General features: G+C 45.6%; 2 protein-coding genes across 2 annotated transcripts; one reads left to right on the top strand and one right to left on the bottom strand.

The window, feature by feature from the left end:
* Positions 1–1,272: 1,272 nt before the first annotated feature.
* Positions 1,273–43,754, top strand: clip1b (CAP-GLY domain containing linker protein 1b; the record flags this gene model as incomplete). The annotated part of the gene is made up of 18 exons (XM_084169864.1): positions 1,273–1,360; positions 1,454–1,941; positions 2,084–2,208; positions 5,162–5,363; positions 5,827–6,024; positions 6,422–6,525; positions 6,611–6,671; positions 8,635–8,739; positions 9,526–9,687; positions 11,076–11,171; positions 14,858–14,915; positions 15,233–15,240; positions 15,969–16,043; positions 31,739–31,845; positions 40,534–40,621; positions 40,774–40,992; positions 41,172–41,284; positions 41,450–43,754. 18 exons carry the CDS (start codon positions 1,273–1,275, stop codon positions 41,682–41,684), a joined length of 2,532 nt encoding a protein of 843 aa, XP_084025990.1. The 3' UTR covers positions 41,685–43,754.
* A 2,025-nt stretch (positions 43,755–45,779) lies between these two features.
* Positions 45,780–59,890, bottom strand: LOC311136216 (B-cell CLL/lymphoma 7 protein family member A-like; the record flags this gene model as incomplete). The annotated part of the gene is made up of 6 exons (XM_084170334.1): positions 45,780–46,894; positions 47,182–47,294; positions 57,936–58,085; positions 58,362–58,461; positions 58,598–58,682; positions 59,799–59,890. The coding sequence occupies 6 exons, from the start codon at positions 59,888–59,890 to the stop codon at positions 46,820–46,822; spliced, it is 615 nt and encodes a 204-aa protein (XP_084026460.1). The 3' UTR covers positions 45,780–46,819.
* Positions 59,891–72,089: the final 12,199 nt, after the last annotated feature.

Here is a 72,089-nt window from a genome sequence, read left to right on the forward strand (position 1 = left end):
ACACCGGTAGACAGTGTCCTTTGCCACCGACAGACGGTTTACACAGCAGGCGGGAGGCGGGGGCGACACGATTCCAATCGTTTTGATTGTGTTGTCATGTTGTAACATTTCTCACAGCATGAAAATATTCCCACTTCAATAATTGCATGTGCGTCTCTGTGTGGATGGATGAGCTCGTGCGCATGTGTCTCGGTGTGTAAGCATTTGTTTGAGCAGTTCTGTTAAAGACTGAGGGCAGGTGTTCAGCAGGCGGGGAGCGAAGGATACTGTCTACCGGTGAATGTAAACAAAAACTATATAGCCTCAAAACATGGTTAAAACTATAGTTTTTATATCATGTATGGGCAGGCCTTGCATCCATAGCTGTCTGAATTTGAGATCGATTACATTTCTCCAACCCCCTCAGCCTTTTACCGAAACAGGGGTGGTGACAAGCTGTGTTATTGTTTATACTGCTGATTGCTGCTTTAATGGGCACTAGCCTATATAAATGCAAGCCATATGCCTAATTGAAGCAATGATAGACGAGACTGTGGTCAAACTAGTGTTGAGCTGTGTCCAAGATTCAGACAGTTCCTATAGTGTCTTTCCCCCCATAGGGAAGACAGAGAACAAGTGGCCAATGTTTCCCAGCTAAACCCTGACTGGATGAGGGATGGGACTGGAGCATCTCTCTGAGCCTCCATAGATATAGGATGGCTGCTCTGCTTTGTTTAAGGCCATTTAGTCATGTCATTCTGGACAGATATCTTAGTCACTAGTCAGGCCTGTCCAGTAACAAGCACCATTCCAGAAGTATAATGTAGTTATAATGATGCTGTTTCCTGAGTGTGTGTGTGTGTGTGTACCTTGTAAGTGTGAAGTGCTGCTGGTTGGGTTTAAAATGTCTTGACTTCCTGTCCATTGTGTGTTTGGCCTTAAACTGTGTCTTTCTTTCTGTCTGTCTTTATCTCTCTGTTCTCTCTCTAGTCCACTACTACTTCCTGATGTATAAACATTGTCATTACATAATCGTACTACCACAGACACTGACATTCAATAATGAGCTTCATAATGAATTGCATGTTATTTTTGTGAACTTAATGAAATCCAAATGAAATCTATGTAGACCTATTCTGTGTATTGTGTCTCCCAGGTCTGGGCCTCAAGGTGGGGCAGAGTGAGGTGGGTGGTGGGGAAGGAAGGCCTAGTCCCCCATCCTTACAAGAGGCCAGCCCCAGCTTCTGCTCCAGTAGCCCCTAGCCTTAGCCCCTTCAGGACCGAGCTGGAACCATGAGCACAGGCAAGCCCAGCGGAATCAAGCCCCCCAGTAAGATAACCAGGCCAATTGGGTTACCAACACGCACCTCCCCTTCCTCTGGTAAGAATCATCCGCAGGGCTCATCGTGTGTGTGTGTGTGTGTGTGTGTGTGTGTGTGTGTGCTGCAGATGATGAGGATGATTGTTTTTCCAGCTGCTTCCAAGCCTGTGCCCCCTGAGAAGTCTCCCACCCAGGATGGAGCAGTGGACTACCAGGTGGGGGAGAAGGTGTGGGTCAACGGTAACAAGCCAGGATATGTCCACTTCCTGGGGGGTACACAGTTTGCCCCGGGCCAGTGGGCCGGCATCATCCTGGATGAGGCTATCGGGAAGAACGACGGGTCGGTAGCGGGGGTCCAGTACTTCCAGTGTGAGGACGGAAGAGGGATATTCACACGGCCCTCCAAGTTGACCAAGACAGCATTGCCGGAGAGGGAGGCCAATGGTGGGCAGCCTAACCCTGGCGTGACAGGGGCCAACTCCCCTAGCTCTGCTGCTGCTGGGGCTGCTACTACCACTGGTAACAGCACCAAGACACCGCTGAGTAGAACCGTGACGGGCAGTGGGTCAGTGTCCAACCTCTCTGAGACTGACTCAGCCAAGAAGACCAGAAGAGAACTGAGACTGGGAGACCGCGTGCTGGTGAGTGTGTGTCTGTGTGTGTGTGTGTTTGTGTATGTGTGCACATGTTTGTGTTTCTGGCTCACATATGTGTTAACTCACAGCTCTTTCTCCTTCTCTACCCACCTCTCTTTCTCTCTCCCACCTCTCTATCTCTCTCAAGGTGGGGGGTACTAAGGCAGGGGTGGTGAGGTTCATGGGGGAGACAGACTTTGCCAAGGCGGAGTGGTGTGGAGTGGAGCTGGACGAACCTCTTGGGAAGAATGATGGAGCTGTGGCTGGAACCAGGTTAGATATAATATGACACGTATAGACAGAGAGCCTTAAAATAATGATACTGAATAAAAACCTGTCCTCTTATGATTATGATGCAAGTCAAAAATAAATACATAAAATCACATTTTATTTGTCACATGCGCCGAATACAACAAGTATACACTTCACCGTGAAATGCTTACTTACGAGCCCTTTCCCAACAATGCAGAGTTAAAAAGTAAGAAGATTAGCAAATAAAAACTAAAAAAGGAAAGAGTAACACAATAAAATAACAATAACGAGGCTATATACAAGGTGTACCGGTACCTAAGTCAATGTTCTGGGGGTACGAGGTAGTTAAGGTGATTGAGGTAATATGTACATGTAGGTAGGGGTAAAAGTGACTAAGCAATCAGGATAGATAATAAACAGAGTAGGAGCAGCGAGTGTGAAAGTGTGTCTATGTGTGAATGTGTGTGTGTGTGTTTGTCGTCAATATGTATGTGTGTGTGGGTTTTTTGTGTGTGAGCTTATGTAGTGTGTGTGTGTGTTTGTCGTGGTCAAAGGTTTTGAGAATGACACAAGTATTGGTCTTCACAAAGTTCGCTGCTTCAGTGTTATGAGATATTTTTGTCAGATGTTACTATGGTATGCTGAAGTATAATTACAAGCATTCCATAAGTGTCAAAGGCTTTTATTGACAATTACATTAAGTTTATGCAAAGAGTCAATATTTGCAGTGTTGACCCTTCTTTATCAAGACCTCTGCAATCCGCCCTGGCATGCTGTCAATTAACTTCTGGGCCACATCCTGACTAATGGCAGCCCATTCTTGCATAATCAATGCTTGGAGTTTGTCAGAATTTGTGGGTTTTTGTTTGTCCACCCGCCTCTTGAGGATCGACCACAAGTTCTCAATGGGATTAAGGTCTGGGGAGTTTCCTGGCCATGTTTTGTTCCCCGAACAACTTAGTTATCACTTTTGCCTTATGGCGAGGTGCTCCATTATGCTGGAAAAGACATTGGTCGTCACCAAACTGTTCTTGGATGGTTGGGAGAAGTTGCTCTCTGAGGATGTGTTGGTACCATTCTTTATTCATGGCTGTGTTCTTAGGCAAAATTGTGAGTGAGCCCACTCCCTTGGCTGAGAAGCAACCCCACACATGAATGGTCTCAGGATGCTTTACTGTTGGCATGACACAGGACTGATGGTAGCACTCACCTTGTCTTCTCCTTACAAGGTGTTTTCTGGATTCCCCAAACAATCGGAAAGGGGATTCATCAGAGAAAATGACTTTACCCCAGTCGTCAGCAGTCCAATCCCTTACCTTTTGCAGAATATCAGTCTGTCCCTGATGTTTTTCCTGGAGAGAAGTGGCTTCTTTGCTGCCCTTCTTGACACCAGGCCATCCTCCAAAAGTCTTCGCCTCATTGTGCGTGCAGATGCACTCACACCTGCCTGCTGACATTCCTGAGCAAGCTCTGCACTGGTGGTGCCCCGATCCCGCAGCTGAATCAACTTTAGGAGACGGTCCTGGCGCTTGCTGGACTTTCTTGGGCGCCCTGGCGCCTTCTTCACAACAATTGAACCTCTCTCCTTGAAGTTCTTGATGATCTGATAAATGGTTGATTTAGGTGCAATCTTACAAGCAGCAATATTACATTTTTTACATTTACGTCATTTAGCAGACGCTCTTATCCAGAGCGACTTACAGGAGCAATTAGGGTTAAGTGCCTTGCTTAAGGGCACATCGACAGATTTTCACCTAGTCGGCTCGGGGATTAGAACCAGCGACCTTTCGGTTACTGGCACAACGCTCTTACCCACTAAGCTACCTGCAGTCTTATGGCTTGGGGGTGGAAGCTGTTCAGGAGCCTTTTGGTCCCAGACTTGGTGCTCCGGTACCGCTTGCCGTGCGCAAGCAGAGAGAACAGTCTATCACTTGGGTGGCTGGAGTCTTTGACAATTTTTAGGGCCTTCCTCAGACACCGCCTGGTATAGAGGTCCTGGACGGCAGGGAGCTCGGCCCCATTGATGTACTGCGCCGTACGCACTACCCTCTGTAGCGCCTTGTGGTCAGATGCCAAGCAGTTGCCATACCAAGCGGTGATGCAGTCAGTCAAGATGCTCTCAATGGTGCAGCTGTATAACTTTTAGAGGATCTGAGGGCCCATTCCAAATATTTTCAACCTCCTGAGGGGGAAGAGACGTTTTCGTGCCCTCTTCACGACTGTGTTGGTGTGTGTGGACCATGAGGAACTTGAAGCTCTTGACCCGCTCCACTTCAGCCCGGCTCTCCGTTTCCTGTAGTCCACTATCAGCTCCTTTGTCTTGCTGACGTTGAGGGAGAGGTTGTTGTCCTGGCACCACACTGCCAGGTCTATGACCTCCTCCCTGTAGGCTGTGTTACTGTCGTCGTAATCAGGCCTACCACCGTCGTTTCGTTGGCAAACTTAATGATGGTGTTGGAGTCGTGTGTGGCCACGTGGTCGTGAGTGAACAAGGAGTACAGGAGGGGACTAAGCACACACCCCTGAGGGGCCCCCGTGTTGAGGGTCAGCGTGGTGGATGTGTTATTGCCTACACTAACCACCTGGGGGGGCCCGTCAGGAAGTCCAGGATCCAGTTGCAGAGGGAGAGGTTTAATCCCAGGGTCCTTAGCTTAGTGGTGAGCTTGCAGAGCCCTATGGTGTTTAACACTGAGCTGTAGTCAATGAATAGCATTCTTAAGTAGGTGTTCCTTTTGTCCAGGTGGGAAAGGGAAGTGTGGAGTGCAATACAGATTGTGTCATCTGTGGATCTGTTGGGGCGGTATACAAATTGCAGTCAGTGTTCATTGTTGTTGACATGCAACGTTTGTTTGGCTCTTGTTGCCTCTGAAATAAATAAATAGCATAAAATAACTTTGAAACCTTTTGAGTGGGGACCCTCTACACTGAATCAGTGTTGTTGACATCCTCTGTTTTCTCTTTCTTTTGTCTCCAGGTATTTCCAGTGCCTGCCGCGATACGGACTGTTTGCCCCAGTCCATAAAGTGACTCGTATCGGCTTCCCCAGCACCCTGGCTAAAGCCAAGGCCTCCTCTCGGAGACACTCCACCATGAAGAGGAGTCCCAGCGCCTCCTCCATGAGCTCCCTGAGCTCTGTCACTTCCTCTGTTAGTGGGAAACCCAGCCGCGCTGGCCTGGTGAGACAAACACAAACACATACACACACTAGAGGCTGCTGCTGCCTATTGAAATCACTGGCCACTTTAAGAAATGGAACACTAGTCACTTTAATAATGTTTACATATCTTGCACTACTCATCTCATATGTATATACTGCATTCTATTCTATAATACTCTACTGTGTCTTAGTCCATGCCGCTCTGTCATTGCTTGTCCATTCCTTACTAGTTTTGTGTGTATTGGGTATATGTTGTGAAATTGTTAGATATTACTTGTTAGATATTACTGCACTGTCGGAGCTAGAAGCACAAGCATTTCACTACATCCGCTATAACATCTGCTAAACACGTGTACGTGACAAATAACATTTGATTTGATTTGATTTGACACGCACGCACACACACGAGCAAGTCCGTTTTTTTCTTTCCTCTGCTCTCTAAATATGTACGTCTCACTACCCCCCCCCCCCCCCCCCCCCAGTTGACAGAGACCTCGTCGCGGTATGCTCGTAAGATCTCTGGCACCACAGCGCTACAGGAAGCCCTGAAGGAGAAGCAGCAGCACATCGAACAGCTATTGGCCGAGAGGGACATGGAACGCGGGGAGGTGGCCAAGGCAACCAGCCATGCTGGAGAGGTGCAGCAGGAACTGTCTCTGCTCACGAAGGTTCAGGAGCAGGTGAGGGACGGGTAGAAAACACATACACACAGAAAGAGAAAAATACAATACACACCTGGACTATCCGTCTCCCACACAGGCTTTATGTTGTTGACCATAGAAAAGTATGACCTATGACCTATAGCAAACCTTACTTACAGTACAATGTCCACTTTTCAATGTCATGACACTGTACTGTACTATCGAAATGCATTAATATAGCGCGTGTGTGTGTGTGTGTGTGTGTGTGTGGGTGTGTGTGTGTGTGTGTGTGTGTGTGTGTGGGTGTGTGTGGGTGTGGGTGTGTGTGGGTGTGTGTGGGTGTGTGTGTGTGTGGGTGTGTGTGTGGGTGGGTGTGGGTGTGGGTGCGTGTGTGTGGGTGGGTGTGTGTGTGTGGGTGGGTGTGTGTGTGTGCTAGTATGCTATGGAGATGGAAGATAAGCTGGACCAGTTGCATAAACTGGTGGAGACGGCAGACAGAGACAAGGTGGAGCTGCTCAGCCAACTGGAGGAGGAGAAGAGGTGTGTGCGTCTTGCATGGTAGGGGATGGAGCCTGGGATGTTGGAGGAGAGGAGGGTAGGATGACTCTTTCTATCTGTCTGACAGGAAAGTGGAAGACCTGCAGTTCACTGTGGAAGAGGCTTGCATCACTAAAGGTGACCTAGAGGTAAACAAATGATTCAGTACTCTCTACTCTGACACACACACACACACACACACACACACACAGTCTGATTCCATTTTTTACCTAAGCTAACAGAACCCAGACAATGTTATTTCACATAGTGAAAACCACATAGAGCTGATGTTGTTACACAGTTGTTGCACCTTTCTCATTTCAACTACTCATGAAACACCGATACATAATTATGTCATTTCCTTTGGTCTATCTAAAACGCCATACCCTCATCTGTACTGTGTCATGACTCCATGTTTTGTTCTATGACACACCCTTTATATACTCAGAGAACAATGCTGGGTGAGTGTTTAATACAGTATAGTTCACCAGTTGACCACGGTTCTCATCATCTTGGTTGGTTAGCTGAAGCTCTCTCGCTCATCTGATTGGTTACTTGAAGCTCTCTCACTCTCATCCGATTGGTTAGCAGAAGCTCTCTAACTCTCATCCGATTGGTTACCTGAAGCTCTCTCACTCTCATCCGATTGGTTAGCTGAAGCTCTCTCACTCTCATCCGATTGGTTACCTGAAGCTCTCTCACTCTCATCCGATTGGTTAGCTGAAGCTTTCTCACTCATCTGATTGGTTACCTGAAGCTCTCTCACTCTCATCCGATTGGTTACCTGAAACTCTCACTCTCATCCGATTGGTTAGCTGAAGCTTTCTCACTCATCTGATTGGTAGCTGAAGCTCCCTCACTCATCCAATTGGTTAGCTGAAATGATTTTTCATAGTCTCTCCTCACTATCCCACTTCATACATCTCCTCTGGAAGGTCTGGTTCAGTAGCTCCAGCAGTTTGGGGATGTGCATATTTTAACCCTTATTCACTACTACCCACTAAAGTGCACATGTTGGCATGGTGGTGAGTTCATGGTTTTCACAATATCTGCTCTTGATTTTGGCTTTTGCTGCTGGACTAATAAAGAAACCAAAACTATTTTCAATAATTCTATCAAGGCTTTTGGTTATCCACACGTTCATTAAATTAAATTTAATTTAATTTTTCATCTGATCATCTATTCCTTTAATCTCTTTCATTTCCTGGCCCTCATCAATTCCCTCATTCATGACTTGCTTTCGTTCTTTTATTTGCTCCCCTCTTATTCTTTCTTTGTTTTTCTATCTATCGCCTCCTTCTTGAGAGCTCTCTTTTCTCTCCTTGCCACGCCTCTTCTCTTTTCACATTCTTTCAACTCTCTCTCTCGCCTTCACTCCCTCTCTCTTCCTCGCTCATGGAGAGGGTGATGTCACAAAGCCTTCATCTGTCTCTCTCTCTCTCTCTCTCCCTTTGGCGCTTACAGAAGAGCAAGAAGGATAGAGCGATGATGTCACTGATTGTAAGACCTTGTCAAGAAAATGTTAGAGCACTGGGAGCCAAAGTGAACAGAACCGAATCCACAAGATAGAGCTGTCCTGAAAATAGATCCAAGCAGATCTATAGATACACTAGACACAGTTTGGCAAACTCAATTAATGAAAAGTTGCAAGACAAATGCTTAGATTGATAAGAATGTTATCTTTATGTAGCTGTTGGTGCCAACATGGAGGATAGTTAGCGGAACTCTGTACATCTGGGACTCAGCCAACCAAAGACCCAAATAGAGGTGGTTAGTGTGCGGCTCAGTCCCATAGAGGTTCACTTTAGAGGGTTAGAGTCCTTTTATAAGATTTAGGCTGTGTCTCAAATGGCACCATATTCCCTATATGCCTCTATATATGGGTCTGCTCATTGAGGATTTGTTCTAATAGAATCTTTTGAATATAACATTTGAAATAAAATAGAACCCACTGAAATAAAACCTTTGGCTCTCATATGCTCTTCCTACTTCCTGGTCTCTACTATGACATCATTGTTTGCTGTCCTATCCTTGTATGTGGCATGATGCTGGCATGTGACGCTGGTGTTGGTGTGTTCTCCTCTTCCTCCTCTTCCTCTCTCTGACTAACAGACGCAGACCAAGCTGGAGCATGCCCACAGTAAGGAGCTTGAGCAGAGCCTTCTGTTTGAAAAGACCAAAGCTGACAAACTGCAGAGGGACTTAGAGGACACTAGGGTAATGCCATCATAGACATAATATATAGGACATCATCGGGTACTACCTCTGGATATTCCTGGATCTTACGTTCTAGACACAGTATGGTTGGGGTGTATGTTGTGGATTGTAGTTATCGCAATATAAATGTCCACAATAAAAGGAATGTCTGCAACTCTGGTATGCTTCCGTGGTGATTTAATCAGACGCACAATAAAGACAACGTTTCGAACCGAGTTGGATTTTCGTCAGGTCATACACCACTGAAATAACCTCTAGAGGTATGTACTTACGGTCAGTTAAATACATATAGTACATAAACATCACAATAAATATTACACAGTAGACATATATGGAAAAACATGAATACATTTTATTTTATTTTATCCATGTCAAGTAATATAGGTGTGAAATAGATTTTTGTGTAAAATGTAAAAAAGCAGCCCCTTGTGAGCAGAGCACATTTTACAGAAATGGTTTTATATCTAGTTCTTCGTTTAGACCTCTTGGAGACAGAATGTTGAAGAAATGTATCCAAAAGGACTCTCTTCTCAGGAGGAAATTGTCAAATTGCCACAGCATTCCATAATGTTTCCTCTGCATGCCCCAAACTCTCTGGAACAAAAAGCTGTTCTCATGCTGCTGCGACTAATACCCGAGTCTTACCTGCACACTCTTACCTTGCCTTGATACTGTTCTTCATATACTATCTCAAAAAAGATGGATGGGCTAGGGCTGGCTCTCTCTCTACTCTCTCCCCTCTCATTCCCCCCTCTTATTCTCCCTCCCCCTTCTCTCTCTCCCCAGGTGGCCACAGTGTCTGAGCGGTCCAGGATCATGGAGCTGGAGAGAGAGGTAGCGGAGCTGCAGTTGAGACTATGCTCCTCCCAGCAGACAGTGGGCGCTGTATCACTGTCACCAGAGGAGCTCAGCAACCTCAAGGCCCGGGCCCAGTCCCAGGAGAAGAAGGTGGGGGGTCTCATAGCCCTGGTCAAAAAACATCCCCTTAATAACCCCTTAGCTCCTACCCCTCTCCCAAGGATGGGCAACTCAAGTCCCAAACTGGCCTCAGGGCAATTTGTAGGATTTGGGACGTACATTTGTGTCCCTCTATTTAGTATGATATGTTGCGTTACGTTATGAACGGAATATTGGTCGGACATTATCATACGAATTGGAGGACATATAGTATCATACGTCATACCTGGTCGTACAATATCATACGAATTAGATGATGTAACGTATCATACATCTTTGCGGACGTATAGTATTATACGTCTTGCTCTGAGACCACTCATCCTCCCACCCATCCTCCACGACCAACCTTGTTTCTGTCATAAGTAACCAGACCATTATTCCATTTGTAACTTAACGTAACATATCATACTAAATGGAGGCACACAAATGTATACTGAACAAAAATAAAAACGCAACATGTAAAGTGTTTCATGAGCTGAAATAAAAGATCCCTGAAATTTTCCATACGTACAAAAAGCTTATTTCTCTCAAATTTTGTGCACAAAGTTGTTTACACCCGTTAGTGAACATTTCTCCTTTGCCAAGATAATCCATTCACCTGACCGGTGTGGCATATCAAGAAGCTGATTAAACAGCATGATCATTACACAGGTGCACCTTGTGCTGGGGACAATAAAAGACCACTCTAAAATGTGCAGTTTTGTCACACAACAATGCCACATATGTCTCAAGTTTTGAGGGAGCGTGCAATTGGCATGCTGACTGCAGGAATGTCCAATTTCTGAACCATAAGCCGCCTCCAAAGTCGTTTTGGAGAATTTGGCAGTACGTCCAACCGACCTCACAACCACAGACCACGTGTAACCACGCCAGCCCAGGACCTCCACATATGGCTTCTTCACCTGCAGGATTGTCTGAGACCAGCCACACAGACAGCTGATGAAACTATTTCTGTAGAAGAAGTATTTCTGTCTGTAATAAAGCCCTTTTGTGGGGAAAAACGAATTCTGATTGGCTGCGCCTGGCTCCCCAGTGGGTAGGCCTATGGCTGCGCCCCTCCTGCCCAGTCAATTGAAATCCATAGATTAGGGCCTCATTTATTTATTTCTATTGACTGATTTCCGTATATGAACTGTAACTCATTGAAATTGTTGCATGATGCATTTATATTTTTGTTCAGTATATGTTCCAAAGCAGATGTCTGTTGAATGTGGTCAGGCTGACAGTCCTGGCCTGCTGTGTGTGCACAGCTTTTGTTCCACCCTGTGTGTGTAGGCTTTTGTTCCAGCCCGGTCATACCCATGGTCTTTGCATTTACAATCCTCTGGTTTTGCCTCCCTTTTGACATTACTATGTCTCCCGCCTGTCTTCCCCTCCAGATCAGTGAACTGAGTGTGGATCTGGACAGCAGGCAGAAACAGCTACACTCGGTAGAGGAGGACAAGAGCTCCCTGGAACAGCAGCTAACCAGCCTGGTGAGACACACACACACGGTCATGATGATGAAAGTCATTATCCTTCCCTGTATAGCTCATGGAGAAAGAATGTTATTGCTCTCTAGTCAATCAATCAATCAATCAAATGTATTTATAGAGCCCTTTTTACAGTGGGGAAAAAAAGTATTTAGTCAGCCACCAATTGTGCAAGTTCTCCCACTTAAAAAGATGAGAGAGGCCTGTAATTTTCATCATAGGTACACGTCAACTATGACAGACAAATTGAGAAGAAAAAAATCCAGAAAATCACATTGTAGGATTTTTAATGAATTTATTTGCAAATTATGGTGGAAAATAAGTATTTGGTCACCTACAAACAAGCAAGATTTCTGGCTCTCACAGACCTGTAACTTCTTCTTTAAGAGGCTCCTCTGTCCTCCACTCTTTACCTGTATTAATGGCACCTGTTTGAACTTGTTATCAGTATAAAAGACACCTGTCCACAACCTCAAACAGTCACACTCCAAACTCCACTATGGCCAAGACCAAAGAGCTGTCAAAGGACACCAGAAACAAAATTGTAGACCTGCACCAGGCTGGGAAGACTGAATCTGCAATAGGTAAGCAGCTTGGTTTGAAGAAATCAACTGTGGGAGCAATTATTAGGAAATGGAAGACATACAAGACCACTGATAATCTCCCTCGATCTGGGGCTCCACGCAAGATCTCACCCCGTGGGGTCAAAATGATCACAAGAACGGTGAGCAAAAATCCCAGAACCACACGGGGGGACCTAGTGAATGACCTGCAGAGAGCTGGGACCAAAGTAACAAAGCCTACCATCAGTAACACACTACGCCGCCAGGGACTCAAATCCTGCAGTGCCAGACGTGTCCCCCTGCTTAAGCCAGTACATGTCCAGGCCCGTCTGAAGTTTGCTAGAGTGCATTTGGATGATCCAGAAGAGGATTGGGAGAATGTCATATGGTCAGATGAAACCAAAATAGAACCTTTTGGTAAAAACTCAACTCGTCGTGTTTGGAGGACAAAGAATGCTGAGTTGCATCCAAAGAACACCATACCTACTGTGAAGCATGGGGGTGGAGACATCATGCTTTGGGGCTGTTTTTCTGCAAAGGGACCAGGACGACTGATCCCTGTAAAGGAAAGAATGAATGGGGCCATGTATCGTGAGATTTTGAGTGAAAACCTCCTTCCATCAGCAAGGGCATTGAAGATGAAACATGGCTGGGTCTTTCAGCATGACAATGATCCCAAACACACCGCCCGGGCAACGAAGGAGTGGCTTCGTAAGAAGCATTTCAAGGTCCTGGAGTGGCCTAGCCAGTCTAAAGATCTCAACCCCATAAGTCTGTGTTGCCCAGCGACAGCCCCAAAACATCACTGCTCTAGAGGAGATCTGCATGGAGGAATGGGCCAAAATACCAGCAATAGTGTGTGAAAACCTTGTGAAGACTTACAGAAAACGTTTGACCTGTGTCATTGCCAACAAAGGGTATATAACAAAGTATTGAGAAATTTTTGTTATTGACCAAATACTTATTTTCCACCATAATTTGCAAATACATTCATTAAAAATCCTACAATGTGATTTTCTGGAAAAAAAATTCTAATTTTGTCTGTCATAGTTGACGTGTACCTATGATGAAAATTACAGGCCTCTCTCATCTTTTTAAGTGGGAGAACTTGCACAATTGGTGGCTGACTAAATACTTTTTTTCCCCATTGTACAAAGGACAGCCCCTACACCACCAAAGAGATATCAACAGACCACTAACTTACTACCCTGATGAGGGAAAAAAGTATTTGATCCCCCTTCTGACAAAGAAATGATCAGTCTATAATTTCAATGGTAGGTTTATTTGAACAGTGAGAGACAGAATAACAACAAATAAATCCAGAAAAACGCATGTCAAAAATGTTATAAATTGATTTGCATTTGAATGAGGGAAATAAGTATTTGACCCCCTCTCAATCAGAAAGATTTCTGGCTCCAGGTGTCTTTTATACAGGTAATGAGCTGAGATTAGGAGCATACTCTTAAAGGGAGACACCTGTCCACAGAAGCAATCAATCAATCAGATTCCAAACTCTCCACCATGGCCAAGACCAAAGAGCTCTCCAATGATGTCAGGGACAATATTGTAGACCTACACAAGGCTGGAATGGGCTACAAGAGCATCGCCAAGCAGCTTGGTGAGAAGGTGACAGCAGTTGGTGCGATTATTCGCAAATGGAAGAAACACAAAAGACCTGTCAATCTCCCTCGGCTTGTGGCTCCATGCAAGATCTCACCTCGTGGAGTTGCAATGATCATTAGAACGGTGAGGAATCAGCCCAGAACTACACGGGAGGATCTTGTCAATGATCTCAAGGCAGCTGGGACCATAGTCACCAAGAAAACAATTGGTAACACACTACGGCGTGAACGACTGAAATCCTGCAGTGCCCGCAAGGTCCCCCTGCTCAAGAAAGCACATATACAGGCCCGTCTGAAGTTTGCCAATGAACATCTGAATGATTCAGAGGAGAACTGGGTGAAAGTGTTGTGATCAGATGAGACCAAAATCGAGCTCTTTGGCATCAACTCAACTCGCCGTGTTTGGAGGAGGAGGAATGCTGCCTATGACCCCAAGAACACCATCCCTACCGTCAAACATGGAGGTGGAAACATTATGCTTTGGGGGTGTTTTTCTGATAAGGGGACAGGACAACTTCACCGCATCAAAGGGATGATGGACGGGGCCATGTACCGTCAAATCTTGGGTGAGAACCTCCTTCCCTCAGCCAGGGCATTGAAAATGGGTCGTGACAATGACCCAAAACACACGGCCAAGGCAACAAAGGAGTGGCTCAATAAGAAGCACATTAAGGTCCTGGAGTGGCCTAGCCAGTCTCCAGACCTTAATCCCATAGAAAATCTGTGGAGGGAGCTGAAGGTTAGAGTTGCCAAACGTCAGCCTCGAAACCTTAATGACTTGGAGAAGATCTGCAAAGAGGAGTGGGACAAAATCCCTCCTGAGATGTATGCAAACCTGGTGGCCAACTACAAGAAACGTCTGACCTCTGTGATTGCCAACAAGGGTTTTGTCACCAAGTACTAAGTCATGTTTTGCAGAGGGGTCAAGTACTTATTTCCCTCAATAAAATGCAAATCAATTTATAACATTTTTGACATGCGTTTTTCTGGATTTTGTTGTTGTTATTCTGTCTCTCACTGTTCAAATAAACCTACCATTCAAATGATAGACTGATCATGTCTTTGTCAGTGGGCAAACGTACAAAATCAGCAGGGGTTCAAATACTTTTTTCCCTCACTGTACAACGCAGAGTATAGCCCACGTTGATCTCCCCAACTACACAAGCCTGAGGGGGCTCAAAACCGGACAGGAAGATCACTTCAAGGACTCAACCCACTCAAGTCGAGTATAGCGAATAAAGCCTGGCATGACCTGATGCACCTTTCCTAGGGACGACATGGGAGAGCGCGAGCAGCCAGTGACTCAGACCCCGTAATAGGGTCAGAGGCAGAGAATCCCAGTGGAGAGAGGGGTGCCAGCCAAGCAGAAACAGCAAGGGTCGTTCGTCACTCCAGTGCCTTGCCGTTCACCTTTGCACCCCTGGGCCAGACTACACTCAATCATAGGACCTACTTAAGAGTGAAGTTTGTTGTTGTGTTGTTGTTTGTTTGTTTGCCATTTCAGAGACAGAAACTGGACGCAGCAAACAAAGACAACAAGAGAAAGGCACAAACCTTGCAAGGTAAGAAACTTTCGGCTTATTCTGGATTCAGGAAAACAGCCCTATGAGAGGCGCTGGTAAAGATGAATCATGAAGAGGGAAACTTATCTCTCCGACTTTTGTTGCAGAGCTGGAGAAGAGAGGAGAGCAGACGGGAAAAGAGAGGGAAGCACAGAGAGAAGAGAACCAACGCAAAGAGAAAGAGCTTCAGGATAGACTGACGCAGGTGTGTGTGTGTCTGCGTCCGTGCCTGTGTGTGTGTGTGTGTGTTAGCGAGTGGGTGTTGTATGGTAACAATTGTCTTTCTGTCTGTTGTGTGTGTCCCTGTATGTGTGCAGGTGGAAATGTGTGTATGTAATGTTTGTAGCATGATGTATGCATGAAAACTGCAGCTGTGACGCACAAGGTCACATGACGTTCTTTCATCCAGACACACTGAAGCTGAGCTAGATCTGTGAAGCTGAAGCTATGGCTGCAGGCTAGCTTAACAATGTAAAAATGAATACATGACTAACACAAACACATACACACACACACACACACACGTGACTAACCTTTTCCGTGTCACTTTAATATGCAGGCAGGTGTCTACTTTATGTAATGTTTATATAACTAAATAACTAGTTAATGTTTCACCATAGTTAATTATTGAAGATGTATTATTTCAAATTAAGTTTGAACTTAATTAACTTTTAAGAGGCTGTTCTTGTGGATTTAGACATCTTTTAGAAGTAGAATGATTAATTAGTTTTATAGCTTTAGTAATAATAATAATAATAATATGCCATTTAGCAGACGCTTTTATCCAAAGCGACTTACAGTCATGCGTGCATACATTTTTTGTGTATGGGTGGTCCCGGGGATCGAACCCACTACCTTGGCGTTACAAGCGCCGTGCTCTACCAGCTGAGCTACAGAGGACCACTTTAGAGAAAGCATTATGTATTATTGATGGGATTTGTGGAGACTTGCACCAATGGTCTGTTTGTAGTAAAGATCAATCATTTTAAACAAAAGTTAGTTATAGATCAAAATATATTATATAATGTTTACTAAACATGGCCCCTCCCCCAGGCTGCTGAGTCATCAGAGAGGACCGCCCACTCACTGGAGCAGTTGACCAATGAGAAGACAGTGCTAGAGGCTCAGGTGAGGATTAGGGTAGCTCAGATGAAAAGTCAGTTTGTCATATCTCTGATGTAAAGCAGGCTTTAATGCTTATGTAAGCTTCATATGTGTCTGTGTGTGTGTGTGTGCACGCGAGCATGTGTGTGTGTGTGTGTGTGTGTGCATGTGTGTGTGTGTGTGTGTGTGTGTGTGTGTGTAGGGTCCTGAGGGCCTTTTACTTTATTCACTTGAGTATTACAGCTTATTACATACATGGCTATATTAACACATAGACCCAGTCATGCATCAAATACTCCTAGCCATCTCTTGCTCTCTGTCTCTCTGTCTCTCTCGCTGTCTCTCTCGCTCTCCCTTAACTTCTCCTCTGTGCATGTGTTGTGAGTGTGTGTGGTACATTTTTTTCGCAGTCCTTGCTCACTGTGTTGGACTATTTCCTCTCTCCATCTATCTCTCTCTCTGTTGCTCTCACTCTTTCTCTGTTTACACTTTATTTCTGTTTTACTCTCTTTCTTCTAATCGATCCATTGCTCTTTATTGCCCCCTTTCTAAACATCTTATAACCCCTCTCCTCATCTCTCCCTTCATCCATCCGCTCTTTCTTTCTCTCTGTCAATGCGTCTTTTTTGTCATCCATTTGTCATCTCCTCACCCCCTCTCTCTCTGGACATAGTGACCCAGCCATGCTAGCTGTGTCTGTGGGCTCCAGATGGTCAGTCTGATGACTGCAGGGAAACAGATTAGAGGGGAATACACACACTCTTAATCTGGGGAGTGAATTGCTTTGTGAGTGACTGTGGGTGTAGTTTCCAGTTAGATCTGAGCTGAGCCATTCCTTCTGTTCTACTGTCCTAATGTAGTAAGGAACCCTTTGTACCCCTCCCTAATGTATCTCACTCAGTCTTAGTGTTTCCCTTACCAATAACTAGGAAGAGGGCGCACCGCCTTGTAAGGTGGGCTATGTACATATGTAGGATCTTAATTTGATCCAGTTTGTTACAGCAGGAAAATAATCCTGCAGCAACAGGAAATGTGAATTATTATGTTGATTATAATTATACATTTTTGTAGGGATTGATGCATTTTTCATCAGGGCAAATCAAGTCTGAAATTTCAAAGTGGAAATTACAAACTTTAGAAGCCTTGTTAAAACTCAAATACACTACAAGTTTGCATTTCTTGCTGTGCAGGAAAATTGTCAGCAGCAAAAGAGTAATCAAATTAAGATCCTACATCTGTACACAGGATACCATTAGCGAGTCGATGTGATGGGGTAATTGAGGTAGATATGTTACTTACAGTGCCTTCAGAAAGTATTCATACCCCTTGATTTATTCCACAATTTGTTGTGTTACAGCCTGAATTCAAAATGTATTAAATAGATTTTGGTTTTCACCCATCTGCACACAATACCCCATAATGACAGAGTGAAAACATGTTTTTGGACATTTTTGCTAATTTATTGAAAATTAAATACAGGAATCTCTCGTCACACCCATGAGTCAATACTTTGTAGAAGCACCGTTGGCAGCGATTACAGCTGTGAGTCTTTCTGGGTAAGTCTAAGAGCTTTCCATACCTGGATTGTGGAACATTTGCCCATTATTCTTTTCAAAATTCTTCAAGCTCTGTCAAATTGATTGTTGATCATTGCTAGACAACCATTTTCAGGTCTTGCCATAGATTTTCAAGTAGATTTAAGTCAAAACTAACTCGGCCACTCAGGAACATTCACTGCCTTCTTGGTAACTCCAGTGTAGATTTTGACTTGTGTTTTAGGTTATTGTCCTGCTGAAAGGCGAATTAATCTCCCAGTGTCTGTTGGAAAGCAGACTGAACCAGGTTTTCCTCTAGGATTTTGCCTGTGCTTAGCTCCATTCCATAATTTTTTTTATCCTGAAAAACTCCCCAGTCCTTAATGATTACAAGCATACCCATAACATGATGCAGCCACCACTATACTTTAAAATATGGAGAGTGGTACTCAGTAATGTGTTGTATTGGATTTGCCCCGAACATAACACTGTATTCAGGACAAAAAGTTAATTGCTTTGCCACATTTTTCTATTCTGTACAGGCTTCCTTCTTTTCACTCTGTCAATTAGGTTAGTATTGTGGAGTAACTATAATGTTGTTGATCAATCCTCAGTTTTCTCCTATCACAGCCATTCAACTCTGTAACTGTTTTAAAGTCACCATTTGCCTCAGGGTGAAATCCCTGAGCGGTTTCCTTCCTCTCCAGCAACTGAGTTAGGAAGGACGTCTGTGTCTTTGTAGTGTCTGGGTATATTGATACACCATCCAAAGTGTAATTAATAACTTCACCATGCTCAAAGGGATATTCAATGTCTTATTTATTTATTTAATTTTCTTACCCATCTAGAAGGTGCCCTTCTTTACGAGGCATTGGAAAACCTCCCTGGTCTTTGTGTTTTTTTCTTTGTTTGAAATTCACTGCTCGACTAAGGGACCTTACAGATAATTGTGTGTGGGGTACAGAGATGCATGAGGTAGTAATTCAGACATCATGTTAAACACTATTATTGCACACATTGAGTCCATGCAACTTATTATGTGACTTTTACAGCACATTTTTGCTCCTGTACTTATTTTGGCTTGCCATAACAAAGGTGTTGAATACTTATTGACTCAAGACATTTAAGCTTTTCATTTGTAATGAATTTGTAAACATTTTGAAAAACATAATTCCACTTTGACAAAACATCTACATTTTATCAATTTTAAATTCAGGCTGAAACACAACAAAATGTGGGAAAAGTCAAAGGGTGTGAATACTTTCTGAAGGCACTGTATAGGTAGGGATAAAGTGACTAGGCAACAGGATAGATAATACAGTAGCAGCAGCGTATGTGATGAGTCAAAAGAGTTAGTGCAAAAAGGGTCAATGCAGATAGTCCGGGTAGCTATTGGTTAACTATTTAACTAACTATTTAGCAGTATTATGGCTTGGGGGTAGAAGCTGTTCAGTGTCCTGTTGGTTCCAGACTTGGTGCATCGGTACCACTTGCCGTGCGGTAGCAGAGAGAACAGTCTATGACTTGGGTGGCTGGAGTTAGTGAACATTTTTAAGGCCTTCCTCTGACACCGCCTTGTATAGAGGTCCTGGATGGCAGGGAGCTTGGTCCCAATGATGTACTGGCTGTACCCACGACCATGTGTAGCGTCTTGCGGTCGGATGCCAAGCAGTTGCCATACCAAGTGGCGATGCAGCCAGTCAAGATGCTCTCAATGGTGCAGCAATTCAGCTTAGCCGCAAAATATAACATAGACCTTTTGAATATGCCTGAGTCTTTTGAATATAAAGAATAGGAATACTGAAAGGAGGCTGAAAGAGGTCCATCTTGAAGAGGGATCAGATGTGGTGGTGATGAGATTATAAAAAGATTATAAAAATCCCTTTAAATAGAGAGGCTGTTGGAAAGCAGTGGAGTGCAGTGGTTTTATTTCTGTGAAGGGTGCTTAGCCTCGCACGCACACAAGCACGCACGCACAAACACACACACGCACAAACACACACGCACACTCTTTCTTTCTCGTTCTCTTTCACTCTCTCAAACTCGCACTCACTTTTATTCTAACACGTTATTTTAAGTGCTGCGGTGCTCATACTGCCCTCCCTCTCCTCTCCTCTCCTCTCCTCTCCTCTCCTCTCCTCTCCTCTCCTCTCCTCTCCTCTCCTCTCCTCTCCTCTCCTCTCCTCTCCTCTCCTCTCCTCTCCTCTCCTCTCCTCTCCTCTCCTCTCCTCTCCTCTCCTCCCTCTCCTTCCTCTCATCTCTCTCCTCCATCTCCTCCCTCTCCTCCCTCTCCTCCATCTCCTCCCTCTCCTCCCTCTCCTCTCATCTCCTCCCTCTCCTCTCCTCTCCTCCATCTCCTCCCTCTCCTCTCCTCTCCTCTCCTCTCCTCTCCTCCCTCTCCTCTCTCTCCTTCCTCTCATCTCTCTCCTCCATCTCCTCCCTCTCCTCCCTCTCCTCCATCTCCTCCCTCTCCTCCCTCTCCTCTCATCTCCTCCCTCTCCTCTCCTCTCCTCCATCTCCTCCCTCTCCTCCCTCTCCTCTCCTCTCCTCCCTCTCCTCCATCTCCTCCCTCTCCTCTCCTCTCCTCTCCTCTCCTCTCCTCTCCTCTCCTCTCCTCTCCTCTCCTCTCCTCTCCTCTCCTCTCCTCTCCTCTCCTCTCCTCTCCTCTCCTCTCCTCCCTCTCCTCCATCTCCTCCCTCTCCTCTCCTCTCCTCCATCTCCTCCCTCTCCTCCATCTCCTCCATCTCCTCCCTCTCCTCCATCTCCTCCATCTCCTCCCTCTCCTCTGCACCCGCAGGCTGTGATGTAATCATGCACATGTCAGTGCGAGCCACAGCAGCTGTGTGTGTGCCCCATGCATGGATGGGCAGAACATTACATTACTTGTACACACACTCATATGTAGACTACTGCATATCGTCACTGTCTGATGAAAACCTCGTAACTCAATTATTGCCAATTTTTCTTTTTCTTTTACATTTATTGAAATGTACTCCCCTCAATGTACTCTGAACATTTCATTACTCTATGACCAAGAAAATGTGTTCAAAATAGCTTCTAAAGTTTCATAATTGTATGTTTCTTAATGGGAATATATGTGAATTTTTTCAATTTACTGAAAAGTTTCTGTTTTGGAGATGAGAGGTTTTCATCAGACAGCAACTATGTGCTTGTCAGTTATATGGAGCAACAGTGTTGGACAGACCCAGCGATGGCTATTTTGCCTCTTTGAGAACGAACATATGTGATTTGCTTATCTTTGAAAAGGATTGGTTGATCTTTGAGAGGAATACTTTCTGATTGGGTGATTGTCAGACCAAGGTGCAGCGTGGTATGCGTACATATTTATTAATGACGATAAACACTTGACCAAATAACAAAAGCAACGTAACGTGAAGTCCTATGGGCTATACTCACAACATTCCTAACAGGAACACAAACACGAGTCAAGATCCCACAACTAAGGTAGGCAACATGGCTACCTAAGTATGATCCCCAATCAGAGACAACGAGCGACAGCTGCCTCTGATTGGGAATTACACCCAGCCAAACATAGAAATACACATTCTAGATCCTAAACATAGAATCTAATAACATAGATCTCAACCTGAACTCACACCCTGACCCAACCAACAAGAGTTCGGTGCCCAGTCCAGCTCTGGTCAGCGGCTCCATTCCAGTGCCAGGGCAATCCGCTCTACTGGAGGGAGGCAACCCTCTCTTTACCTTTATGCAGGGCCATGTACAGTGCATTTGGAAAGTATTCAGACCTCTTGACTTTTTCCAAAATGTGTCACGTTACAGCCTTATTCTAAAATTGATTAAATTGTTTTTCCATCTCATCAATCTGCACACAATACCCCATAATGAAAAAGCAAAAACAGTTTTTTCGAAATCTTTGCTAATTTATATATAATGAAAATAAAAAAAAGAGATCACATTTACATAAGTATTCAGACCCTTTACTCAGTACTTTGTTGAAGCACCTTTGGCAGTGATTACAGCCTCGAGTCTTCTAGGGTATGACGCTACAAGCTTGCCACCTGTATTTGGGGAGTTTCTCCCATTCTTCTCTGCAGATCCTCTGTCAGGTTGGATGGGGAGCGTCGCTGCACAGCTATTTTCAGGTCTTTCCAGAGATGTTCGATCGGGTTCAAGTCCGGGCTCTGGCTGGGCCACTCAAGGACATTCAGAGACTTGTCCCGAAGCCACTCCTGCATTGTGTTGGCTGTGTGCTTAGGGTCGTTGTCCTTTTGCAACGTGAACCTTCACCCCAGTCTGAGGTCCTGAGCGCTCTGGAGCAGGTTTTCATCACTGATCACTGCACCTGTACACAGCCCATCTGTAATTAGCCCACCCAACTACCTCATCCCCATATTGTTATTTACATTGTTATTTATTTTGCTCAGTTGCACCCCAGTATCTCTATTTGCACATCATCTTCTGCACATCTATCATTCCAGTGTTAATACTAAATTGTAATTATTTTGCACTATGGCCTATTTATTGCCTTACCTCCATAACTTACTACATTTGCACACACTGTATATAGATTTTCTATTGTGTTATTGACTGTACATTTATTCCATATGTAACTCTGTGTTGTTGTTTTTATCGCACTGCTTTGCTTTATCTTGGCCAGGTCACAGATGTAAATGAGAACTTGTTCTCAACTGGCTTACCCGGTTAAATAAAAAAAATAAAAGGATCTCTCTGTACTTTGCTCCGTTCGTCTTTCCCTCTATCCTGACTAGTCTACCAGTCCCTGCCGCTGAAAAAAACATCCCCACAGCATGATGCTGCCACCACCATGCGTCACCGTAGGGATGGTGCCAGGTTTCCTCCAGACGTGACGTTTGGCATTCAGGCCAAAGAGTTCAATCTTGGTTTCAACAGACCAGAGAATCTTGATTCTCATGGTCTGAGAGTCCTTTACGTGCCTTTTGGCAAACTCCAAGCGGGACGTCATGTGCCTTTTACTGAGGAGTGGCTTCCGTCTGGCCACTCTACCATAAAGGCCTGATTGGTGGAGTGCTGCAGAGATGGTTGTCCTTCTGGAAGGTTCTCCCATCTCCACAGAGGAACTCTGGAGCTCTGTCAGAGTTACTATCGGGACCACCTCCCTGACCAAGGCCCTTCTCCCGCAATTGCTCAGTTTGGCCGGGAAGTCTGCTGTTGGAAGAGTCTTGGTGGTTCCAAATGTCTTCCATTTAAGAATGATGGAGGCTACTGTGTTCTTGGGGACCTTCAATGCTGCAGAAATTAGAGATCTATAGATCTACCTACAGTGGCTTGCGAAAGTATTCACCCCCCTTGGCATTTTTCCTATTTTGTTGCCTTACAACCTGGAATTAATATGGATTTTTGGGGGGTTTGTATCATTTCATTTACACAACATGCCTACCACTTTGAAGATGCAAAATATTTTTTTTTGTGAAACAAACAAGAAATAAGACAAAAACACAGAAAACTTGAGCGTGCATAACTATTCACCCCCTCCCAAAGTCAATACTTTGTAGAGCCACCTTTTGCAGCAATTACAGCTGCACATCTATTGGGGTATGTCTCTATAAGCTTGGCACATCTAGCCACTAGGGTTTTTGCCCATTCTTCAAGGGCAAAACTGCTCCAGCTCCTTCAAGTTGGATGGGTTCTGCTGGTGTACAGCAATCTTTAAGTCATACCACAGATTCTCAATTGGATTGAGGTCTGGGTTTTGACTAGGCTGCCACGACTTCCTCCGAAGCTGCCTCCCCTCCTTGTTCGGGCAGGCTTCGGCGTTCGTCGTCACCGGCCTTCTAGCCACTTCCGCTCCTCATCTCATCATTCCATTTGTTTTGTCTTGTTTATTACACACACCTGGTTCATATCCCCTCATCAGTACCTATATACAGTTGAAGTCGGACGTTTACATACAGCTTAGCCAAATACATTTAAACTCAGTTTTTCACAATTCCTGACATTAAATCCTAGTAAAAATTCCCTGTCTTAGGTCAGTTAGGATCACCACTTTATTTTAAGAATGTGAAATGTCAGAATAATAGTAGAGAGTGATTTATTTCAGCTTTAATTTATTTCATCACATTCCCAGTGGGTCAGAAGTTTACATACACTCAATTAGTATTTGGTAGCATTGCCTTTAAATTGTTTAACTTGGGTCAAACGTTTCAGGTAGCCTTCCACAAGCTTCCCACAATAAGTTGGGTGAATTTTGGCCCATTCCTCCTGACAGAGCTGGTCAGGTTTGTAGGCCTCCTTGCTCGCACACGCCTTTTCAGTTCTGCCCACAAATGTTCTATAGGATTGAGGTCAGGGCATTGTGATGGCCACTCCAATACCTTGACTTTGTTGTCCTTAAGCCATTTTGCCACAACTTTGGAAGTATGCTTGGGGTCATTGTCCATTTGGAAGACCCATTTGCGACCAAGCTTTAACTTCCTGACTGATGTCTTGAGATGTTGCTTCAATATATCCACATAATTTTCCTTCCTCATGATGCCATCTATTTTGTGAAGTGCACCAGTACCTCCTGCAGCAAAGCACCCCCACAGCATGATGCTGCCACCCCCGTGCTTCACGGTTGGGATGGTGTTCTTCGGCTTGCAAGCCTTCCCCTTTTTCCTCCAAACATAACGATTGTCATTATGGCCAAACAGTTCTATTTTTGTTTCATCAGACCAGAGGACATTTCTCAAAAAGTCAGATCTTTGTCCCCATGTGCAGTTGCAAACCGTAGTCTGGCTTTTTTATGGCGGTTTTGGAGCAGTGGCTTCTTCCTTGCTGAGCGGCCTTTCAGGTTATGTCGATATAGGACTCGTTTTACTGTGGACATAGTGTCACACTCTGGCTCCGGGACTGTGTGTTAGAGCCAGGGTGTATTTCATTTGGTGGTGTTGGGGATGGGTGAGTTTCATTTTGTTTGTGTTTAGTGGTGATTGGTCAATGACTCCCAATCGGAGGTAACGAGTGTCAGCTGTCGGCTCGTTATCTCTGATTGGGAGCCATATATATTCTGTGTGTTTTTCACCTTGTGTTTGTGGGTTTTTGTTCCAGTGTTCCATGTTCCGTGTTCCAGTATTTGTAAATTTTGGACTTCACGTATCGTCATTTGTTGTTTTTCGTGGTTGCTTTATATAAATAAAGTCATGTTCACTCAACGCGCTGCGCTTTGGTCCGCTCATTTTGAAGAGCAGCGTGACAGAAAAACCCACCATCAAAGGACCAAGCGGCGTGTCAAGCGGCAACAGTATCCACCTGTCAAGGATTCATGGACATGGGAGGAGATATTGGATGGAAAGGGTCCTTGGGCACAACCGGGAGAATATCGCCTCCCTCGTGAAGAGCTGGAGGCAGCCAAAGCCGAGAGGAGGTGGTATGAGGAGGCAGCACGAAGGCGAGGCTGGAAGCCCGTGGACGAGAGGCAACCCCAAGAAATTTTTGGGGGGGGGCACATGGCTTGGGCGACTGAGCAGCAGGAGGCTGCCACAAGGCAGATGCAGAAGGCTACCAGGTTAAGGGGGCTGACGGAGGCAGAGAAGGGGCGGATTCAGGAAGCTACCAGGTTAAGGGGGCTACTGGGAAAAGCAGGGAAGGAAGGTGTAGAGGCTCGGCGAGAGGTACTGGGGTGTGTAACCAGTCCGGTCCGGCCCGTTCCTAATCCCAAGGTACAGCCAGTAGTGTGTGTTCCCCGTACGGTACGGCCTGTTCCGGCCCCTCGCACTAAGTGTACGGTGCGCGTCGCCAGCCCGGTTCGGCCTGTTCCTGCCACCCGCACCAAGTGTACGGTGCGCGTCGCCAGCCCAGCCCGGCCTGTTCCTGAGCCTCGTAGGAAGCCTACGGTGCGCGTCGCCAGCCGGTTCGGCCTGTTCCTGCCACCCGCACCAAGTGTACGGTGCGCGTCGCCAGCCCAGCCCGACCTGTTCCTGCCACCCGCACCAAGTGTACGGTGCGCGTCGCCAGCCCAGCCCGGCCTGTTCCTGAGCCTCGTAGGAAGCCTACGGTGCGCGTCGCCAGCCCGGTTCGGCCTGTTCCTGCCACCCGCACCAAGTGTACGGTGCGCGTCGCCAGCCCGACCAGTTCCGGCACCACGCATCAGGCCTACGGTGCGTCCCCAGGGCCAAGCATGCCCTGTTGCTGCTTCCCGCACTAGCCCTGAGATGCGTGACCTCAGCCCGGTACCTCCAGTTCCGGCACCACGCATCAGGCCTACGGTGCGTCCCCAGGGTCCAGCATGCCCTGTTGCTACTCCCCGCACTAGCCCTGAGATGCGTGTCCTCAGCCCGGTACCTCCAGTTCCGGCACCACGCATCAGGCCTACGGTGCGTCCCCAGGGTCCAGCATGCCCTGTTGCTTCTCCCCGCACTAGCCCTGAGATGCGTGTCCTCAGCCCGGTACCTCCAGTTCCGGCACCACGCACCAGGCCTACGGTGCGCCTCAGACGGCCAGAGTCTGCCGTCTGCCCAACGGGGCCTGAACTGCCCGTCTGCCCAAAGCCTGCAAAGCCGCCCGTCTGCCATGAGCCATCAGAGCCGTCCGCCAGACCGGAGCCGCTAGAGCCTTCCGCCAGACAGGATCAGCCAGAGTCCTCCGCCAGACAGGATCAGCCAGAGCCTTCTGCCAGACAGGATCAGCCAGAGCCTTCTGCCAGACAGGATCAGCCAGAGCCTTCTGCCAGACAGGATCAGCCAGAGCCTTCCGCCAGACAGGATCAGCCAGAGCCTTCCGCCAGCCATGAGCAGCCAGATCCGTCAGCCAGCCATGAGCAGCCAGATCCGTCAGCCAGCCATGAGCAGCCAGATCCGTCAGCCAGCCATGAGCAGCCAGATCCGTCAGCCAGCCATGAGCAGCCAGATCCGTCAGCTAGCCATGAGCAGCCAGATCCGTCAGCTAGCCATGAGCAGCCAGATCCGTCAGCCAGCCATGAGCAGCCAGATCCGTCAGCCAGCCATGAGCAGCCAGATCCGTCAGTCAGCCATGAGCAGCCAGATCCGTCAGCCAGCCATGAGCAGCCAGATCCGTCAGCCAGCCATGAGCAGCCAGATCCGTCAGCCAGCCATGAGCAGCCAGATCCGTCAGCTAGCCATGAGCAGCCAGATCCGTCAGCTAGCCATGAGCAGCCAGATCCGTCAGCTAGCCATGAGCAGCCAGATCCGTCAGCCAGCCATGAGCCGTCCAGCCGGGATCCGCCAGAGCCGTCCAGCCGGGATCCGCCAGAGCCGTCCAGCCGGGATCCGCCAGAGCCGTCCAGCCGGGATCCGCCGGATCCGCCAGCCAGCCAGGATCCGCCAGAGCCAGCCAGCCAGGATCCGCCATTTAGTCCAGTGCTGCCCCTTAGCTCGGTGTTGCTCCTTATCCTGGTGCTGTCCCTTATCCTGGTGATGCCCCTTAGTCCGGTGCTGCACCTTAGCTCGGTGCTGCTTCTTATCCCGGTGCTGTCCCTTAGTCCGGTGCTGCCCCTTAGTCCGGTGCTGCCTCTTAGTCCGGTGCTGCCCCTTAATCCAGGTGGGTTAGGTTGTAGGGTGGTCAAATGGAGGAGGCTACTAAAGCGGGTAGTGACTATGGTGGGGTGGGGACCACGACCAGTGCCAGAGCCGCCTCCGAGGAGCAACACCCACCCAGCCCTCCCCATTTTTTGGGTTAGGCGCGGTCGGAGTCCGCACCTTTGGGGGGGGGGGTACTGTCACACTCTGGCTCCGGGACTGTGTGTTAGAGCCAGGGTGTATTTCATTTGGTGGTGTTGGGGATGGGTGAGTTTCATTTTGTTTGTGTTTAGTGGTGATTGGTCAATGACTCCCAATCGGAGGTAACGAGTGTCAGCTGTCGGCTCGTTATCTCTGATTGGGAGCCATATATATTCTGTGTGTTTTTCACCTTGTGTTTGTGGGTTTTTGTTCCAGTGTTCCATGTTCCAGTATTTGTAAATTTTGGACTTCACGTATCGTCATTTGTTGTTTTTCGTGGTTGCTTTATATAAATAAAGTCATGTTCACTCAACGCGCTGCGCTTTGGTCCGCTCATTTTGAAGACGATCGTGACACATAGATACTTTTGTACCTGTTTCTTCCAGCATCTTCACAAGGTCCTTTGCTGTTGTTCTGGGATTGATTTGCACTTTTCGCACCAAAGTACGTTCATCTCTAGGAGACAGAACGCGTCTCCGTCCTGAGCTTTATGATGGCTGCGTGGTCCCATGGTGTTTATACTTGCGTACTATTGTTTGTACAGATGAACGTGGTACCTTCTGGCGTTTGGAAATTGCTCCCAAGGATGAACCAGACTTGTGGAGGTCTACAAAAAAAAATCTGAGGTTTTGGCTGATTTATTTTGCTTTTCCCATGATGTCAAGCAAAGAGGCACTGAGTTTGAAGGTAGGCCTTGAAATACATCCACAGGTACACCTCCAATTGTCTCAAATGATGTCAATTAGCCTATCAAAAGCTTCTAACGCCATTACATCATTTTCTGGAATTTTCCAAGCTGTTTAAAGGCACAGTCAACTTAGTGTATGTAAACTTCTGACCCACTGGAATTGTGATACAGTGAATTATAAGTGAAATAATCTGTCTGTAAACAATTGTTGGAAAAAGTACTTGTGTCATGCACAAAGTAGATGTCCTAACCGACTTGCCAAAACTATAGTTTGTTAACAAGAAATGTGTGGAGTCGTTGAAAAACTAGTTTTAATGACTCCAACCTAAGTGTATGTAAACTTCCGACTTCAACTGTAAGTGTTCCCTCTGCCCCCTTGTCTTTGTGTGTGATTGTTTATTGTGGAGGTATTATAGCTCGGTGGAGCTACATTATATTTGTATCGCCGGGATATTCACCCGTGTGCCTTGTTTTCTCCAGTGCGCCGTATTTACCGCACTGGAGTGTATTACGCATTTATGCGTACCGCTGTGTTCCTGATTAAATTATATATTCTGTGATTTACCCTCCTGCGTCTGACTCTGTCCGAAATCACCTCCCCACATAGGCCATTCCAAGACATTTAAATGTTTCCCCTTAAACCACTCGAGTGTTGCTTTAGTAGTATGCTTAGGGTCATAACCCTCCGTCCCAGTCTCAAATCTCTGGAAGACTGAAACAGGTTTCCCTCAAGAATTTCCCCATATTTAGCGCCATCCATCATTCCGCCAGACATAGTGTTTTCCTTGATGGCCAAAAAGCTCAATTTTAGTCTAATCTGACCAGAGTACCTTCTTCCATATGTTTGGGGAGTCTCCCACATGGCCTTTGGCGAACACCAAACGTGTTTGCTTTTTTGTTCTTTAAGCAATGGTCTGGCCACTCTTCCGTAAAGCCCAGCTCTGTGGAGTGTACGGCTTAAAGTGGTCCTATGGACAGATACTCCAATCTCCGCTGTGGAGCTTTGCAGCTCCTTCAGGGTTATCTTTGGTCTTTTTGTTGCCTCTCTGATTAATGCCCTCCTTACCTGGTCCGTGAGTTTTGGTGGGCGGCCCTGGCTTGGCAAGTTTGTTGTGGTGCCATATTCTTTCAATTTTTTAATAATGGATTTAATGGTGCTCCGTGGGATGTTCAAAGTTTCGGATATTTTTTTATAACCCAACCGTGATCTGTACTTCTCCACAACTTTGTCCCTGACCTGTTTGGAGAGCTCCTTTGTCTTCATGGTGCCGCTTGCTTGGTGGTGCCCCTTGCTTAGTGGTGTTGCAGACTCTGGGGCCTTTCAGAACAGGTGTATGTATACTGAGATCATGTGACAGATCATGTGACACTTAGATTGCACACAGGTGGACTTTATTTAACTAATTATGTGACTTCTGAAGGTAATTGGTTGCACCAGAACTTATTTAGGGGCTTCATAGCAAAGGGGGTGAATACATATGCACGCACCACTTTTCCGTTATTTATTTCTTAGAATGTTTTGAAACAAGTTATTTTTTTCATTTCACTTCACCAATTTGGACTATTTTGTGTATGTCCATTACATGAAATCCAAATAAAAATCTATTTAAATTACAGGTTGTAATGCAACAAAATAGGAAAAACGCCAAGGGGGATGAATACTTTTGCAAGGCACTGTATTTATCTTGGATCACTACTGTTGGTCTTTCAGTCAGTCAACTGGTTGGGACGTGGGAGGCTGATTGATTGAAGGGTTTTCTGACAGACTGTGAACGAAGTGTGAAGATGGGACCGATAGAGTCCAGCAGTGTCTGTGACTGTGTGTGTCTGTGTGCATTGCATGACTAAGTGAGGGAGTCAAAGATTATGAATTTCTGTGAGTGAGTGATATTGGGTGTGCCAGAAAGAGAGAAAGTGAGTGTGTGTGTGGGTGAGGGAGGGAGGAGGAGCCTGTTGGGACTTACATAATGAAGACGCTGCGCCTCTCTGTTGCGTGTGTGAGCCAGCCAGCTAGCGAGCGTGTGCTGAAGCGACACACACACACACACACACATTCTTTCTCTTACCTCTCTCTCTCTGGCGGGCGCAGTAGGGGGTGGGAGCTGATGGTTTATTGATGGGGAGGCTGCATTATTGTGTGTGTCACTGGGAGAGAACACTGGGATAGGATAGGGTTATTGACATTTAGAGGGACAGTCCTGTCACTGGGATAGACCGACAGACCAGTACTGGGAGAGAGAGAGAGAGAGAGCTCTGACAGAGGACCACACTGTAGGGTAGAACTGTGCAGGCATGGATGTGGCTGCTCTGCAGCAGGGCTATCCAGGCAGCGTCTACTCCTCTCACTACCAGGTAAACACAGCTGTTCTGTTCCTCGCATCAGATTTCTTACATCTGTGTGTCGTCATTCAAATGGAATGTTGATGTTTTAGCTGATAGTTTTTTAGTTCAACCCTGTGTTTCAATCTGCTGCAGTTGTCTTCTATTTGGGGGCGATTTGTTCTTGAACGGTAATTGAGGTAGGATGACTGAGGATGATTTGAATATGAAAGTACATGAGGTTACTGATTTAGATGATTGTATTTTTAGGAAGAGAGATTGTCGTTTTTGCCTTTGGGACTGAGGATCAGTTTGTTGTCTGGTTGTTTGTATCTTGTTGGATGTGTGTGTGTGGGCGGCCCGTGGGTGATTTTCTTTGGCCCCCCAAGTTTTCAATAAAAAAAAAAAATGTGTTTAGTTGTTGGACATTAAATGTATTTTAAATAAGAAATCTGTTCCCAAGTATCCCCACACATAAATAGAGAGTCATATGTGATCATATCCCAATGTAATCAAGGTTTGAAATGATTCTGTTTTCGTCAAATACTATGTCGGTTTGGGCTTCTTGCGGTCAATTTGCAGTGTACAAATTATTTATAATTATGTTCCAGCAACCCGACCATCCGCTCAACAAAGAATCGGCCCGTGGCTGAATGTAATTGGGGACCCCTGTCTTGGTAGTAGTGAAAGCTTAAAATGACTTTAAGTTTGACTCATGATCTGAACGCTCATGGTTTGATACCCCCTGTGCTGCTGTCCCTTTAGGAACCAACATTATCTTTTAGTCATTATCATTATCTCTGCATGGTCTCTGCTGGCTTTGCCTCAGAGCAACCGTCTCCTCCCTAATGGTGGTTTAACTGACGATGGAGGAACCATCTCCTCCCTAATGGTGGTTTAACTGACGATGGAGGAACCATCTCCTCCCTAATGGTGGTTTAACTGACGATGGAGGAACCATCTCCTCCCTAATGGTGGTTTAACTGACGATGGAGGAACCATCTCCTCCCTAATGGTGGTTTAACTGACGATGGAGGAGCCGTTTCTTCCCTAATGGTGGTTTAACTGACGATGGAGGAACCATCTCCTCCCTAATGGTGGTTTAACTGAAGATGCCAAGTCTCACAAATCTATACATATTTTTCTGATGAGCTGGGAATAAATAATAAAGAAACAAAATAATGCTTGGACATTGATGCTAGATGTGACTCCATCCCTCACACACTCACAGTATGTCTCTGTACCTATGTTTGGCAGACAGCTCATATAATGAGTAATGTTTATCTTTGTGTACTGAGGAAGCGGCTGTTCCAGTGGAGCAGCGTAACGCAGCACTGTGGCTTCATGTTAATGTCCGTGACTAAGACTGTTAGAGAGGCGTGAAGAAGAGACAGCTTTTTCTGTTGACTGTTTACTGTGTGTCTAAATCTCTCTTTCTCTATTGTCTGTCTCTGTCCTTCCTTTCATCTTTCCATCCATCCGTGGATCATCTTCCAGCTCGAGGCGCTGAAACAGCAGAATTCCAAATTCCAGGAAGAACTCAGTCTCTCGCAGGAGCGGAGCAGCTCAGAAAGCCAGCACATCAGAACTCTGTGCAAGGAAATGTGAGTATGGCTGAAGGTTCTTACACTTGCTTGATGGAATGTTTGTGTGAATGGCTGAAACTAGAGTATTGGAATATTGTGCTAGTAAAAATGAGTAGAACTAGAACTAGGAGTACCAGCATATTGGAATTCTGTGCATGGAAATGATTGGTTCTTCAGCAGATACGGTGGCATTCAGCGTTCAATTTATACATTGACTACAGACTGCCCTGGAAACAGCGACTAAACCCAACATGCCAGCTTCTTTGGGCCCAAAACACACAGGAGGAGAGGAGTATATGTTATGTGGCTTTGAGGTGTTTCAGAGTGTGGGTTAGACCAGTGCATCAGAAGCCGTGCAGGGAAACGTGAGAGTGGCTCATATCAAAGTCTTACTCAAATAGAGTCATAGACTCATATATAAATCTTACTCATGCTGCTTACTCATGCTGATGATATGGCCGTGACACACAGAGAGAGTGAGAGATTGAGCGGTAGATTGAGAGAGAAATCGAACGATCGAGAGATGGAGTGGGAGATTTAAGAGGGAGATCATTAGAAAGATTGAGAGAGCTTTAAGTACAATTCACTTGTATAGTCAGTCTGTAATACCAGTGTGTAAGCATGCTGTGTAGAACGTAGTCTTCTGGTATTAGAACCTAAAAACCAGTAACCAGTTATGATGACATAGTTTCCTCTGTGCCTTACTAGACAGCAGTATGCTACTGTATGTACAGGTATGTAGGGAAGCTGCTACAGAGAGAGAAAGACAGTCCATATGAATCTAGGCTCCTCTCTTTGTTATGGTGAGCGTCATGCATGACGTAGGGTTCTATTTATAGGTCTGTGTGTGCATGAGTGCACACGTCTGTGTGTGTACATGTTGGTGTGCATGTATGCATGTTTAACGTTGTGTGTGTGTGTGTGTGTGTGTGTGTGTGTGTGTGTGTGTGTGTGTGTCATCAGGTCCTTTATTATTCACTTTGTCCTGATTCATCTATTAGTGGCCATACATCTTTCTTCTCCTTCACTCATCCCTCTCTCCCTCCATCCTATAGAGACAGACTCATCCCTCTCTCCCTCCATCCTATAGAGACAGACTCATCCCTCTCTCCCTCCATCCTATAGAGACAGACTCATCCCTCTCCCTCCATCCGATAGAGACAGACTCATCCCTCTCCCTCCATCCTATAGAGACAGACTCATCCCTCTCCCTCCATCCGATAGAGACAGACTCATCCCTCTCCCTCCATCCTATATAGACAGACTCATCCCTCTCTCCCTCCATCCTATAGAGACAGACTCATCCCTCTCCCTCCATCCTATAGAGACAGACTCATCCCTCTCCCTCCATCCTATAGAGACAGACTCATCCCTCTCCCTCCATCCGATAGAGACAGACTCATCCCTCTCCCTCCATCCTATAGAGACAGACTCATCCCTCTCTCCCTCCATCCTATAGAGACAGACTCATCCCTCTCTCCCTCCATCCTATAGAGACAGACTCATCCCTCTCCCTCCATCCTATAGAGACAGACTCATCCCTCTCTCCCTCCATCCTATAGAGACAGACTCATCCCTCTCTCCCTCCATCCTATAGAGACAGACTCATCCCTCTCTCCCTCCATCCTATAGAGACAGACTCATCCCTCTCTCCCTCCATCCTATAGAGACAGACTCATCCCTCTCTCCCTCCATCCGATAGAGACAGACTCATCCCTCTCCCTCCATCCTATAGAGACAGACTCATCCCTCTCCCTCCATCCTATAGAGACAGACTCATCCCTCTCCCTCCATCCTATAGAGACAGACTCATCCCTCTCCCTCCATCCTATAGAGACAGACTCATCCCTCTCTCCCTCCATCCTATAGAGACAGACTCATCCCTCTCTCCCTCCATCCTATAGAGACAGACTCATCCCTCTCCCTCCATCCGATAGAGACAGACTCATCCCTCTCCCTCCATCCTATAGAGACAGACTCATCCCTCTCTCCCTCCATCCTATAAAGAGACAGACTCATCCCTCTCCCTCCATCCTATAGAGACAGACTCATCCCTCTCTCCCTCCATCCTATAAAGAGACAGACTCATCCCTCTCTCCCTCCATCCTATAAAGAGACAGACTCATCCCTCTCTCCCTTCATCCTATAAAGAGACAGACTCATCCCTCTCTCCCTCCGTCCTATAGAGACAGACTCATCCCTCTCTCCCTCCATCCTATAAAGAGACAGACTCATCCCTCTCTCCCTCCATCCTATAGAGACATACTCATCCCTCTCCCTCCATCCTATAGAGACAGACTCATCCCTCTCTCCCTCCATCCTATAAAGAGACAGACTCATCCCTCTCTCCCTCCATCCTATAAAGAGACAGACTCATCCCTCTCTCCCTTCATCCTATAAAGAGACAGACTCATCCCTCTCTCCCTCCGTCCTATAGAGACAGACTCATCCCTCTCTTCCTCCATCCTATAAAGAGACAGACTCATCCCTCTCTCCCTCCATCCTATAGAGACATACTCATCCCTCTCCCTCCATCCTATAGAGACAGACTCATCCCTCTCTCCCTCCATCCTATAAAGAGACAGACTCATCCCTCTCTCCCGCCATCCTATAGAGACAGACTCATCCCTCTCCCTCCATCCTATAAAGAGACAGACTCATCCCTCTTCCTTCATCCTATAAAGAGACAGACTCATCCCTCTCTCCCTCCATCCTATAGAGACAGACTCATCCCTCTCTCCCTCCATCCTATAAAGAGACAGACTCATCCCTCTCTCCCTCCATCCTATAAAGAGACAGACTCATCCCATCCCTCTCTCCCTCCATCCTATAAAGAGACAGACTCATCCCTCTCTCCCTCCATCATATAGAGACAGACTCATCCCTCTCTCCCTCCATCCTATAAAGAGACAGACTCATCCCTCTCTCCCTCCATCCTATAAAGAGACAGACTCATCCCTCTCTCCCTTCATCCTATAAAGAGACAGACTCATCCCTCTCTCCCTCCATCCTATAAAGAGACAGACTCATCCCATCCCTCTCTCCCTCCATCCTATAAAGAGACAGACTCATCCCTCTCTCCCTCCATCATATAGAGACAGACTCATCCCTCTCTCCCTCCATCCTATAAAGAGACAGACTCATCCCTCTCTCCCTCCATCCTATAAAGAGACAGACTCATCCCTTTCTCCCTTAATCCTATAAAGAGACAGACTCATCCCTCTCTCCCTTCATCCTATAAAGAGACAGACTCATCCCTCTCTCCCTCCATCCTATAAAGAGACAGACTCATCCCTCTCTCCCTCCATCCTATAAAGAGACAGACTCATCCCTCTCTCCCTTCATCCTAAAAAGAGACAGACTCATCCCGCTCTCCGTTCATCCTATGAAGAGACACTCATATCTCTCTCCCTTCATCCTATAAAGAGACAGACTCATCCCTCTCTCCCTACATCCTATAAAGAGACAGACTCATCCCTCTCCCTTCATCCTATAAAGAGAGACTCATCCCTCTCTCCCTTCATCCTCTAAAGAGACAGACTCATCCCTCTCCCTTCATCCTATAAAGAGACAGACTCATCCCTCTCTCCCTCCATCCTATAAAGAGACAGACTCATCCCTCTCTCCCTTCATCCTATAAAGAGACAGACTCATCCCTCTCCCTTTATCCTATAAAGAGACAGACTCATCCCTCTCCCTCCATCCTATAAAGAGACAGACTCATCCCTCTCTCCCTTCATCCTATAAAGAGACAGACTCATCCCTCTCTCCCTTCATCCTATAAAGAGACAGACTCATCCCTCTCTCCCTTCATCCTATAAAGAGACAGACTCATCCCTCTCTCCCTCCATCCTATAAAGAGACAGACTCATCCCTCTCTCCCTCCATCATATAAAGAGACAGACTCATCCCTCTCTCCCTTTATCTTATAAAGAGACAGACTCATCCCTCTCTCCCTTCATTCTATAAAGAGACAGACTCATCCCTCTCTCCCTTCATCCTATAAAGAGACAGACTCATCCCTCTCCCTTCATCCTATAAAGAGACAGACTCATCCCTCTCTCCCTCCATCCTATAAAGAGACAGACTCATCCCTCTCTCCCTCCATCCTATAAAGAGACAGACTCATCCCTCTCTCCCTTAATCCTATAAAGAGACAGACTCATCCCTCTCTCCCTCCATCCTATAAAGAGACAGACTCATCCCTCTCTCCCTTCATCCTATAAAGAGACAGACTCATCCTTCTCTCCCTCCACCCATAAGATAAATACTATGAGTTGTTATATAATCACATCTTCTCCTAGAACCGCCTGCCTCCAACATGGCTGCGCCGTGCATCGCGTCTCATGACCTCCATGATGTGTGCATTTGCACAGGCCTGCAAGCACATGTCTGTGCACATGTTTGTGGGTGTGTGTGAGAGCGAGCAAGCGCAGCTTTGTGCTGCCAGAGACATCTCGTCTGGGAGAATAGCAGAGATACTGTGTGCTGTAAATAGATTGTTATTTCTGTATAAATGTGTTGTTATTGATGTTGATTGCCCTTTATTAGAAAGTACCTCTAGATATAATGCATGTTTAATGTTATTGAGTGTCACAAATGTTGACTGTCACTGGAAGGCAACTCACCCCTTTCTCCCTTATTCTCTCTCTCTCTCTCTCTCTCTCTCTCTCTCTCTCTCTCTCTCTCTCTCTCTCTCTCTCTCTCTCTCTCTCTCTCTCTCTCTCTCTCTCTCTCTCTCTCTCCCTCCCTCCCTCTCCCAGTGCTGCAGACAGGTAAGACATTTATGGCACAATCTTTTCTCTGCTGTCTTAGGTAGACCGGGTTGAGTGTAAACATTGTCAGTGTTTCTGTTTCTCTGTCTGCATGATGACAGGATTTACAGATGTCTTTGTATATCCCTTCACTAACACTTGTAATGACAGGAGATGAGAAGGGAAGAAAGGATGGAGGTAGGGGAGGGGAGAGGAGAGGAGGGGAGGGGAGGGGAGGAGAAAAAGTTGGGGTGGAGATGAGAGGGAATGGGAGGAGAAAGGAGGGGAAGGGAGAAGAGAGGAGGATGGTGTCAGAAAGGTTATTTAAGCCATAGGGAAATGATGAGAGGAAGGTTATGTAGAGCAGAACTAATCAGTCAGGAGACATCAGGGGAATGTTTCACACCCAGAGTCAGTTATGATCTGTGATTCACTCTGCTTCTGCAATAGGAGTGCCCTGGGTGGTCCCATGGTTTCCATAGTGAAATTGACTACAAAGATGGCGCTCGATTCCTTGTGAAACTACAGTACAAATTGATATAAGCATTTCCTATCCCTTTGTCCAACACTACAAAGTATGTTCATTTGAGTGACTGATCATTTCAGAAATGTGTGAAGACTGAGTTGACTTGACAATAGAACATTATGAAATGGAATTTCTTGTGCCAGGGAAGGTTTCACGAAGTCAATGGAATTGCATGTAGGGAATAGTTGAAAACATGATTTACTAGCAAAGCAACTGAATTTTTTTTTTTTTTTTTTAAGTGAACAATGGTTGTTTGAGAAGTTTGAGTGGCCAGGACCAAAGCTTGCATACACACAATACTGTGCAATGAGTGGAAATGCAAAATGCAGGTTTCCTTATAATGTTACTATGGAGGGTTTCACTTTATTCAGAGACGACAGATGTTTTGTCTGATGCAACATGGTGAAATGTGTTAGAATAGAAATCATGTAGATTCCAGTAATGAGGTTGACCCCGATGGCAGGGGGTTCACTCTAATGTGAAGTATGCCACCAATTGTGTTTGCTACAGATAACGTTCAGTAGGCCTACAGTGAATGAGTACATGCATGTGATTGCACATATGGTATACATACAGTACAGAATGGTCAAGCCCTGTTTACCGGAAGTGCCTGAAGAAGGGGGAGATTATTGTGCCCGTTCTTATTATACCTCGGTGAGTGTACCACGTTGATGGAGCCGAAGACCAATTAGTGTCACCGCAGCAACATTTAGACTTCCGTTTTTTCCGAGTTTGCCTTCAAAATAAAAGTGGCAACGTGTATGATGCGAAATTAATACTTTTTCCAGCTTTGCATAATGTTAAATTATAACTATATCGGGGAAAAATCTAAACTAAAGAGAATTACTATATATAAGATAAATAGTATAAGGTATGAAAAATGAATGTACTCACTAACTGTAAGTCGCTCTGGATAAGAGCGTCTGCTAAATGACTAAAATGTAAATGTAATGATTCAGCAGCACTACCTAACCCAGACAGGAATGGATACAGATAGGATCTAGAATAGTACAGTGGGGGAAAAAAGTATTTAGTCAGCCACCAATTGTGCAAGTTCCCCCACTTAAAAAGATGAGAGAGGCCTGTAATTTTCATCATAGGTACACGTCAACTATGACAGACAAAATGAGAAAAAAAATCCAGAAAATCACATTGTAGGATTTTTTATAAATGTATTTGCAAATTATGGTGGAAAATAAGTATTTGGTCAATAACAAAAGTTTCTCAATACTTTGTTATATACCCTTTGTTGGCAATGACACAGGTCAAACGTTTTCTGTAAGTCTTCACAAGGTTTTCACACACTGTTGCTGGTATTTTGGCCCATTCCTCCATGCAGATCTCCTCTAGAGCAGTGATGTTTTGGGGCTGTCGCTGGGCAACACGGACTTTCAACTCCCTCCAAAGATTTTCTATGGGGTTGAGATCTGGAGACTGGCTAGGCCACTCCAGGACCTTGAAATGCTTCTTACGAAGCCACTCCTTCGTTGCCCGGGCGGTGTGTTTGGGATCATTGTCATGCTGAAAGACCCAGCCACATTTCATCTTCAATGCCCTTGCTGATGGAAGGAGGTTTTCACTCAAAATCTCACGATACATGGCCCCATTCATTCTTTCCTTTACACGGATCAGTCGTCCTGGTCCCTTTGCAGAAAAACAGCCCCAAAGCATGATGTTTCCACCCCCATACTTCACAGTAGGTATGGTGTTCTTTGGATGCAACTCAGCATTCTTTGTCCTCCAAACACGACGAGTTGAGTTTTTACCAAAAAGTTCTATTTTGGTTTCATCTGACCATATGACATTCTCCCAATCCTCTTCTGGATCATCCAAATGCACTCTAGCAAACTTCAGACGGGCCTGGACATGTACTGGCTTAAGCAGGGGGACACGTCTGGCACTGCAGGATTTGAGTCCCTGGCGGCGTAGTGTGTTACTGATGGTAGGCTTTGTTACTTTGGTCCCAGCTCTCTGCAGGTCATTCACTAGGTCCCCCTGTGTGGTTCTGGGATTTTTGCTCACTGTTCTTGTGATCATTTTGACCCCACGGGGTGAGATCTTGCGTGGAGTCCCAGATCGAGGGAGATTATCAGTGGTCTTGTATGTCTTCCATTTCCTAATAATTGCTCCCACAGTTTATTATTATTATTATTATTATTTCTTCAAACCAGGCTGCTTACCTATTGAAGATTCAGTCTTCCCAGCCTGGTGCAGGTCTACAATTTTGTTTCTGGTGTCCTTTGACAGCTCTTTGGTCTTGGCCATAGTGGAGTTTGGAGTGTGACTGTTTGAGGTTGTGGACAGGTGTCTTTTATACTGATAACAAGTTCAAACAGGTGCCATTAATACAGGTAACGAGTGGAGGACAGAGGAGCCTCTTAAAGAAGAAGTTACAGGTCTGTGAGAGCCAGAAATCTTGCTTGTTTGTAGGTGACCAAATACTTATTTTCCACCATAATTTGCAAATAAATTCATTAAAAATCCTACAATGTGATTTTCTGGAAAAAAAATTCTCATTTTGTCTGTCATAGTTGACGTGTACCTATGATGAAAATTACAGGCCTCTCTCATCTTTTTCAGTGGGAGAACTTGCACAATTGGTGGCTGACTAAATACTTTTTTCCCCACTGTATATATCTAGACATGTATCTATAGTACAGGCTTTGTTTAGGGAGAGACATCAAAGCTACATCTGTTGTGATTGAGGTTGTTGTTCCATGTGGTTGTATTGGATGAGACCCAGCAGGGTAATGCCATCCACAGACAGGTTAATCCACTATAATCTGAGTCCTCCCTCTGCTGCTGCTGGTCGTCACGTCTGATGGATTTCAACATGTGGATTAGTGTTGTCAGGGCTTCCCAGTGTAGTGAGTGAAAATGAGCTAACTACTGTCAGTGTGTTTTAGTGAAGCTTGTCTCACTTCCTTGAGTATCACTACAAACTATTGTGTGAAGTTTTTTACACATTAAATTGAGGTGTGAAACTCTATTATAAAAATATATTATTCATGGTAAATCAAAAGTTAAAAACATTGCGTGACGTTCCATTCAGAGACCTTCATCAGACACTGTACCGATAGAGACATGTACACACACACACACACCCCAAGTATCCCCCTGGCAATTTCAGACTATAGGCATACACTCTTCTAACGGCCATAGTCCGTTATGAGCACCAAACAAAAAACTTTATTGGGACTGTCACTGAACGAGAACTGGGGTTGAGTCCCTGTCAGTCTGCCCTCCGAATTTGCTACAACGTTCTGCTGTGTAGCCTAGGCGAACACCTTGCAAAACATCTGTGTATATTGGAAACTATTAACGATCTTATCCACACACACACACAGTACTGCACTGTTCTTGCCAGTCCCAGTGTTGCTGGGTGAGTTCTGTATTAAGCGGTTCTCTGCCTCTGTTCCTCCTCAGGGAAACTCTGTCCAACCAGGAGACAGGGGAGGAGAGAAACTTCCAGAAGACAGATGAGGACAAAGAGCTGGAGACTCTGAGGAATGAGGTATAGTGTATATACACAACTCTGGCAGACTCTGGGTCTTTTGCTGAATAAATTAAGAACTTGCATTGAGTGCTATGCTTTTTCTCTGGACTGGCATAAAATAGCTGTATCTGTATATTAACTGAAACTTCTCTGTCTCCCTCTCCCTATAGATCGCGGTGCTACGAGGTGAGAACGCCATGGCCAAGACGCTGCAGACTGCCGTGGAGATGCTGGAGAGAGACAAGGCACAGCTACAGGAACGCGTCACCAGCCTGGAGCAGAGGCTCATGGGACGGCAGGTCTCCGAGGGAGGGGACAGTGGAGTGCCTTCCTCAGGTGACACAGCTCTGGACCAGTTGAGAGAAGAGAAGGAGTTTGCAGAAGGACAGGTATGATTGGCAATTAGTAATACAACTTCATCATCTGCTTGTCACTAATGCAGTATATCATTTGCATAGAAAGATATCCGCGCTTCCACCATTGTCTCTCAGTCAACCTTTCTCTTTCTTATATAAACTTGACTGCGGTCTCTCTCTCTTCTCTCTCTCCATCTATTTCCCTCCTTCAGATTAACTTCCTGAACAGTGTGATCGTGGACCTGCAGAGGAAGAATGAGGAGTTGAAGATCAAGCTGAAGAAGATGGCTCTGGCGGAGTTCAACGGCAATGACGGCACTGATGGGTCAGTCTTATGACCTATAACCGCTGAACCCTAACTCCAAACTTAGTCCTTAGTTACAGTTGTTGACAGACCCCTGTAAATTCATTATTGATCATCATCTCCCTAATCACTCCTTTCCTCTCTCTCGCTCGCTCTCCCTCCTTCTCCCTTTCTCTCTGTCTCTAGTTTGGAGGAGGGTGGATCTAAGAAGGACAAGAAGGCTCCTCCTCGTCTGTTCTGTGATATCTGTGACTGTTTTGACCTCCATGACACAGAGGACTGTCCGACCCAGGCCCAGAGCCCTGACTCAGTCCCCCACTCTTCCTTCAAGGGCAAACCCGCCGACCAGCGGCCGTACTGCGACATCTGTGAGGCCTTCGGTCACTCCACAGAGTCCTGCCAGGAAGACCAGACCTTCTAGACACACTCTCATCTACTCACCCCACCCATGCCAGGCCCTAGCTTAGGACCAGGCCCTGCACAGACCACCAAACACACACCAGACTCCTTTCTCTGGGTTTTTAATAACATATTGTATTTATGTATGTCACCCACTGTCATAGTCCACTCAGATAACCCTTAATCACCTGCTACAAAATACTCTCCTACTATTTCAAATACTTCTTCTAACTCTCCTCCCTCTCTCTAACTCTCCTCTTATCCCTCTCCTCTCTCTCTAACTCCCTCTCCTACATCCAGAGATATGCTGCTGTGGTGAAATATCAATTTTAGGATTGGAACAAAAGGAATCAGTCTTCTGTTATTAGTTCATAAAGGAATCAGTCTTCTGGTATTAGTTAATACAGGAATCAGTCTTCTGTTATTAGTTCCTAAATGAATCAGTCTTCTGTTATTAGTTCCTAAAGGAATCAGTCTTCTGTCATTAGTTCATAAAGGAATCAGTCTTCTGTCATTAGTTCATAAAGGAATCAGTCTTCTGATATTAGTTCCTAAATGAATCAGTCTTCTGTTATTAGTTCCTAAAGGAATCAGTCTTCTGTCATTAGTTCATAAAGGAATCAGTCTTCTGATATTAGTTCATTCTTTTATGTATTTGTTTGTTTTTATATACAGCATGGGTTGGTTTTTGACTTCAGTTCCTACTGAACCGGGCAAGAGGGAGGGCACTTGACGCAGACGTACGTGTGGTGAAGGGCCTGGATGCACCAGACTGGTTCACTGCTAATAGCACTATTAATGATTCATGTTTCTCTAACACATTCTGAGTCAGTGTACTGTGTCCAGGCCCTGACATGGACCCTAGGGATGTCCACTCCACACAGGGAACAGCTAGTACCACAGGACACATCTACTTGTACCACTAGGTTGCGTTCAGTAGGCACGAAATGGTAGAGAATGTTTAAGAACTGAGATATTTTGGGAAATTCTCCACAAAAAAAGCTCATTTTCAGTTTTCTGTTTTCATGCCCACTGAACATTAGCCTGGTGCTAGTTGCAAAGGTTCGCGTTTTTCGTCATGAATCTTGTTCTGGAGGCAGTTCTGCAGAGTGGTCACTAGCTGGCACAGCCACAAAGTCCTAAAATCTGATTTTAACCTTAAATTAAGAACAAAAAGCACATTTTTGTTTTAATACATTTTCACAATATAGCCAATTTTTACTTTGCAGCTGGCCTATCTAAAGGGAAATCGCTAAGTTCTGCATCCAGGACAAGACTCATAACTATTAACGTCAACCTGCGCTAGTTGCAGGCCCAAACCAAACCAAGGCAACAGGATGCCAGCCACTATTAACTTACTGCACTACTCACTTTAAAACTCCCTCTTTTAGAATACAGGACACACTTATATACTGCCATTCTAAAACAAAGATAGTCTTAACTTATTGATTTGATAATAAATGTCAAGACAGAATGGTACCTAGTAGTTACTGTCACGTTTTATGTAGATGTTTTTTATGTATTGTCTTTTAAAAACGACCTGTATAGATATACGTGTACTAGAGCTATGTACTGAAGCACACAGTTAGGATCATATTGAATCTCGCAGTGTATCAAAGATATGTATGCTAGATATATGTGACTAACCAATGACACCTGTCTTTGTAAATACCCATCAGACGTTTTCTGAAAGAACAGAATGTGCACAAGGTGCCATGGAAACAAAAGGATATTTGATGTGTATTTTATTCTTCCGCCCTGTCTTGATAGGAAACTGACCTGTACGTTGTTGTGTGATAACGCTGGATCGACTCCAGGGAACAAACTTAACACACTTGTAAAGATGTTAACTCTATAAGCACATTGTTGACTCTTTCTACTGTACTAAGTGACGTGTCTGATTAGTGCACCGTTTTCTATGTTACACTTAACGTTAAGGCATCATCTATAAAGGCTTTATAAAGGGTTTGTAGTTCATAAACCGTTATAAACCCTTTACAGATGAGGACCCTGAAAGTGGTACTGTTTTTCTATGTTCTGTATACACCTAATGATTCAATACAACAGATACTATAAAAACAAATACTCCATCTGTGGCGTCTTGAGTTTCTCTTATCTGATGATGTAAGCTATAGTCCAACAATCTATCAATAGAAGACTAAGTGGAATAAACTACAACCATATTGCGTACACCTATCCAATCCATCCTTTCAGATCTTCACGGAGTGTCCAGTGGGGAGGAGTAGGGATTGTTTCTGGACAAGACTCCTCTCTGCTCAGCCCCCCCAAGGCCGCCAGCCAGCCACCCCCTTTACTAACTAACTACCAGGCTGTTTCCATCTCTAAGACCAATAAGTACAGGAGCTGCTCATGATTCATTCATCCCCAGATCCATTACCCCTGACAGGACAAGGGGAACTGAAATAACCCTCTCCATTTTTCATGAGTTCCCCTCCCAGCCAATGTAGTCAAACATAACAGGAGGAAAATAATCATTAAATAACCACAGGCCCCTAAAAGAGAAGGGGAAGGGATTAGGGAAGTATTTTAGTACTGCACACTGAAAGCCAGATGCTACCACTGATTCCCTTCCCTCTGAGTCTAATGTGATCCTCTTTCACACTAGAATATCAACACAAAATATGCATTAGAAGAAATCTGCAGGCCTAAATCCTAACTATGTGGGAAAGATTGGTTATTTTGACCTATAATTCAAACAGAAAGGAAAATACAGAAATACTGAGGCTTACCCGACTATGTTGAAGAGTTGGCTAGTACTGGAGTTAGTACGTCTGAAATTGTTTGAACGGGTAACAGAATGTTATGTAGATTCTTATTAATAAAACAAAACCATTGGACATAATCAAATCCGAGCAATAGCGATGGAATAAATAAATCCAAACTAACCATCAATCTGTACAAGATCATTCTAAAAGTTGATAGATGTGTGAATATGCGTTCCTCCCCTTATTCTGAAGCTAGGTTGCAACCCACAGAGAGCACCTTGAATGAGAATCTGAGCCACAGTTTGAACTACGAGACTGACTGGATCCTCTGCTGTGAGCTGAGTGGAGTATAAAGGTAATACACAGTAGTAGTAGACATTACATTTAAACTACAGAGATGAGAATGAAGACTGTAACTGAATGTTATTAATAAGAATCTGGTTGCATCACCGCCTGGTATGGCAACTGCTTGTCCTCCGACCGCAAGGCACTACAGAGGGTAGTGCGTACGGCCCAGTACATCACTGGGGCCAAGCTTCCTGCCTTCCAGGACCTCTATACCAGGCGGTGTCAGAGGAAGGCCCTCAAAATTGTCAAAGACTCCAGCCACCCTAGTCATAGACTGTTCTCTCTGCTACCGCACAGCAAGCGGTACCGGAGTGCCAAGTCTAGGTCCAAAAGACTTCTCAACAGCTTCTACCCCCAAGCCATAAGACTCCTGAACAGCTAATCATGGCTACCCAGACTATTTGCACTGCCCCCCCCACCCCCATCTTTTTACGCTGCTGCTACTCTGTTAATTATTTATGCATAGTCACTTTAACTCTACCCACATGTACATATTACTTTAACTACCTCAACTAGCCGGTGCCCCCGCACATTGACTCTGCACCGGTACCCCCCTGTATATATAGCCTCCCTACTGTTATTTTATTTTACTTCTGCTCTTTTTTTCTCAAGACTTTTTTTGTTTTATTCTACTTTTTTATTAAAAATAAATGCACTGTTGGTTAAGGGCTGTAAGTAAGCATTTCACTGTAATGTCTGCACCTGTTGTATTCGGCGCATGTTTGATTTGATTTGAATGTCATCATATAAAAACTGTCATTGCTGTTGACCAAGTGAGAATTTAGCCTGGATTCCATCCTGTTTCTGCTGAACTCCTCAACTCTTTTGTGGTTATCATGTCTTTTGGTAGGAAAGGAGCTGGTTAAAGACACAGACTGGCACCCAGGCTAGTGGGAAGCTGATGACTCTCTCAAAGTAAATTCTGCTTTCAGAAGGTTTGCAGAAATGGTTCAGTAGTTTTCATCTACTGTATGCAGCTTGGTACATACAGTAGATGTTGACATCTTTCTAACTGTAACCAATGTGAAACTTAACCTGTTGTTCATAGTTAAATGTCAATATTTAATACAATTATTTAGTGTCAACTCAATGACATGTTTAAAACATAAGGCAAATAAAAACATGGCACTAAAAAAGTAGTTAAAAAACAGTCTTACCTACTAAGTACGTTTTACTATAGCAACCAAGGCACACCCTCAGATAATAATAATAATATGCCATTTAGCAGACGCTTTTATCCAAAGCGACTTACAGTCATGCGTGCATACATTTTTTTTGTGTATAGGTGGTCCCGGGGATCGAACCCACTACCTTGGCGTTACAAGCGCCGTGCTCTACCAGCTGAGCTACAGAGGACCACTACCTACGCTACAAGCTTATCCTTACGATTACGGGAAAACATAAATGTGACCAGTACCACTGTGTTGTTCTACCTCTAGAAAACAAAGCGAGTAAAAAAATATATATAAAAAGGACACAAATCTACACCCAGTACAGCAGCAGTAACACCATGGTGTGTTGTTTTTGTGACATTATACCTTAACAGTGCATTGACCCTTTTGAGCTAAACAACAACCCCCAAACTAAACGTAACAACCGGAAACTGTCCTAAACAAACACCATAACAACCAGAGGTGAGTTAGGGGGAGGTTTGACGTGGCTCCTGGGTTAGAAGACGCCCTTAAGGCGTCAGCATGCTTAACTTTGGCTGGCGCTTAGCCGAACTCGGCTAGCCGAAACGAACAAGTGTGCTTGCATAATCCCTTAAAAGACCTTCGTTTAATTTCTTTTTTGAAAAAGCGTCAATAGTACTGATTGTTCATTTTGAGACGCCGTAGCGTCAAAATGTCAGAATTGTGTTTCTCTTCTGTGCGCAGCTGAGCTCACAGCGCCACCCCTGGCCATGGAAGGGATAACAGGCTGGATCATAGAGCTACTCGTGGCATTAGTGAGGGAGTGAGTGTGCAAGAAGAGAAGAGGGGCTCAGTGAAGGGAGGTAAAGTCCTTTCTCCCTCTGCTCAGAGGACTGTTAGGGGCTACGCAGGGGAGGAAGAGGATAGAGAGAAGAAAGGATGCAGCGTGACTATTTCTCCTCGTAGTCCTGAGATGGAGACTCCTGCTTGTTCTTCTTACTGCGAGGAGCCTCTTCCTCCGGATCCTGCCAGCCCAGACACAACCACAGAAACACACAGTCACATTATGGAGTTTTAGCAGAAACATGGCTGTAACAGCTTGCCTAGCTATTTCAACCGACAAACATACAAACACAACCATATCTGAGGAAGTTATTTGTCCATTTATTCATTTAGAAATGTGGATGGGATAAAAAGAGGCATTGATTTTTCCCTCAGACCACTCATATTATTCGTGGAGGAAGAGTAGAATATAGTAGAATATACAGTACCAGATTGGCCAGGGTATATGGTGGAATATAGAGTAGACTACCTGAGTGGCTTTGCGGCTGTCTGAGGTGTCCTTTTCTCCCGAGGAAGTCTGGCTGCTGTCTCTCTTGTCCCTCTGTCCTCTCTCTGAGCCCTCAGTGGATGGGTTGCTCTTCGCTGCACCAAACACACAATAACACACCACATTAAATACCTATTAAACCAGTCAGTCACTGTCAGATGTTCTACTGTTGAATGACTGTCTGTATATCTGCATTGCTTGCTGTTTGGGGTTTTAGGCTGGGTTTCTGTATAGCATTTTGTGACATCTTCTGGTGTAAAAAGGGCTTTATAAATACATTTGATTTGTATATTTGAACATCAATTGGTATTGGTATTTTATTAGGAACCCCATTAGCTGTTGCAAAAGCAGCAGCTACTCTTTCTGGGGTCCACACAAAACATGACATAATACAGAACATTAATAGACAACAGCTCAAGAACAGAACTACACTTTTCTATTTGTTATTTTTTTTTACAAAAGGCACACGTAGCCAACATATCAATACATACAGTGGGGGAAAAAAGTATTTAGTCAGCCACCAATTGTGCAAGTTCTCCCACTTAAAAAGATGAGAGAGGCCTGTAATTTTCATCATAGGTACACGTCAACTATGACAGACAAATCCAGAAAATCACATTGTAGTATTTTTAATGAATTTATTTGCAAATGATGGTGGAAAATAAGTATTTGGTCACCTACAAACAAGCAAGATTTCTGGCTCTCACAGACCTGTAACTTCTTCTTTAAGAGGCTCATCTGTCCTCCAATCGTTACCTGTATTAATGGCACCTGTTTGAACTTGTTATCAGTATAAAAGACACCTGTCCACATCCTCAAACAGTCACACTCCAAACTCCACTATGGCCAAGACCAAAGAGCTGTCAAAGGACACCAGAAACAAAATTGTAGACCTGCACCAGGCTGGGAAGACTGAATCTGCAATAGGTAAGCAGCTTGGTTTGAAGAAATCAACTGTGGGAGCAATTATTAGGAAATGGAAGACATACAAGACCACTGATAATCTCCCTCGATCTGGGGCTCCATGCAAGATCTCACCCCGTGGGGTCAAAATGATCACAAGAACGGTGAGCAAAAATCCCAGAACCACACGGGGGGACCTAGTGAATGACCTGCAGAGAGCTGGGACCAAAGTAACAAAGCCTACCATCAGTAACACACTACGCCGCCAGCGACTCAAATCCTGCAGTGCTAGACGTGTCCCCCTGCTTAAGCCAGTACATGTCCAGGCCCGTCTGAAGTTTGCTAGAGTGCATTTGGATGATCCAGAAGAGGATTGGGAGAATGTCATATGGTCAGATGAAACCAAAATAGAACTTTTTGGTAAAAACTCAACTCGTCGTGTTTGGAGGACAAAGAATGCTGAGTTGCATCCAAAGAACACCATACCTACTGTGAAGCATGGGGGTGGAAACATCATGCTTTGGGGCTGTTTTTCTGCAAAGGGACCAGGACGACTGATCCGTGTAAAGGAAAGAATGAATGGGGCCATGTATCGTGAAGATTTTGAGTGAAAACCTCCTTCCATCAGCAAGGGCATTGAAGATGAAACGTGGCTGGGTCTTTCAGCATGACAATGATCCCAAACACACCGCCCGGGCAACGAAGGAGTGGCTTCATAAGAAGCATTTCAAGGTCCTGGAGTGGCCTAGCCAGTCTCCAGATCTCAACCCCATAGAAAATCTTTGGAGGGAGTTGAAAGTCCGTGTTGCCCAGCGACAGCCCCAAAACATCACTGCTCTAGAGGAGATCTGCATGGAGGAATGGGCCAAAATACCAGCAACAGTGTGTGAAAACCTTGTGAAGACTTACAGAAAACGTTTGACCTGTGTCATTGCCAACAAAGGGTATATAACAAAGTATTGAGAAACTTTTGTTATTGACCAAATACTTATTTTCCACCATAATTTGCAAATAAATTCATTAAAAATCCTACAATGTGATTTTCTGGATTTGTTTTTCTCATTTTGTCTGTCATAGTTGACGTGTACCTATGATGAAAATTACAGGCCTCTCTCATCTTTTTAAGTGGGAGAACTTGCACAATTGGTGGCTGACTAAATACTTTTTTTCCCCACTGTACACACAAACTATCTAGGTCAAATAGGGGAGAAGCGTTGTGCCGTGAAGTGTTGCTTTATCTGTTTTTGTAAAGCAGGTTTGCTGTTCACTTGAGCAATATGAGATGGAACAGAGTTCCATGCAATAATGGCTCTATATAATACTGTACGCTTTCTTGAATTTGTTCTGGATTTGGGGACTGTGAAAAGACCCCTGGTGACATGTCTGGTGGGGTAAGTGTGTGTGTCAGAGCTGTGTGTAAGTTGACTATGCAAACAATTTGGGATTTTCAACACATTCATGTTACTTATAAAAAGAAGAAGTGATGCAGTCAGTCTCTCCTCAACTCTTAACCAAGAGAGACTGGCATGCATAGTATTTATATCAGCCCTCTGATTACAATGAAGAGCAAGACGTGCCGCTCTGTTCTGGGCCAGCTGCAGCTTAACTAGGTCTTTCCTTGCAGCACTCAACCACAAGACTGGACAATAATCAAGATAAGACCAAACTAGAGCCTGCAGGATTGCTTTTTGGAGTGTGGTGTCAAAAAAGCAGAGCATCTCTTTATTACGGACAGACCTCTCCCCATCTTTACAACCATTGAATCTACATGTTTTGACCATGACAGTTTACAGTCTAAGGTAACGCCAAGTAATTTAGTCTCCTCAACTTGTTCAACAACCACATTACCAGATTCAGCTGAGGTCTAGAACTTACGGTATGATTTGTACCAAAATATAATGCTCTTAGTTTTAGAGATGTTCAGGACCAGTTTATTACTGGCCACCCATTCCAAAACAGACTGCAACTCTTTGTTAAGGGTTTCAGTGACTTCATTAGCTGTGGTTGCTGATGCGTATATGGTTGAATCATCAGCATACATGGACACACTGTCACGATCGTTTACGGATGAGACGGACCAAGGCGCAGCGTGATAAGCGTACATATTTATTAAAGTACTGAACACGAACAAAACAACAAACAAACGATACGTGAAGTCCAAGGTAGACTAATAACATACCTATACGGAACAAGATCCCACACAGACTGGTGCCAAACGGCTGCCTAAGTATGGTCCCCAATCAGAGACAACGAGCTACAGCTGCCTCTGATTGGGAACCACCCTGGCCAACATAGATCTACACGATCTAGAAACTCAACATAGAAAACTAAACATAGAAACTACACACCCTGGCTCAACATTTAAGAGTCCCCAGAGCCAGGGCGTGACAGTACCCCCCCCCCCCAAAGGTGCAGACTCCGACCGCGCCCCATAAACATAACAGGGTAGGGGCCGGGTGGGCATTCCGCCTCGGAGGCGGATCCGGCTCCGGGCGTAACCACCACTTTCTCTCCACCTCCCTGTTGCGCCCCTGGTCTGGTCTGGCACCGCTGACTGGAGCTGGACCCGACGACGGTGGATCGAACTGTACAGGCTCCGGACTGGAGCCGCTGGCCGGAGCTGGACTGGGCACCGGTGGAGCGGATTGCTCTGGCTCCGGAGTGGATCCGCTGACTGGAGTTGGACCGGACCCCGGTGGAGCGGATTGCTCTGGCTCTGGAACAGGCACGGGCCGTGCCGGACTGGACACACGCACCACTGGCTTGGTGCGGGGAGCAGGAACGGGCCGGACCGGGCTGACAACGCGCACCACTGGCTTGGTGCAGGGAGAAGAAACGGGCCGTACCGGGCTGACGACGCGCACCACTGGCTTGGTGCGGGGAGCAGGAACGGGCCGGACCGGGCTGACGACGCGCACCACTGGCTTGGTGCGAGGGGCAGGAACAGGCCGGACCGGGCTGGCGACGCGCACCACTGGCTTGGTGCGGGGAGCAGGAACGGACCGGACCGGGCTGGCGACGCGCACCACTGGCTTGGTGCGAGGGGCAGGAACAGGTCGGACCGGGCTGGCGACGCGCACTACTGGCTTGGTGCGAGGGGCAGGAACGGGCCGGACCGGGCTGGCGACGCGCACCACTGGCTTGGTGCGGGGAGCAGGAACGGGCCGGACCGGGCTGGCGACGCGCACCACTGGCTTGGTGCGAGGGGCAGGAACAGGCCGGACCGGGCTGGCGACGCGCACCACTGGCTTGGCGCGAGGGGCAGGAACAGGCCGGACCGGGCTGGCGGCGCGCACCACTGGCTTGGCGCGAGGGACAGGAACAGGCCGGACCGGGCTGGCGACGCGCACCACTGGCTTGGTGCGAGGGACAGGAACAGGCCGGACCGGGCTGGCGACGCACACCACTGGCTTGGCGCGAGGGACAGGAACAGGCCGGACCGGGCTGGTGACACGCACCACTGACTTGGTGCGGGGAGCAGGAACGGGCCGGACCGTACTGGGAACACACACCACTGGCCTTGTGCGGGAAGCAGGAATGGGTCGGGCCGTACTGGGATCACATACCACTGGCTTAGTGCGGGGATCAGGAACGGGCCGGACCGGACTGGCGACACACACCACTTGCGTGGTGCGAGGAGCGGGACTGGGTTCCCTTATAAACCCCCGCTCCTTCTGCTGCCTAACCAGCTCCTCTCGCCGTGCCTCTACACTCTCCTTCTCCCTTATCGCCTTCTGTAGCTCCTCCCTCTGACCAATTAACTCCTGCTCCCTCTGGACCAATCGCCCCCGTAACCTTGTGGCCTCCTCTCCTAACCTGCAGATTCGCCCTGTCGCTGCCTCCTGCTGCCTCGTCGTCCACACCGTGTGCCCCCCAAAAATGTTTTATTGGGGTTGCCTCTCGGGTGTCCGTCGTCGGCACGGTTGGCGCCGTTTCTCCTCTCCTGCCTGGGCATTTACCTTCGCCCATGGCCCTTTCCCCGCGAATATCTCCTCCCATGACCACCATTTGCCCACCTGAGACATCGCTATTCTCTCTTCCTGGGCTCGCTGCTTGGTCCTCGTGAGGTGGGATCTTCTGTCACGATCGTTTACGGATGAGACGGACCAAGGCGCAGCGTGATAAGCATACATATTTATTAAAGTACTGAACACGAACAAAACAACAAACAAACGATACGTGAAGTCCAAGATAGACTAATAACATACCTATACGGAACAAGATCCCACACAGACTGGTGCCAAACGGCTGCCTAAGTATGGTCCCCAATCAGAGACAACGAGCTACAGCTGCCTCTGATTGGGAACCACCCTGGCCAACATAGATCTACACGATCTAGAAACTCAACATAGAAAACTAAACATAGAAACGACACACCCTGGCTCAACATTTAAGAGTCCCCAGAGCCAGGGCGTGACACACACATGCTTTGTTTAATGCCAGTGGCAGGTCATTGGTAAAAAAAAAAGGGTAGAGGGCCTAGAGAGCTGCTGTTTGACATTAGAGAAGCTTCCATTAAAGAAAACCCCTTGAGTTCTATTAGATAGATAGCTCTGAATCCACGATATGGCAGAGGTTGAAAAGCCATAACACATATGTTTTTTCAAGAACAGGTTATGGTCAATAATATCAAAGGCTGCACTGAAATCTAACAGTACAGCTCCCACAATCTTTTTATCAATTTCCTTCAACAAATCATCAGTCATTTGTGTCAGTGCAGTACATGTTGAGTGCCCTTACAAATAGCATTGTATTTGTAAGGGGTAGTTTGCTAAGAGCTGGCAGCAAGCTTATAGGTCTGCTGTTAGAACCAGTAAAGGCCAGATAAATCATACATTATTTCTGTAACAATACCTACTGTTGAGTATTCATGTGTTCACTTTTATTTGCTACTTGTAATCAACTCAAGTCAAGGGTAACTGGAAAGGATTAATGCTTCTGTGTGGTGATATGGAGTAATGACTTGTGCTCAGATAAAAATGCATGACTGGGAGAGAGTAATAAATATATAGAGAGAAAGAGGGGTAGAGAGAAGAGAGAGAGAGAGAGAGAGAGAGAGAGAGAGAGAGAGAGAGGGGGCGTAGAGAGAGAGGGGGCGTAGAGAGAGAGGGGGCGTAGAGAGAGAGGGGGCGTAGAGAGAGAGGGGGCGTAGAGAGAGAGGGGGCGTAGAGAAAGAGAGCTGTAGAGAGAAAGACAGTCGGGTAGAGAGAGAGAGAGAGAGAGAGAGAGAGAGAGAGAGAGAGAGAGAGAGAGAGAGAGAGAGAGAGAGAGAGAGAGAGAGAGAGAGAGAGAGAGAGAGAGAGAGAGAGAGAGAGAGAGAGAGAGAGAGAGAGAGAGAGAGAGAGAGAGAGAGAGAGAGAGAGAGAGAGAGAGAGAGAGAGAGAGAGAGAGAGAGAGAGAGAAAGAGAGAGAGAGAGAGAAAGGCAGAGGGGTAGAGAAAGAGAGCAGTATAGAGATTGTTAGAGAGAGAGGCCAAACCACACGACCAGCAACATTAGACACTTTATGGAACACAAAGCCTTCACTATTTAATCCTGGAATATCCAAGGCCTGAGGTCATCTGCCTTTGGCCTAAAGAGCAGGAACCTGGACTTCACCAAAGAAATCGGAAATACAGACATTGTCATCCTACAAGTAACATGGTATAGAGGAGATGGACCCACTGGTTGCCCTCTAGGTTACAGAGAGCTGGTAGTCCCATCCACCGAACTACCAGGTGTGAAACAGGGAAGGGACTCAGGGGGTATGCTAATTTGGTATAGAGCATACCTAACTCACTCTATTAAATTAATCAAAACAGGAACATTTTACATTTGGCTAGAAATTCAAAAGGAAATTATCTCAACAGAGAAAAATGTCCTCCTGTGTGCTACCTATATCCCCCCACTAGAAGCCCCATACTTTAATGAAGACTGCTTCTCCATCCTGGAGGGGGAAATCAATCATTTCCAGACCCAGGGACATGTACTAGTCTGTGGCGACCTAAATGCCAGAACTGGACAAGAACCTGACACCCTCAGCACACAGGGGGACAAACACCTACCTGGAGGTGACAGCATTCCCTCCCCCATATGCCCCTCTAGGCACAACTACGACAACATAACCAACAGAAACTGGTCACAACTCCTGCAGCTCTGTCGCACGCTGGGTATGTACATAGTCAATGTAGGCTTCAAGGGGACTCCTATGGTAGGTACACCTATAGCTCATCTCTTGGCAGTAATACTGTAGACTACTTTATCACTGACCTCAACCCAGAGTCTCTCAGAGCGTTCACAGTCAGCCCACTGACACCCCTATCAGACCACAGCAAAATCACAGTCTACTTGAACAGAGCAATACTCAATCATGAGGCATCAAAGCCAAAGGAACTGAATAATATTAAGAAATGCTATAGATGGAAGGAAAGTAGTGTCGAAACCTACTAAAAAACAATTAGGCAACAACAAATTAAATCCCTTCTAGACAACTTCCTGGACAAAACGTTCCACTGTAATAGTGTAGGTGTAAACTTGGCAGTAGAAAACCTAAACAGTATATTTGACCTCTCAGCTTCCCTATCAAATCTAAAAATCTCTAACAGAAAACCGAAGAAAAGTAACAACAGTGACAAATGGTTTGATGAAGAATGCAAAAACCTAAGAAAGAAATTGAGAAACCTTTCCAACCAAAAACATAGAGACCCAGAAAACCTGAGCCTACGTCTTCACTATGGTGAATCACTAAAACAATACAGAAATACACTACGGAAAAAGAAGGAACAGCATGTCAGAAATCAGCTCAATGTCATTGAAGAATCCATAGACTCTAACCACTTCTGGGAAAATTGGAAAACACTAAACAAACAACAACACGAAGAGCTATCTATCCAAAACGGAGATGTATGGGTAAACCACTTCAATCTTTTTGGCGCTATAACAAAGAACAAACAGCAAAAAAATATACATGATCAAATGCAAATCTTAAAATCAACTATTAAAGACTACCAGAACCCACTGGATTCTCCAATTACATTGAATGAACTACAGGACAAAATACAAACCCTCCAACCCAAAAAGGCCTGTGGTGTTGATGGTATCCTCAATGAAATTATAAAATATACAGACCACAAATTCCAATTGGCTATACTTAAACTCTTTAACATCATCCTTAGCTCTGGCATATTCCCCAATATTTGGAACCAAGGACTGATCACCCCAATCCACAAAAGTGGAGACAAATTTGACCCCAATAACTACCATGGGATATGCGTCAACAGCAACCTTGGGAAAATCCTCTACATTATCATTAACAGCAGACTAGTTCATTTCCTCAATGAAAACAATGTACTGAGCAAATGTCAAATTGGCTTTTTACCAAATTACCGTACGACAGACCACGTATTCACCCTACACACCCTAATTGACAAACAAACAAACCAAAACAAAGGCAAAGTCTTCTCATGCTTTGTTGATTTCAAAAAAGCTTTTGACTCAATTTGGCATGAGGGTCTGCTATACAAATTGATGGAAAGTGGGGTTGGGGGAAAAACATACGACATTATAAAATCCATGTACACGAACAACAAGTGTGCGGTTAAAATTGGCAAAAAAAAAAAAAAATTTCTTTCCACAGGGCCGTGGGGTGAGACAGGGATGCAGTTTAAGCCCCACCCTCTTCAACATATATATCAACGAATTGGCGAGGGCACTAGAACAGTCTGCAGCACCCGGCCTCACCCTACTAGAATCTGAAGTCAAATGTCTACTGTTTGCTGATGATCTGGTGCTTCTGTCACCAACCAAGGAGGGCCTACAGCAGCACCTAGATCTTCTGCACAGATTCTGTCAGACCTGGGCCCTGACAGTAAACCTCAGTAAGACAAAAATAATGGTGTTCCAAAAAAGGTCCAGTTGCCAGGACCACAAATACAAATTCCATCTAGACACCGTTGCCCTAGAGCACACAAAAAACTATACATACCTCAGCCTAAACATCAGCGCCACAGGTAACTTCTACAAAGCTGTGAACGATCTGAGAGACAAGGCAAGAAAGGCCTTCTATGCCATCAAAAGGAACATAAAATTCGACATACCAATTAGGATCTGGCTAAAAATACTTGAATCAGTTATAGAACCCATTGCCCTTTATGTTTGTGAGGTCTGGGGTCCGCTCACCAACAAGAATTCACAAAATGGGACAAACACCAAATTGAGACTCTGCATGCAGAATTCTGCAAAAATATCCTCAGTGTACAACGAAAAACACCAAATAATGCATGCAGAGCAGAATTAGGCCGATACCCACTAATTATCAAAATCCAGAAAAGAGCCGTTAAATTCTATAACCACTTAAAAGGAAGCGATTCCCAAACCTTCCATAACAAAGCCATCACCTACAGAGAGATGAACTTGGAGAAGAGTCCCCTAAGTTAGCTGGTCCTGAGGCTCTGTTCACAAACACAAACAGACCCCACAGAGCCCCAGGACAACAACAACAATAACACAATTAGACCCAACCAAATCATGAGAAAACAAAAAGAGAATTACTTGACACATTGGAAGAAATTAACAAAAAAACAGAGCAAACTAGAATGCTATTTGGCCCTAAACCGAGAGTACACAGTGGCAGAATACCTGACCACTGTGACTGACCCAAACTTAAGGAAAGCTTTGACTATGTACAGACTCAGTGAGCATAGCCTTGCTATTGAGAAAGGCCGCCGTAGGCAGACCTGGCTCTCAAGAGAAGACAGGCTATGTGCACACTGCCCACAAAATGAGGTGGAAACTGAGCTGCACTTCCTAACCTCCTGCCAAATGTATGACCATATTAGAGACACATATTTCCCTCAGATTACAGAGAACCACAAAGAATTTGAAAACAAACCCAATTTTGATAAACTCCCTTATCTACAAGAAAAGGGCAACCAGTGAAGAACAAACACCATTGTAAATACAACCCATATTTATGTTTATTTATTTTCCCATTTGTACTTTAACTATTTGCACATTGTTACAACACCGTATATATACATAATATGACATTTGAAATGTCTTTATTCTTTTGGAACTTCTGAGTGTAATGTTTACTGTTCATATTTATTGTTTATTTCACTTTTGTTTACTATCTACTTCACTTGCTTTGGCAATGTTAACATACGTTTCCCATACCAATAAAGACCTTAAATAAAAAATAAAAAATGGAATTTAAAGAGGGGGTAGAGAGCGAGAAAGAGAGAGAAAGACAGAGGGGTAGAGAGAGAGAACGAGAGAGAGAGAGCGAGAAAGAGAGAGAGAGAGAGAGAGAGAGAGAGAGAGAGAGAGAGAGAGAGAGAGAGAGAGAGAGAGAGAGAGAGAGAAAGAGGGGGGTGGAGAAAGAGTGGTGGAGAAAGAGAAACAGAGAGGGGTAGAGAGACAAAGAGAGAGAGGGGGAGAAAGAGACAAATAGTGAAAGAGGGGGGATAAAGAGAGAGTTCTATTTTGTACCAGGCTGAGAGAGGACTTGTTAGTAGGGGTGCAGATGGAGGGTTGGCAGTTGAACCCCCGAGGGTCTGGTCACAGCTGCACTCCCTCTCTCTCTCAGCGGGGTAGAAAAGATAACTCTCTCTCCTTCTCTCTCTCTCCCACAGTCTCCCACTGTGATGAGCCTCTGAGTACAGCCCTGTGACTTCAGGCCTAACGACTGGAGCTCTCCAGCTAACCAAACAGCAATTGAAGATACACTAAACCCTACCACAGGGTTCACCCATCCAGTTCTATTAAAAGTGTTTGGATGGGCCACAACAGGAGGGGATTTCAGGCTGGGCATTTGAGCGTGATTCCCCGTGGTGGTGGTGGTGGTGTGTGTCTTACCCCTCTTGCAGTCAGGGCTCTGGTCGCTCTTGGCCTCACTGCTGTCGCCGTGGGATACAGCGGTGGGTTCGGGGGCAGGGCTAGTGCTGCTGCTGGTTTCCTGTTTGACGGGGGAGGAATCAGCGATAGAACTCTGGTTACTGTTGTCGTCTGAGAGGGAGAAGGAGAGAGGGAATAAGACAGAGAAAGGTTTTACATTTGTTTAACCTTTAACTCCATTCTGGGTCCACAGGCATACACACTGACCCACACACTGGACGTTAAGCGTCCTACAGAATTTAAAGCTGCGGAGCCGGAGCCGTGTGATTTACTGTGAGATATGGCCGCGACTAGATAACAGCCAATGAAATAAGGTTTGTAAATATGTAATAATGGACCGTTCGTCAGAGTTCCGCGGCTATGGACTCTGAATTGAGCTTTACCCACCATGCATGTCCATCATCCCAGGAGAAGAGCTGTTCTCTGGTGTGGTCAATTCTGACCCATACTTCTCATCCTTCCCCTTCTTCTTCTTCTTCTTCTTCTTCTGCAAGACAACAGACAGGGGCAGAAATACTGTTTACATACAACACAATGACGTGACATGAGTTTGAGATGCTGAGAGTATTCTGTAAAATAACTAGACAATGAACTTGAATGAGGCTGTGGTGTGTCTTATGTACGTCATCTGCTGTTTTGGGCTCAGTCACTGGAACCCACTTGAAGATCCTCAGGGATGTGTCTCCAACTGTCACCCATTTCTTCTCCCTGGTAGACACACACACACACACACACACACACACACACACACACACACACACAGGCTTAGAAATAATTAAAGGGTTCACTTCGATTCCCATTCAATGTTCCTTTAGTGATAGCAACTCTACCAGGGCATCACACAAAACACAATACAGACTAAGGTCAGTCAGACATAAACAACAACATGGAGACAGTCACATACTTTTTTTTATAGAATAACATAGTTCATATCACTCCTGGTTGAAACCAATGAGGACTTTTTACATTATAATAATAAAACAGTACATGCATTTTTGCAATAGCAGACAGATTCAATACAAATGTGGGCCTATTACAATTGAACATCTAAATAACTTTGATTCAACGGGTATTTTAACATTAAGTTTTCAATTGTTTTAGCAGAATTATTTCATGGGGACATGGGGGTGAATAATCTCAATTTTAATTCATCAAGTAAACGAATCAAACAAATCCACTGGTGAAAATAAAAGGTTGCCTTGATATAAAGTTCATAAAAATAATTTAGAAATAATAAAATAAAAATCCAGTTGTATTTCTAAGCTTTGAAAAACAATGAGACTGACTGCGTGTTCAGCAATGCACGACCCCTACTCCTTCTCTCTCCCAGCCGCGCAACATCTATTCAACTTAAAGGGCGACCCAAAGCGCCATCATTTCAAACTCCAGATGGTCTAAAAACTACTGCGACTCCAGAGCTTACTAGTCGTATAGTCCTGAAGTGTATTATTGAATGATTTGCCAGTGTTCTGAAACAGTCGGGTCTCTCCCTCTCCGCCACTACAGCTGCCAGGAGAAAGGAATGGCTTCATGTGAATGCAACGAAATGGCTTCTGGGTTCAACCCACATTAAACCTTGATGGAAAATTCTCTAAAATCATAGGGATCTCGGTTTGTAGGCTACTCGATATACATGGTCGTGCATACCACGAGTGCGCCTGCCGCATCTGAGTGGATAATTTTTCCTAAATTCCCTTTAGATATCATCCGTCTTTCAATTGCATGCTCATTCGTTTTCGCTCATTCTATCTCCCTCTTTTCTTCCCAACAGACAAGGCTTTTCTCATGTTAGGTAACAAACTTGTTTTTTTCCCCCTCTTTTACCATTTCCGTACTTTCTCAATAGCAGCCATAACCCGCTTGATGTCATCTTTCGCCCTGCTCCGGGTCTCGGCTCGGACGGACCTGCCCGACATTGCCGCGGTAGGAAGTCTAGAATGTATTTTAGTAAAGCTCGCTGGCAGTTCAGACTTCATACACAACGCAAACACACAGTACGGTGCACAGAGGAGCCAGCGCGCCTGCGCCAAGTGGAGTGGCGCGAATAGAGCTGCATAGAGGCGCTCTGTTTAGCCCTGTGATCCACACAGGATAACAACGCAACAGAAACTCAACTGGGGAAAACTTTGCCTGAAACTATTCTAGGTATATTAATAAATGTAGGGTCCCCTAAATAGGGGACTTTGATATCCATTTTTTATTAAATGTCGTCTAAAATGAGAACGGTAGCCCCTATCCGTGAATATAGGGTGTCTCCTGAAAGGTGGGGATCTTGGCTTTCCAGACGTACCATACAATCTTCGGTGCGACTTAGTACCACATATGGGCATACTGCCATAAAAGGGCAGGCCAGGTGTGAATTTTTCCTTGGAAGTTACTGGGGATGAACGAAGGGGGAAGAAATTGGGATGATGAAGCAGAAGTGTTGTTTGAAGCTGAAAGTGCATCGAGCACAGTTAGTGAGAAAGATAAGTGGACAATATTGAAGTCCAAGAATGGAACAAAAAGGGCTAAAATTGTTGTGGAAAATGACTCTGGTGGAGTACTTTTTTTGGATAAGGATGTTAATTTGGGAAACTCTTTTGAAATCACGAGAATGGTGAAGAAGGCGTTGGGAAAAGTGGATGCAGTCAAAGTAACCAGGAGTGGTATGGTGTTGATATCATGTGTATCTAAACATAGCCGTTTGGGGTGAGGGTGCTGAGAATATTATTTTTTTTGCCCGAGCTAGAGACGTCTATAGCAGGCCCTAACACAGGACTAGTAAAGGCCCAGTGCACAATATTATTATTTTTTATTTTTATTTTTACTAAATGTATTTGTATTTGAGTGTTTACCAGCATTTGTAACTTGAGTCTGATAATTATCTGTACAAAACAGTTCATCTGATAATATTTGTGGAATATAAAAATACTTGCTTTCCCGTTTCTTGAAATACTTTGGAAATGCAACTTATTTCTATGTGAAAACTGAGATGGTCTATTCATTCTTTTGACATTTTATTAGACACTCTTATCCAGAGCAAATTATAGTAGTGAGCAGTGCTTGACTTGGGCCAGAGCTGTCAGGAGCGCCAAACTGGCACTTCTAATTTTTTGGGAATTGCATACCTGCTCCTCCATAAAACAAAGTAAACTATGGCTGGCCCAGATTCACACATAGGCAAAAAAGGTTGATCAAAGCAGATTGAAGGCGGGATCTGCATTGATTAGCAATGGAGATTGGGCATTAATTTCCTGATTCTGCTTTGTTCAAGTTTATTTGAGCTAGTCTGCGAATCTGTGCGTGACAGTAGGCTGTTCGAGATTGTGCAGACTGAAAATCTTTCAGCCTGAATGTGCATGATGCGCTGTTCCAAATTGTAAAATTAGGGTTTGTAAGTTCATGAAAAGTAATGGAAATTAGTTGCATAATTATTGTTAATGTAATTCATGAAGGCACACTTTTAATACTATCAATCACTTAAAAATCTATATATCTGCCATTATCGGAATGACCTTTAAGTGCGTGTCTGTGTGTTCTGCGTGTGTGCCAGTGCGAGTGGGCCGTTGCCCGAGGAGCGAGAGAGCGCGACATTTCAGCAGCAGGTATAAAATAATGACAGACAGACTAACTAGATAGCCAATTCAAAACATAACTGGTAGCAGTTATCTCGCTAGTTAACTATAGCTAACTTAGCATTAATGTTGTTGTTGCCTTTCCATCGGCACTGTAGATAGTCCAAATAAATCTGCTCCATTGGAAAGCTGGGAGTCCCCTTTATTAAACAGTAGCCATGTAATTGCGACAACGTAACAAAATGAATATTTGAGCCTTATATATAAGCGTGTTTAGTTAGATACCTTGCTTTGAAGTAGCCTACCTCATCCATTTAAAATCAAATCAAATCAAATGTTATTGGTCATATACACATACAGTGGGGAAAAAAAGTATTTAGTCAGCCACCAATTGTGCAAGTTCTCCCACTTAAAAAGATGAGAGAGGCCTGTAATTTTCATCATAGGTACACGTCAACTATGACAGACAAAATGAGGAAACAAATAAAGAAAATCACATTGTAGGATTTTTAATGAATTTATTTGCAAATTATGATGGAAAATAAGTATTTGGTCAATAACAAAAGTTTCTCAATACTTTGTTATATACCCTTTGTTGGCAATGACACAGGTCAAACGTTTTCTGTAAGTCTTCACAAGGTTTTCACACACTGTTGCTGGTATTTTGGCCCATTCCTCCATGCAGATCTCCTCTAGAGCAGTGATGTTTTGGGGCTGTCGCTGGGCAACACGGACTTTCAACTCCCTCCAAAGATTTTCTATGGGTTTGAGATCTGGAGACTGGCTAGGCCACTCCAGGACCTTGAAATGCTTCTTACGAAGCCACTCCTTCATTGCCCGGGCGGTGTGTTTGGGATCATTGTCATGCTGAAAGACCCAGCCACGTTTCATCTTCAATGCCCTTGCTGATGGAAGGAGGTTTTCACTCAAAATCTCACGATACATGGCCCCATTCATTCTTTCCTTTACACGGATCAGTTGTCCTGGTCCCTTTGCAGAAAAACAGCCCCAAAGCATGATGTTTCCACCCCCATGCTTCACAGTAGGTATGGTGTTCTTTGGATGCAACTCAGCATTCTTTGTCCTCCAAACACGACGAGTTGAGTTTTTACCAAAAAGTTATATTTTGGTTTCATCTGACCATATGACATTCTCCCAATCCTCTTCTGGATCATCCAAATGCACTCTAGCAAACTTCAGACGGGCCTGGACATGTACTGGCTTAAGCAGGGGGACACGTCTTGCACTGCAGGATTTGAGTCCCTGGCGGCGTAGTGTGTTACTGATGGTAGGCTTTGTTACTTTGGTCCCTCTCTCTGCAGGTCATTCACTAGGTCCCCCCGTGTGGTTCTGGGATTTTTGCTCACCGTTCTTGTGATCATTTTGACCCCACGGGGTGAGATCTTGCGTGGAGCCCCAGATCGAGGGAGATTATCAGTGGTCTTGTATGTCTTCCTTTTCCTAATAATTGCTCCCACAGTTGATTTATTCAAACCAAGCTGCTTACCTAATGCAGATTCAGTCTTCCCAGCCTGGTGCAGGTCTACAATTTTGTTTCTGGTGTCCTTTGACAGCTCTTTGGTCTTGGCCATAGTGGAGTTTGGAGTGTGACTGTTTGAGGTTGTGGACAGGTGTATTTTATACTGATAACAAGTTCAAACAGGTGCCATTAATACAGGTAATGAGTGGAGGACAGAGGAGCCTCTTAAAGAAGAAGTTACAGGTCTGTGAGAGCCAAAAATCTTGCTTTTTTGTAGGTGACCAAATACTTATTTTCCACCATAATTTGCAAATAAATTCATTAAAAATCCTACAATGTGATTTACTGGATTTTTTTTTCTCAATTTGTCTGTCATAGTTGACGTGTACCTATGATGAAAATTACAGGCCTCTCTCATCTTTTTAAGTGGGAGAACTTGCACAATTGGTGGCTGACTAAATACTTTTTTTCCCCACTGTATGTAGCAGATGTTATTGTGGGTGTAGCGAAATTCTTGTGTTCCTAGCCCCAACAGTGCAGTAGTATATAACAATTCACAACAATACACACAAATCTAAAAGTAAAAGAATGGAATTAAGAAATATATAAATATTAGGATGAGCAATGTCTGGGTGGTATTGATTAAAATACAGTATATACATATGAAATGATAAAACAGTATGTAAAATTATTAAAGTGACTAGTGTTTGATTATTAAAGTGACCAGTGATTCCATGTCTATGTACATAGGGCAGCAGCCTCTAAGGTGCAGGGTTGAGGAACCGGGTGGTAGCCGGCTAGTGATGGCTATTTAACAGTCTGATGGCCTTGAGATAGTCTCTTGGTCCCAGCTTTGATGCACCTGTACTGACCTCGCCTTCTGGATGATAGCAGGGTGAACAGACCGTGGCTTGGGTGGTTGATGTCCTTGATGATCTTTTTGGCCTTCCTTTGACGTCGGTTGCTGTAGGTGTCCTGGAGGGCAGGCAGTGTGCACCCGGTGATGCATTGGGGGCGGTGCAGTTACCATACAAGGCGGTGATGCTGCCCGACAGGATGCTCTCAATTGTGCATTTGTAAAAGTTTGTGAGGGTCTTAGGGGCCAAGCCAAATTTATTCCGCCTCCTGAGGTTGAAGAGGTGCTTTTGTGACTTCTTCACCACACTGTCTGTGTGTGTGGACCATTTCAGATTGTCAGTGATGTGTACGCCGAGGAACTTGAGGCTTTTCACCTTCTCTACTGTGGTCCCGTCGATGTGGATGGGGGCGTGCTCCATCTGCTGTCTCCAGAAGTCCACAATCAGCTCCTTCGTTTTGTTGACGTTGAGGGAGAGGTTATTAGCCTGGCACCACTAAGCCTCGGCCCTCACCTCCTCCCTGTAGGCTGTCTCGTCATTGTTGGAAATCAGGCCTACTACTGTTGTGTCGTCTGCGAACTTGACAATTGTGTTGGAGGCATGCCTGGCCACGAAGTCATGGGTGAATAGGGAGTACAGGAGGGGGCTGAGCACGCACCCTTGTGGGGCTCCTGTGTTGAGGATCAGCGTAGTGGAGGTGTTGTTTCCTACCTTCACCACCTGGGGGGCAGCCCGTCAGGAAGTCCAGGACCTAGTTGCACAGGGCGGGGTTCAGACCCAGGGCCCCGAGCTTAATGATGAGTTTGGAGGGTACTATGTTGTTGATGGCTGACCTATAGTCAATGAACATCATTCTTACATAGGTATTCCTCGTCCAGATGGAATAGGCCAGTGTGCAGTGCGATGGAGATTGCATCGTCTGTGGATCTATTGGGGCGGTATGCAAATTGAAGTGGGTCTAGGGTCAGGTATGGTGGAGGTGATATGATCCTTAACTAGCCTCTCAAAGCACTTCATGATGACAGAAGTGACCGCTACGGGGTGATAGTAATTTAGTTCAGTTACCTTTGCTTTCTTGGGTACAGGAACCAATGTTGGACATCTTGAAGCAAGTGGGGACAGCAGACTGGGATAGGGAGAGATGAATATGTCCGTAAACACTCCAGCCAGCTGGTCTGCGCATGCTCTGAGGACGCGGCTAGGGATGCCGTCTGGGCCGGCAGCCTTGCGAGGGTTAACACGCTTAAACGTCTTACTCACGTTGGCCACGGAGAACTACAGCCCACAGTCCTTGGTAGTGCGCCGCATCGGTGCCACTGTGTTATCCTCAAAGCGGGCAAAGAAGGTGTTTAGCTTGTCCGGGAGCAAGACGTCGGTGGCTGGTTTTCCCTTTGTAATCCGTGATTGTCTGTAGACCCTGCTACATACGTCTCATGTCTGAGCCATTGAATTGCGACTCCACTTTGTCTCTGTACTGACGTTTTGCCTGTTTAATTGCCTTATGGAGGGAATAACTACACTGTTTGTATTCAACCACATTCCCAGTCACCTTGCCGTGTTTAAATGCGGTGGTTCGCGCTATCTGTTTTACGCAAATGCTGCCATCTATCCACGGCTTTTGTTTTGGGTAGGTTTTAATTGTCACATTTTATCCCTGATTCATTGATTGAGGGACAAATTTTACAAAGACACAAGTATTTGGTTGTAATGTTGCATCCTCCAGGATAGCTACTGGGTGTGCAGGCTTTTGTTCAAGCCCTGGTGTAACCACATTGTCGCCTAAACATCAGCTGCTCAACAGGACCTTGATAAGCAAGCAGACTTGGGTGTTTCAGGGCTGTATCAAAAACCAAGCCTGCACATCCAGGAGCTCTCCAGATGGACGGTTAACCACATGTTGACAACATGTGACTAACAGTGCAGTTCTACTTTGTGGGGTGTTAAGTGCCTTGATCAAGGTCACAACGGTAGGAAATGGTAGGTCTACATGAGATCAGACACAGCAGTCTTCCAGTGTCAATAATGTTTACTTTTTCATGAAGGCTCTAATAATAGTCATTAAAATGTGGTTAAGTCATGGAGAAGTCATGGAAAATGTGTATGAACCCTTAACAGTGAATAATCAGAGGTCTCTATAGCATAATGTAATTTGTGAATTTCGGTGAACATAGTCTAATGCAGGGTTTCCCAAACTTGGTGCTGGGGCCCCAACTGGGTGCACGTTTTGTTGATTCAAATAATCAAAGCTTGATGATAAGTTGGTTATTTGAATCATCTGTGTAGTGCTAGGGCAAAAAAAAAAAAGTGCAACCATGGAGGGCCCCAGGACCGAGTTTAGGAAACCATGGTCTAATGGACCGACTTGGAAAAACACAGCTCCTGCACTTCTTTCATCCCAAGTCAAGCACTGGTAGTGAGTGCATACGTTTTCATACTGGTCCCCCATGGGAATCGAACCCACAGCCCTAGCATTGCAAGCGCCATGCTCTACCAACTGAGCCACATCATCACATCACATCAGCACAAACCACTTGATGTCTCAATGGACTCAATTCCTGTATTGTGCATTGATTTTCTTCATTATGATGGAAAGTCTATAAAGAAATTATTAATGTTTTTATTTTATTCTGATTTTTCAGGGGGTGCTGCAGCACCCTCAGCACACCTACGTCCCGAGCAAAAGGATGCTCGCAAAATTATGGAAGCATGAAGTGGGCAGCTTTGATTTTTGGAACAGGGCACTGGTAAAAGGTGTTTCTCTGGCATCCCGTTGGACACTGATAATCAATATTTAAGGCAAAAAAATCAAGGAGTAGTTAATGCATGTCGCTTGACACATATGGAGAATGGGAAAAAGGAGAAAAGTTTATCTGTATTATTGATGTTTGATGAAGAGTATCTACCACCCTATGTAAAACTGGGATATATAAGATACGCCGTGAGAGTGTTCATGCAAAACCTGATGCAATGCAAGAAGTGTAAAAAGTTTGGCCACATGTCAAATGTTTGCAGACGGAAGGAATATGTTATGTAAGAGTCTGTGAATGTAAAATGTTGCAACTGTGGTGGGGATCATATTCCCTAATTCCCAGAGTAACCTGTTTAAGGTAAAGGAGGTTGAGGTATCAAGGATCAGGGCTGTACAGAAAATGTTCTATGTGGAAGCGGTGAAGACAGTTGAAGGGGCAAGAGGCCACAGTGCTAAAGAAGATATGGCGGTGGATGCACCGCAACCAGTTGCAAATGTTATACGTCAATCAAGTGATCTGGATACACTTATGTGAAGAAGGTGGATTTTGTAGCATTTATAACCACAGTTATTAATTGTACTGCATAAGTGTCCAAGAAGTCCAAGAAGCTGGACATCATATCTGCAGCAGATATGTTTTTGGGCCTCCAAGACTTCATGGCAGAAGCACTGCAAGGACTACTGTCACCAGAAATGTCCCGCCCTTACAGGATCCTTCTGAGTGTGTAGGGACCTGATTAGAACAGAAAAGCAGGCTGATTTAGTTAATTTATATTTCGTTATTGATAGTGTGTATGGAATATATATATATATATATATATATATATATATACAGTGCATTTGGAAAGTATTCAGACCCCTTTACTTTTTCCACATTTTGTTACGTTACAGCCTTATTCTAAAATTGATTACATTTTTTTCCACCCTCATCAATCTACACACAATACCCCATAATGACAAAGCAAAAACAGGTTTTTAGAAATGTTTGAAAATGTAGTAAAAAACGGAAATATCACATTTACATAAGTATTCAGACCCTTTACACAGTACTTTGTTGAAGCACCTTTGGCAGCGATTACAGCCTCAAGTCTTCTTGAGTATGACGCTACAAGCTTGTCACACCTGTATTTGGGGAGTTTCTCCCATTCTTCTCTGCAGATCCTCTCAAGATCTGTCAGGTAGGATGGGGAGCGTCGTTGCACAGCTATTTTCAGGTCTCTCCAGAGATGTTCGATCGGGTTCTGGCTGGGCCACTCAAGAACATTCAGAGATTTGTCCCAAAGCCACTCCTGCGTTGTCTTGACTGTGTGCTTAGGGTCGTTGTCCTGTGGGAAGGTGAACCTTCTCCCGAGTCTGAGGTCCTGAGCGCTCTTGAGCAGGTTTTCATCAAGGATCTCTCTGTACTTTGCTCCGTTCATCTTTTCCTCGATCCTGACTAGTCTCCCAGTCCCTGCCGCTGAAAAACATCCCCACAGCATGATGCTGCCACCACCACGCTTCACTGTAGGAATGGTGCCAGGTTTCCTCCAGACGTGACGCTTGGCATTCAGGCCAAAGAGTTCAATCTTGGTTTCATCAGACCAGATGATCTTGTTTCTCATGATCTGAGAGTCCTTTAGGTGCCTTTTGGCAAACTCCAAGCGGGCTGTCATGTGCCTTTTACTGAGGAGTGGCTTCCGTCTGGCCACTCTACCATAAAGGCCTGATTGGTGGAGTGCTGCAGAGATGGTTGTCCTGGAAGGTTCTCCCATCTCCACAGAGGAACTGTGGAGTTCTGTCAGAGTGACCATTGTGTTCTTGGTCACCTCCCTGACCAAGGTCCTTCTCCCCCGATTGCTCAGTTTGGCCGGGCGGCCAGCTGTAGGAAGAGTCCAATTGGTTCCAAACTTCTTCCATTTAATAATGATGGAAGCCACTGTGTTCTTGGGGACCTTCAATGCTGCAGAAATGTTTTGGTCCACTTACCCAGATCTGTGCTTCAACACAATCCTGTCTTGGAGCTCTACAGACAATTCCTTTGACCTCATGGCTTGGTTTTTGCTCTGACATGCACTGTCAACTGTGGGACCTTATATAGACAGGTGTGTGCCTTTCCAAATCATGTCCAATCAATTAAATTAACCACAGGTGGACTCCAATAAAGTTGTAGAAACATCTCAAGGATGATCAATGGAAACAGGATGCACCTGAGCTCAATTTGGAGTCTCATAGGAAAGGGTCTGAATAGTTATGTAAATACGTTTGTTTTTAATATACATTTTTTAAATAAATTACCAAACATTTCTTAACCTGTTTTTGCTTTGTCACTATGGGGTATTGTGTGTAGATTGATGAGGAAAACATGTAATTTAATCAATTTTAGAATAAGGCTGTAATGTAACAAAATGTGGAAAAAGTGAAGGGGTCTGAATACTTTCAGAATGCACTGTATTAGGCCTACTAGCTCCTGTCCCCGCAGGAGGCATTTTGCCTCTTGGTTGGCCGTCATTGTAAATAAGAATTTGTTCTTAGTTGACTTGCCTAGTTAAATAAAGGCAAAACAAATTTTACAAAATAATAATAAAAGGAGGGCTTGAGTTTTGAACATGCAATTTTTACAGGTTACAGTTAACTTCTAAATATGAGGTTCACCGGTATTCACCGAGGTTACCATCTCTCGTTCCATGATGGGATGGACATGTAGCCTACAACATGGAGGGGGTTTTATGCACGTCCAAAATGGGACCTGCATGGCTAAAATAATGTGGGCCTGCCTACAATGCATAGATAAAAAGGGAATGTCAGCTCACTGTTTTACTCCTTTCAAAATTCATACAAAGCTTTTGTGATTAAGATTTATTTCCAAGCGGTCTCAGGAGCCAAACCCTTTATCGACAGTCTTGACTACTTCGCCATTTCATTGGGCAGTCCTTAACCCTTGTCACGCCCTGGCTCTGGGGACTCTTAAATGTTGAGCCAGGGTGTGTAGTTTCTATGTTACGTTTTCTATGTTGAGTTTCTAGATCGTGTTGATCTATGTTGGCCAGGGTGGTTCCCAATCAGAGGCAGCTGTAGCTCGTTGTCTCTGATTGGGGCCAATACTTAGGCAGCCGTTTGGCACCAGTCTGTGTGGGATATTGTTCCGTATAGGTATGTTATTAGTCTACCTTGGACTTCACGTATCATTTGTTTGTTGTTTTGTTCGTGTTCAGCACTTTAATAAATATGTACGCTTATCACGCTGCGCCTTGGTTCGTCTCATCCGTAAACGATCGTGACAGAAGATCCCACCAAAGGAGGACCAAGCAGCGTGTCCAGGAACAGACTGCCTGGACCTGGGAGGAGATCCTGGACGGGAAGGGATCCTGGACTTGGGAGGAGATTCAGGCCGGAATGGATCGGCGTCCTTGGGAGGAGACTGTGGAGGCGCGCTATAGAGAGGAGCAGCGGCAATGCAGAGGGTGCCGGCCGAGGAGGAAGCCCGAGAGACAGCCCCAATAATTTTTTTTGGGGGGGCTAAAAGGGTGGTTGGCGGAGCCTAGTGTTAGAGCAGAGCCAACTCCCCGTACTCATGCTAAGAAGCGTGTGACTGGGCAGGCTCCGTGTTATGCGGAGCCACGTACTGTGCCGCGAGTGTTCCGGCACAGTCCTGTACGTCCTGTGCTAGCACCACACACGTGTCGTGCGAAGATGGGCATTCAGCCAGAATGGGGTGTGCCGGCTCAACGCTCGTGGTATCCAGTATGCCTCCTTGGTCCCGTATATCCTGCGCCGGTGCTACGTGCTGTATCGCCAGTACGCGTGCACAGCCCCGTACGTCCTGTGCTAATGCCTCACACATATTGTGTGGAGGTAGGCATTCAGCCAGGACGGGTTGTGTCAGCTCTCCGCTCCAGACCTCCAGTCCGCCTCCACAGTCCGGTACGGCCCGTTCCTGCTCCCCGTACCAAGCCAGTGGTGCGTGTTCCCAGTCCGGCCCGGCCCGTTCCTGCTCCCCGCACCAAGCCAGTGGTGCGTAGTCCCAGTCCAGCCCGGCCTGTTCCTGTCCCTCGCACCAAGCCAGTGGTGCGCGTCGCCAGCCCGGTCCGGCCTGTTCCTGCTCCCCGCACCAAGCCAGTGATGCGCGTCGCCAGCCCGGTCCGGCCTGTTCCTGTCCCTCGCACCAAGCCAGTGGTGCGCGTTGCCAGCCCGGTCCGGCCTGTTCCTGTCCCTCGCACCAAACCAGTGGTGCACGTCGCCAGCACGGTCCGGCCTGTCCCTCGCACCAAGCCAGTGGTGCGCGACGCCAGCCCAGTCCGGCCTGTTCCTGCCCCTCGCACCAAGACAGTGGTGCGCGTCACCATTCCGGTACGGCCCGTTCCTGCTCCCCGCACCAAGCCAGTGGTGCGCGTCGTCAGCCCAGTCCGGCCCGTTCCTGCTCCCCGCACCAAGCCAGTGGTGCGCGTCGTCAGCCCGGTCCGGCCCGTTCCTGCTCCCCGCACCAAGCCAGTGGTGCGTGTGTCCAGTCCGGCACGACCCGTGCCTGTTCCACCGGCACCGGTCAGCTGCTCCACTCCGGAGCCAGAGAAATCCGCTCCACCGGGGTCCGGTCCAACTCCAGTCAGCGGATCCACTCCGGAGCCAGAGCAATCCGCTCCACCGGGGTCCAGTCCAGCTCCGGTCAGCCGCTCCACTCCGGAGCCAGAGAAGTCCGCTCCACAGGTGCCCAATCCAGCTCCGGTCAGCGGCTCCAGTCCATAGCCTGTGCAGTTCGATCCACCGTCGTCGGGTCCAGCTCCAGTCAGCGGTGCCAGACCAGACCAGGGGCGCAACAGGGAGGTGGAGAGAAAGTGGTGGTCATGCCCGGAGCCGGATCCGCCTCCGAGGTGGAATGCCCACCCGGCCCCCGGCCCGTGGTCCTCTGTAGCTCAGCTGGTAGAGCACGGCGCTTGTAACGCCAGGGTAGTGGGTTCGATCCCCGGGACCACCCATACACAAAAAAATGTATGCACGCATGACTGTAAGTCGCTTTGGATAAAAGCGTCTGCTAAATGGCATATTATTATTATTATTATTATTATTTACCCTGTTATGTTTATGTGGCGCGGTCGGAGTCCGCACCTGTGGGGGGGGGGGGGGTACTGTCACGCCCTGGCTCTGGGGACTCTTAAATGTTGAGCCAGGGTGTGTAGCTTCTATGTTAAGTTTTCTATGTTGAGTTTCTAGATCGTGTTGATCTATGTTGGCCAGGGTGGTTCCCAATCAGAGGCAGCTGTAGCTCGTTGTCTCTGTTGGGGACCATACTTAGGCAGCCGTTTGGCACCAGTCTGTGTGGGATCTTGTTCCGTATAGGTATGTTATTAGTCTACCTTGGACTTCACGTATCGTTTGTTAGTTGTTTTGTTAGTGTTCAGCACTTTAATAAATATGTACGCTTATCACGCTGCGCCTTGGTCCGTCTCATCCATAAACGATCGTGACAACCCTCCCGTTGTCCTAGGGTCAAAATGACCC

This window comes from Coregonus lavaretus (assembly GCF_964263955.1).
Source record: "Coregonus lavaretus genome assembly, chromosome: 10".
In the NCBI taxonomy this organism is placed as follows: Eukaryota; Metazoa; Chordata; class Actinopteri; order Salmoniformes; family Salmonidae; genus Coregonus; species Coregonus lavaretus.